The following is a 60,948-nucleotide window of genomic DNA, read 5'->3' as shown; positions in this document are numbered from 1 at the left end:
TATTATGGCTAAGGCAAATTAATTGCAAATTGTAAAGGACTTATAAACCAAGGGTCTGTATCCTCTCTCTTTCGTCTCTCTTCTTCAATTTTGCATTTGAAATCAAGTGAGTTCCTTACAGTGCCAAGGTAAAAGGAATAGGGTGAGGTTGTCAACAAGTTGGCAGGAAGTGTAACTAAAAAGGAATTTTTTACAGGCATAAAAGGAAAGCCATAAATTACAGCATTGCACAGAAAAAAAAATTAAGCACCTACTGTATACTACGACTCAGAATCTTTTATTTACATTAACCCTAGGGGGTCAGGAGCACCCCGATTTATAGTTGGAAAAACAGGCTTATGAAGTTAAGTAACTTGTCAGAAGTCACACAGCTGGTGAGTGACCCAGCTAGTAGACACACAGCATTCCTTCTACCCCTGACATCTGTGCCCTTTAGAAAATACTAAATAAGCATTCCTAGCACTGTCCTCAAGATCTGGTACACCAAAAGTTCCAATGGATTAGCTTTAAGAACACTTCTCCCCATCCTACAACCCCTCTACCATGGATTCAAAGAGGGAAGCCATGGTGAGTTAGTGCCATCTGCTGACCATCTCCCTGAACATCAGGATGAAGGACATTCCTCTAGCTGAGGACACGGTTGGGGATGGGGAACCTTGTGCCATCTTAGGTCACCACCCCCCACTCAAGGACAGACCCAGGAGGACGGTGAGCATCTTTTTGTAGAATCCTTGGTCTCCCTACAGTACCAAGGCTGGGCAGTGATTTACTGAGGGAGAAAGTGGTGGTAATTAGAGGAAGCCTAAAATAGAGGCCTTGAGAAATAAAGGCACAGGCTTCTACCACCACAGAGAACACACCTTATTCATTTCGGCAAATAAAACTTAGCATTTCCTGATTCTAGTAATAAAAATGGATTCCTGAGCCCTACTCCAGACTATTTTATCAAAACCTTCCCTGGTGGTGCAGTGGCTAAGAATCCGCCTGCCAATGCAGGAGACGGGTTCGAGCCCTGGTCCAGGAAGATCCCATATGCTGCGGAGCAACTAAGCCCATGTGCCACAACTACTGAGCCTGTGCTCTAGAGCCCGCGAGCCACAGCTACTGAGCCTGCGTGCTGCAACTACTGAAGCCCGCGTACCTAGAGCCCGTGCTCCGCAACAAGAGAAGCCGCCGCAATGAGGAACCCGCGCACCGCAAGGAAGAGTAGCCCTTGCTCGCAACTAGAGAAAGCCCATGTGCAGCAACGAAGACGCAACGTACCAAGTACCAAATGGAAGTCTTGGTGTATCCCCATGGTATAAGTTCCCCAATTTGAATAACACTGTAAGATTTATACCATCAAAGAGCCTAGCACAAAGTTAGGGTCCCAATACAGGCTTGTTGGGTGCTGATCCTAATAATCCAGGTACATTCTGACCCACAGAGCATAGTTTGGGGGTGATGCACTGAAACTACCAAATTCATGTTGCCTGTGTGATGAAACCATGACCAGTCTGATGCCAAAGCCACATGACCTTTGCTCACATTTGAGAAAAAGTTAAACTGAGTTTTGTACACCTCCCTTTGTTTTGTACTTTCTAGGACAAAGTCTACACTCTGCTAATCAGGCATCTCCTGAGAATTCCTTCTGGGACACTCAATCAGTTGGATCAACCATTGTATAAATTTGTAGAATTTGTGTCTATTAACACTTCTTTGTCAATTATAATTTGCTCTGATTTTATGTCAGATTTTCTGAAGACACCATCTCAGCTTTCTGCCAAGCTAATGTAGTTGGAAGATAAGTACTTAATCAAGTATTTACTGAATTTCTACTGTGTATTCAGCCCACGTTTATAATGAAATACCTGCCTTCAAAGACTCATAGTACAGTTGGGAATACAGGCTAAATACACAAAACATCGGCCCATAAATAAAATTGAATACTCAGTTGTCCTTGGAATGAAAGAATATATTATGAAACAATATAAAGATATTCCTATGTCATCATACCAGTGGCACATATTTTTGTTTTACCTACTGTCTTATCTTTCCCCACTAGAATAGAAGCTCCATGGGAGAAACTTTTTTGTTTTGTTCAATGCGATTTCCTCAGTGCCTGGCATGTAATTCGTACTCAGTAAATATTTGTTGACTGAATGAGTAAGTCAAGTTTTTAGAATGGACAGAGAAAAGGAAGGCTTCATGGGGTGCCCCCAGATAAGCCTTGGCTTAACAATGCTTTTATTCAGCTTGCTATATAGCAATCTATAGATTTTAGCAACCAACTTCTTAATTTCTATAAGAAGAAGAAAATGTGTATATAATTGAAATAGAAGGTGGGGTGGAATGAAACAAATTTAAATTGGGTGTTAAGAGTCCATGTGACCTGCTTAGCTTACTGCTACAAGAAGTTTGTCCTAGAATCAGTGGTTTTCAAACATTGTTTTAAAGCAGAACAACTATATTTTTTCTTTTAAAAAAATTTTATGTGTGTTTGTTCATTTATTTATTTAGTCTGCGCCGGGTCTTAGTTGCAGCACGCTGGATCTTCGTTGTGGCATGCAGGATCTTTTAGTTGTGGCATGCGGGCTTCGACTTCTTAGCTGTGGCATGTGGACTCTTAGCTGTGGCATGCATGCGGGATCTAGTTCCTGGACCAGGGATTGAACCCAGGCCCCCTGCATTGGGAGAGTGGAGTCTTACCCACTGGACTGCCAGGGAAGTCCCATGACTATTTTTTCAAACGAAACCGCAATAAATGAAACAGATAAAACCAGAGCTGCTCTGATTGACTTTGGAGGTGGCTTGGAGGAGGATTTGGGGAGGTTCACTCTCTTAGTCCCCTCACCCCCACCAAAGAGCTTTGGCTTCTGAGGGATTCTAGGAACACAGTTTGAAAACACTGGATTGTAGGAATTTTAGAGTCTCTATTCTCTCAAAATTCTATTCATGAAGGCAGCTGAGTTAAGACCTGGGCTCCCTTCTGGTCTCTGTCACTTTAAGCTGAAGGAGTACCAGGAGTCAGCACCCAGAGAGACAAAAAACCTGTGTGGTCTGGGCCAAGGCCAATGCGCCTTCTCATGGCCAGACCCGGGGAACTAGAAGCCACATTTCTCTGATCCCAGACTGAAGAGGGCTAAATAACTGACTCTGGCTTGCGTGTCGTCGTCCCCCCATCCCCTCCGTCCCCACCCCCTCCTCCGCCAGCTCAGAACTGAAGGTATCCAAGCTCACTTGGCAATTTCTCTGGGCTTTGGAGTTTATGAGAATCTTATATACAAAGTAAATACTCTGTCTGGTGCCAACCCAGAATGAAAAGAGTATGATTCATTTGTCACCGTCCTGTACTTTGTCAGCTAGCTGGTTGATCCACTTTATTTATTTCAAATTTATTTATTTTTGGCTGTGTTGGGTCTTCGTTGTGGGCTTCCTCTAGTTGTGGCAAGCAGGGGCTACTCTTCGCTGCCATGAGCGCGCGGGCTTCTCATTGCGGTGGCTTCTCTTGTTGCGGAGCATGGGTCTCTAGGCTTCAGTAGTTGTGGCTCGCAGGCTCTAGAGTGCAGGCTCAGTAGTTGTGGTGCACGGGCTTAGTTGCTCTGCAGCATGTGGGATCTTCCCGGCCCAGGGCTTGAACCCGTGTCCCCTGCATTGGCAGGTGGATTCTTAACCACTGCGCCACCAGGAAAGCCCTGATCTGCTTTAGATATCCAGAGAGGAACCAGCCAAACAGAGGTCTAAGAGTAACAGAAGAGAGATTCTTGAAGTAACTATTTACCAGGGTGTGCTCAGGTTTAAGGGAACGGACAAAGGATTGTAAAGCACCCAGGGACTAGCAACGACCTGAAGAGTCATCACCACTAGGCTTGAAAAAACAAGGAAAGAGAGCTGTCATCCAACAGCTGTTGCTTGAGGAACTTAGTAAAAAATACCGCCACTTCCATGTCGCAAGTCAGGAAACCAAAGATAAGGAAAAGATAAGGAACACAGGATGGGGGACCCCCGAGGGGAGGAACTTATCGATTCTTATAGAATCGGCGGCTTTCAAGACTCCTCCTGCGACCGGATAAGCCACGGGTTTCACTTTGACCTTCTCAGACGCCAGTAGAAAATGACCAGTTTACTGTTACGAGCTGGAACTACAACTCCCGGCATGCATCTCTCCGCTACAATCGCAAACTTTTCAACGCTAGGATAAAGGGACTTTCCGGAAGAATTGTGGGTCGGGACTTGTAGTTCTTCATTTGGTGGGGGCGGGGGTAAATCGGCCTTCTGCCGTAGCGTGCTCATTGGCGCCCAGGTCACCGCCCCCTTCCCCTCGCCTACGTTTGTGTCTCACGCACGCGCGGCTCGTGCCCACGCCCCCTCCCTAGGCCTAGGACGCAGGCGCGCGCAAGCCCCCCTGGGCCCGATAGGCGGGGAGGGTGCGGGGGGAGGAGAACGTGTGGGGGGGGCATGTTAGGTGTCTATTCAGTAGACGGCAGTGGGGCACGAAGAGCGTGAAGGCATTGCTCCCAGGCGGGTGATATCTGCAGTGGGCCTAGAATCGACAGGAGAGTTCGGAGCCAAGCCAGCGAACCCCGCGAGTAGCAGTCGGCTGCTGAGACCCGGAGGGCGGCAGGGGGCGAAGCCCCAGCCTAGGCCCCGCGGAGATGTCGGGCTGCGGCGCTTGTACTTGCGGCGCCACAGCCGCGCGGCTCATCAGCTCTTCGTTCGCCTCCGCGCCAAGAGGTAACGAAGTAGTCCCGCACCTGAGCTCTTGACCCAGCAGTGGCCCGGTCGGCGGCGGCGGGGACCCCGGGGAGGGCGAGAGGCCTCCTCCACCCCGAGGATGTGAGGAGGTGCTCGGCGCTTCGCCTGGCAACCCCCCCTTTCTCCGTGGCGTGGGTCTCTGCCAACCTCTGGAGCAGCTGGTTCTCACATTTGAAGTGAAACCCTCTGGCTCCCCCACCCTCCCGCTTTCAGGCCCTCTGACTTTGGGGCCAGAATGTGGTCGCTTCGCAGAAACCCTGAAAGAGGCACGCAGTGCTCCGTTGGTTAAAAAGTGTCCCCAGACCCCACTCCGCAGGTGACTGCCGCCTCCCCTGGCTGCGGCTCCTCTTCCGGAGCCCGGCCGGGCTCCCCTCGGGCCTGTCGCGGGCCGCGGGAAGGGCCCGGATGAGGAGCCGCCCCTGTTGGGGTCCCCCCGGGGCCGCGGGGCGCCGAGCGGGCCGTCCCGGGCGCAGGCCGCGCGGGGGCCGCGGTGTTACAGTCGTTGTGCGGCCGCTCACACCGGGACGTAAAGCTGACTCGCACTACTTTTCGGGGGCCGCAGCAAAGCGCCCGGGGAGATGGAAATTCCCGCAGAAATTGTTTCTGAAGGGCTTAGGTGTCTCAAGGAGTCAGTCGTTTGCCGGATTTCCTAACTTGACAGCCCCAAGTAGTTTTTTAAGGGTGGCGCTTGTTTACCTTTCCTTTCTGTTTATCAGGAGCTGTGAAAGAGTGGCAACCCCAGCCAAGAGATTCCGGAAAGGAAACCATTTTTCTCTTCCCTAAATCTATGAATAGCAGACAAAGAGTCTAGATCCTGTTATAATCACTAACTTCTAGACAGATTCGTTTTGTTTTGGATTATCAGTTTATGATCTTTGGATTAGAAAAAAACAGCTCCCTTTTCCGAATTTTTAGCTTCATTGTAAAATTCTTACAGTTTACTGAATATTTATTTTCCGACAGTTTATTTCACAGAGGGATTCAATGAGGTTGTGTGGGCAGAAGCATTTTGTAAAATGGTACATAAATGTAAAGGAGTGAATTTAGTCCCAGAACATTGTTAATCCTGAACAAGTAGACATCCCTATTCCAGGAATATGAGTTGCAAACACTCGAAAGTGATAGATATTTAAATTCATTTATTTGACAAATTTGTTGAGGGCCTGCTATGTGTCAGGCCCTGCTTTGGTGCTGGAGATGGAAGGGTGAATAAGTCCTCATTTTCGAGTTTAGAGGAATAGACAAAGAATAATATTGTTCCTGGGCCTGTATAAGGTATGTGTTCTCCTTGGACAGGGAAGGCTTCTTTGACAACATTCTTTGTCTCTATCAATTGTCCCTGAAAACTGTGAGTTATAGGAAGTGTGCAGCTATTTGTTTATTTTTCTTTTCAAAACAACATCTTTCAAAATTAAATCTATCATTAGGTAAATCAGCAAAAACTAATGACTTATTTAGGAATTATCTATTTGTTTCTCAGTTAATACAAGTTTACTAGAGGTTTTCAGAAATACCAAACTATAATTTTCACTGTAAAGGAGTAAAACCTAAAGTATGAGACATTACCCAATATCATTATAGAATTTAATATTTTTATATGACAATGAAACAGCAAATGGTTTTCCCATGGACTTACATAAAATGTTTGTTTTCCATGGTAGAAACTCTAAAAGTATACATAAGTCTACAAGAATATAAAGATGTATTTTTTTAAGGCCTGAAAAACCTTGAAGAGGGTTATTTTTATTTAGAATTCTTGGAAAGAGGAAGAGGTGAAAGATAGAAAAATCACAATTGAACTTTAGCTAGTTTATTATTCTTATGTACAGAGTTAAGAATTTCAGCAACATAATTTAAACAAATAAAAATAGTTTCATCAATATAGTCTTCTAACAGGAAATTTGTACAATGAATTAAGAATAAAAGGGGAGATTTCAGAGCTCCTCTGAAGTACAGCGCTATTCTCTATTTCTATTGGTTTATCTGTCATGTTAGACTTTAAAAATTTTAAACGGCAGTTTGAAAAATTAATTTGATAAATTGTCACACTAGACACTGGATCTGTTTTCTTTTCCTGTTGGGCTATGTGTATCCAATTTAATGTGTTTTTCTTCACTATTCTCTTTGAATATGAAACCTATAGTAAAGTAAAATTTTAAAATATTTTTTCTACTTGAATTGCTGGTGTTTTCAATATTGATGTATATTTTTTCAAATGTACTTTGCATATATAACAGTCAGTTTGCATTCTAAATATATGCATTCAGAAATGTTTGATTCCATTTAAAAAATTCTGAGTGACAGTACTTGGTTTGAATTTGGCTGTGAGAATTGTGTGATCCTGTGTAACTCCCTTGATTTCTGGATGCTTTCTGTTCTTGTCCATTGAAAGGGTGTCACCTCATGAGGGTGTAAATGAAGATTTGAAGATGCTCAAACATGTTGGTGGGCATCCATAATTTTTTTTAGCTAGATTTTAATTCCCTCTCTCTCTCTCTCTCTCTCTCTCTCTCTCTCTCGCCCCCTCTCTTGTAGTTAAATCCAATACAAATTAATATGACAAAGTGAGTAAATGATAGAGCATCTTTATTTCTAGAATAGCACACTATTTCCTAATCAACATTTCTCTTTTCTTGGGCATGTTCATCTTCAGACCAGCAGACTAGTAGCTTTAGTGAAAACCTATCAAACGTTTTTAAACTTGAGGAAAGCTATCATAGGAGTGATGTTATTTTTCTTTATTAAGAAGTATTCAGTATTCCTGAAGTAATAACTTGGGCATAAAATAAAAATTTGAGATTATTAAAAGCAATAAGCATCTACTAAGTTGCCAGCATTGTTTGCGAGTTTTTGTTGAATTTTGTTTCCAATTTGTGTTGGAGGTTAGAGGACTGGTGTTCAAGAGAGCATTTAACTTAATTTGCCATTTCATCAGTTATACACTTAAAATATTGTCACTACAAATATAGTTTTAAATTTTAATTAGTTCTTTTGCTCTATTTCTAAAATGCAAATTAAAGATCGGTTAATCTTTTAAGCTGAATCATTTGTATGTTTTTGGAGAATGCTTAGTTCAAGATTGAATATAGGAAGTCAAGTATTTAGAAATTGAATAAATTACCCTCCAAGTTCTTAATAGCCCTAACATCATTGTACCTTATTCTAATATATATTTTTTAAAAAAACTGCTCTGAAACTCAAAGCTTTATCCTTATGACAGAAGTTTTGTAAGGGGTTTAACTTGACTGTCTTCTGTCATTGCTGCCAAGTACTCTTTCGAAATATACTTCCCATAAATGCTTCCCTTTTTGGCTTTTAGGGGTTTTTCACCTGGGTTCACAGGCTTCCAAAGGGCCCAGGGATAGAATTCAGAGGTTCTTTGAACTTTATTTTCACTAATCTGAGTGAAATATAGCATTTCCCTCAATTACGAATGTAGGCAGCAAACCACAGTAGTATTAGCAATACCTGTGGATTTGTCACCAATCAAAATCACAGATATTTTCATATCACATTACATTACTGGTATTTCAGAATATTGTTTATACTTTCCACTACTTTGAAATCATGGTAGTTACATTAAAAGCTGTTAGATCTTATTTAATTTTGTTAGTTAAGAAGAATATTTTTAAAGAGAAAAACAAATACCGTATGCTAACACATATATATGGAATCTAAAAAAAAAAAAGTGGTCATGAAGAACCTAGGGGCAAGACGGGAATAAAGACACAGACCTACTAGGGAATGGACTTGATGATATGGGGAGAGGGAAGGGTAAGCTGGGACAAAGTGAGAGAGTGGCATGGCCATATATACACTACCAAATGTAAAATAGATAGCTAGTGGGAAGCAGCCGCACAGCACAGGGAGATCAGCTCGTGCTTTGTGACCACCTAGAGGGGTGGGAGGGAGGGAGACGCAAGAGGGAAGAGATAAGGGGACATATGTATATGTATAACTGATTCACTTTGTTATAAAGCAGAAACTAACACACCATTGTAAAGCAATTATACTCCAATAAAGATGTTAAAAAAAGAATATTTTAAAAATATTTTGATAGCTACTTGAGGATAATTGGTTTCCTTTGTTATGTATTTTATTCTGTACATTTAAAAACATTCTGAATAGGCTTCACCAGACTGCCAGAGGGCACAAAAAAGGGTTAAAAACTGATTGGGTTGCTGCAATAATTTCTGTGAGGATTTTCTATGATTGGTGAATGACTGATCATTTAAATTGTTTTGTACAGTGGTTTTAAAAAGTGGGGTCCTCAAACCAGCAGCATCAGCATCATCTGGGAACTTGTTAGAAATGCATTCTTGGGTCCCACCTCATACCTTCTGAATCAGAACCAGGGAGAATCCCCTCCAGCCTGTGTTTTAACAAGTTCTCCAGGTGATTCTAATGCATGCCCAAGTTTGAGACCCAGAGGTTTCGTATTTACAGCATCTTGTTGGTGTAGCCCTTAGATTATATCAGTAGAATATTAAAACAGCTCTCCAGTACCATACCATCAGGGCCAGCAAAGAAATTCTTAAATTTAGATTTTTAAATGATATGAACATGTTTCTCAGATAGTATTTTCTGTGGTGACTGTATGGTTGCATTGGTTTCATATGTTACTTGATAAATTATTTAAGGTGAAGGACACTTTTTCTTTCTATTCAAGTAGATTTTAAAAGGATCACGTTCATAATTTTTCTCTCTCTTAAATTGCCAAAGATAATTTCCTTTCAGCTTATTTTCTAATAATACTAGATATTGTAAATTGTTAAATACTATTTTAAAAGATGTAAGTGGGAAATAATACACTCTATCTGATACTTCAGGGCTAAGTTTTGTTCTAAACATCCAAGTACAAATAGCCTCACATAAAGCTTGTTACAATTGTAGTTTTCTTTGTGAATACATCATAAAGGTTCAATAAAAAAGTTACCCTTGTTACATAGATTATAATAAATTATTGTATTATGCTACCTTTCATATTAACTTATAATGGATGTTTTCAAGCACACACAAAATAGAACACTGAACCCCAAAATACCTGTCACCCAGCGTCAAGGTGCATTCAGCTTTCTGCATTCTTGATTTCATCTATCCCTCTCCTCCATGACTTTTTCTAGACTTGCTTTTTAGATTGACATAGTCTTTAAATCATATTATATCCTTGGAAAAACATTAATGTTTAGCTTAAATTTCATAAACTACCTTAGATCTCATTCTAATGAGAGAGTAATAGCTAACATAATTTACTGCAAAAAATGGAAATGTTACAGAGAAAATTTGAAATGTCTTTTGAAGATGTTTCTTAGAAGGAAAACATCAAATGTAGTTGGTTTTTTTTTTTTTCCTTATTAATAGTCAAGCTTAATAGTGTTAAGCAAAATTTTACACTCTTTGGGTTAGGGACTGGGATGTCATAATCCTTTTTTGGTGTTCTTTATGAATTTATATAGAAATGAGAAAATTTGTTTCCTCTTACTTGTATCTTTCCTGAGTAGTTTGGTGGGTTCATTTTTGTACTTCGTGGAACTGGAGATGGCCTATGGTGATAAGTAAAGAAACTAGTTCTAACAGTAAAGAAACTAGTTCTAACAGTGTACAAAATTGTGTTGGAAAATGGGAGTCGTTAAAAAAAGTTATATAATTAAGCAATTGGTTTTGAATTGTTTGATGTACATAATTTTTTTTTTTTGCGGTACGCGGGCCTCTCACTGTTGTGGCCTCTCCCTTTGCGGAGCACCGGCTTCGGATGCGCAGGCTCAGCGGCCATGGCTCACGGGCCTAGCCGCTCAGCGGCATGTGGGATCTTCCCAGACCTGGGCACAAACCCGCGTCCCCTGCATCGGCAGGCGGACTCTCAACCACTGCGCCACCAGGGAAGCCCTACATAATTTTAAACCAGTTTTTGCATTTGGATACAATATATACATGTGTGCATGATCTTTTAAAAGCCCTAACAGGTGTGGGAATGAAAATTTAAGTCCTGAGTTGTGAATTTTGCAGGGAATAAAATGAGGGAGGGAAAATCAGTTTCTTAAATTTATCTAAGTGTTAACCCCTTGGTTGTTTATTACCTCCTAATAGCACTCTGCTGGGAAACTTCCTTTTTGGGGATTCATTAATGTACATTATAGCTTATGCAAGATTCTGAATAGCTCTAGTATACTGAAGTCTATGGAATTTTGTTTAACGTATTGTATGACCATTCAGTTTTCTTGTGTAGGGAACAGTCTTTTAAAGACCAGCTTGGGAAATGCTGCCTTATGGGAGTATGGCTCTTTTGCCATTGACTATAATTTATTCGGAGGCCTGTTTTGTATTTATATGGAAAAAAGCAGGAGTCAGCAAACAGTGGCCCCATGGAACAAATCCAGCCACACCCATGTGTTTACATATTGTTTAAACTTGCTTTCATGTTACAGGGAGAATTAATGAGATTGAGACTACATATATGGCCCACAAAGCTGAAAATACTTACTATCCTCGTCTTTTACAGAAAAAGTTTGCCAAATAAGTCAGTGATTAACCTATGTCTTTTCTAAGAATTTTAACTTCAAATATGGCAAAAGGTTAAAATGTTTGAAAGCTGGATGGTGGTTACACAATATTTTTTTATTGAAATATATTTCTCTTTTCTATAGGATTGAAATATTTTATTAAAACATGATTTAATGAATAGCACATAACTTTTAAAAGAACATTTGAAATTTGTTGCCATTGTTGCAGATATTACCCCCATATAACCAAAGAGACAGATGAGTTCATGTCAATTGTTTATTCTCATTGGTAGAAATAATATAAGAAGTATAAGAATATAGGACATAAATGGCCTTTTTCCCCTATAGGTGAGGCAGATGTTGAACTACTTATTTTTCACACTTTGAAAGAGCCACTCATTGTTATGACCTGGGTGGTCTTTCCTTACTTCCAAAGCACAGGTCGGGCCAGTTTTTGAAGATGGTGTCACCAGTTTGTACTACTGCTGTGAAGACAATAGCTTTTTCAACCTCCTTTATGCTTGAGGGATTTTTGTCCCCAGGGGACTTATTGAAGGTGTGTTAATATTTGATGTGTAGACTAAATTTCATTGTATTTTCAGGTATTTCTTGTGGTCGCATTCATATACCAGTTTTAGGAAGGCTTGGGACCTTTGAAACTCAGCTTCTACGAAGAGCTCCTTTTAGAGCCTTTACAGAAACACCAGCATACTTTGCTTCAAAAGATGGGATGAGTAAAGATGGCTCTGGAGATGGAAATAAGGTATTTTATCTTTATTGGCATCTATACACATATTTGAGTTCCCTCATTTAAACAATTAAATATAATAATACTACTCTGTATTTCATTGGTTTGTATGTTTTCTGTAGGAAATGTGAAATATATAAAATGATCTGAAGAATTTTACATATTTAAAAAATAATAAATTTATTTACTTATTTATTTTTTGGCTGCATTGGGTCTTTGTTGCTGCGTGCGGGCTTTCTCTAGTTGCAGCAAGTGGGGGCTACTTTTGTTTGCGGTGCGTGAGCTTCTCTCTGTGGTGGCTTCTCTTGTTGCGGAGCACAGGCACTAGTTGTACGGGCTTCAGTAGTTGTGGCTTGTGAGCTTAGTAGTTGGGCTCTAGAGTGCATCCGTACTTGTGGCACACGGGCTTAGTTGCTCCACGGCATGTGGGATCTTCCTGGACCAGGGATTGAACCCGTGTCCCCTGCGTTGGCAGGCGGATTCTAACCACTGTGCCACCAGGGAAGTCCCTACATATTTTTATTTTGTGTTATCAGTCTGAGCCATAAAATAGTTTGATAAGCATTGCACTTAGTAAGCAGTAGTTAAAATTTCTAACACCCCAAAGCAGTAAAGAAGCTTCATTAAGGTGTAGAGACATGTGGACACAGGCAGGGAAGAGGAGGGAGGGACGAATTGGGAGATTAGGATTGACATATATACACTACTATGCATAAAATAGATAGCTAGTGGGAACATTCTGTAAAGCACAGGAAGCTCAGCTCCGTGTTCTGTGACCACCTAGATGGGTGAGATGGAGGAGGGTGGGAGGGAGGTCCAAGAGGGAGGGGGTATATATATATATATAGCTGATTCATTTCATTGTACAGCAGAAACTAACACAACATTCTAAAGGAATTATACTCCAATAAAAAAAATAATCTATGTAGTCAGTCTCATGGTTGCTTGGATTGGGAATAACCATCATTTTCTGCTTCCACACAGTTCTTACAACTCATGATAGTATAAACCTTACTTCATCCTCTACCTCAAAATCTTAGATATCTGTATGACTTAATGTTAGGCTACTCTGTAGCTAGCAAGTAGATGATTGGTGATTGTATTAGGTCAGTGAGTTATCATTTCTTTTTTATTATGTGAATTTGAGAACACTTGAATTATTAATATATGTGAGACAAAATGCTAGGTGCTTTCATATCCACACTTAATCCTAACAATGACCCTCTAAAGTAGGTGAAATTATCCCCATTTTAAAGACGATAAAAGTTAGATTCAAGAAAGTTGAGTCACTACTTGCCAAGATAATAACTCCTGATTCAATTTCATTGAAATGTAGTTTTTTACCTATAGTAACTTTTTTTAATTTACTAGTGCTTATTGATTTTTTTCCCATAGTGTTTATTGATTGTCATTGCAGAAAAGCTAATTATACATGCTGGCACATACCATGTAAAGAAGGAATGCAGTAAATATATGTGTTTACTAGAACTGATTTTATTGTTTTTACACCAGTGGTAATAGAGATATAAATTATACTAATAATTCCATTCTAAAAATTGTAAAAATTATAAGATTACAAACAATATTGTTTATACTTAAGTTACATGGTGGTTGCCTGAAAGTAATAATTGACTCTTTCTTTTTTTTTTTTCTTCCACAAACATTAGAAATCAGCAAGTGAGGGAAGCAGTAAGAAGTCAGGCTCTGGGAATTCTGGGAAAGGCGGAAACCAGCTTCGCTGTCCTAAATGTGGCGACTTGTGCACACACGTAGAGACCTTTGTGTGTAAGTATTCTTCTATTGTTCTTCTTTTTCCCTGCCTTTTCTGTAAGTCGTTACTTGCATTATATACATTGTATAAACATATACATTATAAATACATACATTATATAAACTAGAATTATTTCCTTCCTGAACTTACGTTAGTCTTTTACGTTCACCGGATACTAAAAATCTGGACTAGTAATGCTTTGCACTGTGGTATAAGGTAATTTAAGAAAACTCTTTGCTTCTTTGTTTTTTTTCTCTCTTTTTTTTTTTTTGCCGTACATGGGCCTCTCACTGTTGTGGCCTCTCCCGCTCTGGGCACGCAGGCTCAGCGGCCATGGCTCACGGGCCCAGCCGCTCTGCGGCATGTGGGATCCTCCTGGACCGGGGCACGAACCCGTGTCCCCTGCATCGGCAGGCAGACTGTCAACCACTGCGCCACCAGGGAAGCCCTCTTTGCTTCTTTATTTTGCTTACATGTGTTTATTTTAAATTTGGATTTTGTGGGTTTTCATGTATGTAACCATTAAGCTGTAGAAGAAGCAAGGCTTATTTATTCTGTATTTGTTCTTCAAATACCTATTAAGCATCTCATATAGCTGGAGATTGTCAGTTATTCAAATATTAAGGTATTTTCCCTCTCTGAGTGCTTACCAGAGGTGCTAAGTCCTCAGTTCTAGGAAGTGTCTGATAATTATTAGTGATTCAGACACTAAGAGAAGGAAGACATCAATAGTCCTATTTTTGCTGTTAGTGTCAGTAACTATTTCTGAAATGCAGAGATGCTACTGCTGATATTTTATTTAATGAATCAGATAAATCATTTCCTACATGATTAGAGTTGATGGTAATGACTCAAGAGTAAATTACTTTGCACTACCGTGGTACCTGCTATACTATCCAGTTGTGAAAAGATTGACGGTCAGGCTTGGCAGGAGTTTCAGTTTCTGATGATTAACTAGAGAGGATTCTCTATATTCTAACTCAAATATTGAGACTTCAGTTACATTTTCACATCTATCATTAATATTAATTGGCCACTATTTGAAAATGTATTACATGTAGCATATCTTTACAATTTTGGAAAGACCTTTAAAGTGGTACCATTCTATATGAGGTTCTCTTTGTGGCTTTGCCCAGTAAGAGATCAAAGAGAAGAATCAGTATGAATGAAAATTAATTTGGATTGCAACATAAAATGAAAGTGGTAGAATTGGATGATATAACTTCTAAATAACATTTACTTTTAACACATTGGTGTCATATAGTAAAATTCCAAAATGTCTGAGGATTGCTCAATTCATACTGGCAGTGTCATATTACATGTTTTAATCAAGAAAATTTCCATTTTTTTCCCCAAAGAAAGATTTCAACCTTTATAGACCTATAATTCTACTCTAAAAATAATTTCCTAGAATAGAAAAGGAAAGAAACTAACATTTAATAAATGTCAGTATGTATAATTTTATTCTCACAATCTTATTTTTGTCAAAACAGGGAATATCCTCATTTTTATAAATGAAGTAGCTAAAATTAAGTTTAAGTAATTCATCCAAGGTTATAGAGCAGTGAAGATATCTTATTCAGAAATTCCTTTCCTATTCAGAAGTTCCTGTCCTTTGTACCAACTGGAATTCTTTAGGGATAAACTAGCTCCTCTTGAGATTAAATTTTTCTTTTTATACAGTGTTTTCATAACTTTCCAGGTTGTATTAATCACTGAAGGTGATTGTTAACATACAGATTCCCACCTTCCCTAGAGATTATCTAGATAAAAAACACTATACTTTAGTGTTATCTAATCAACTCAAGGCTGTTTCCTTTGGGAATTATAATTAGGGAGGGAGATGTGGGAGTAGAGAATGTGGAAGAAAAGAGTAAAACAAGAGTACATTCTTACAAAGCATCTGTTGAGTCAGACACTGCTAGGCCCAGGAAATACACAGATGAGCATGACACTGTCCCTTTCCTCTGGAGCTGTACTGCATAGAAGAAAGAAGCCTCAGCAGTGAGGCCCTCTTCCTTGGTTTTGCTGGCCCATAATAAAAGTCTCTCCAGAATGCATCCCTTTTGAATGCTGAGGATCTTCTGTGTCTACTCACTGAAAATTGGATCATCCTGGTTCTAAAGAATGTTGTTTGAACGTGGGTTATTCATTTTGTTTGAATCTGCATTTATTAGTTATTAGTTCATAAACATATTTTTATGTGCTTTTTGTTTGTTTTTGTTTTTATTCTTTTATGTGCTTTTTAGTCACTTGTAATTCTTTTGTGAATGGCCTGTTTAAGTAATTGTCTACTTTTTTTGTCATTTTAAATTATTTTTAATTACCCGAGGAATACATATGTATATCTCCCTTTGTAAAAAAAAAGTAGAGCATTATAGATAATGCTAAAGATATATTTCTGTAATATGTCTTCATTGAACACATAACTTTTAAAAAGCATAAATGGTTTCATATTGTTCATGTTTTTGCAAATTGTTTTTTTTTCCCAACTCAGCAGTGTTTTGAGAGCTTTGTGTGTTAATACATACAAGTTCTTTCTTTTAAATTTTAATTTTTTATTGAGCTATTATTATTCACATACCATACAATTCACCCTTTTAAAGTATACATTTCAGGAATTTTTAGTATATCCATGAAGTTGTACAGTCATCACCAGTATCTAATTCCTGAATATTTATATCACCCCCAAAAGAAACCCCATAACCCTTAGCAGTCACTTTCCACCCCTTCCCCTCCCAGCCTTGGCAACCATTAACCTACTTGTGGTCTCTATGGATATGTCTATTCTGGATATTTCATATAAATAGAATTATACATTATGTGACTTTTTATATCTGGCTTTTTTTACTTAGCATGTTTTCACGGTTGATCAGTGTTGTATTATGTATCAGTACTTCATTGCTTTTTATGGCTGAATAGTATTTCCATTGTTTATCCATTCATCAGTTGATGGACATTTGAGAGTTGTTTCTGCTTGTTGGACATTATGAACGAATAATGCTACTGTGAACATTTGTTTACAAGTTTTTGTGTGTACTTATGTTTTTGCTTCTCTTGGGTATATGCTTAGGAATGGAATTGCTGGGCGAAATGTTAACTTTGTTTAGCTTTTTAAGGAACTGCTACAGAGGTAGTAGTTTTACAACCATTTTACAACCCCACTAACAATGTGTAAGGGTTCTAATTTCTCTACATCCTCTTCAACACTTATGTCTTTTTTTATTATAGCCATCATAGGGATGGGAAGTGGTATCTCATCATGGTTGTGATCTACATTTCCCTAATGACTAAAGATGTTAAGCATCTTTTTATGTGCTTATTGACCATTTGTATATCTTCTTTGGAGAAAAGACTAAATTTTTTGTCCATTTTTAAGTTGGGTTATCTTTTTATTGTTGAGCTATAAGAGGTCTTTATGTATTTTGAATACTAGACCCTTATCTAGATACGTGATGTGCAAATATTTTTTCTCATTCTATGGGTAGTCCTTTCCTTTTAAATGCTGTATAGCAGGAGTCAGCAAACTTTTACTATAAAGACCAAATATTAAGTATTTTAGACTTTATGGGCCATATGGTCTCTGTTGTGACTTTTCTCCTTTGCTGTTATAGTGCAGAAGCAACCATAGACAATGTAAAACAGTGAGGATGGCTATGTTCCAATAAAATTTTGTATATGGACACTGAAATTTGAATTTCATATAACTTTCATTGTCATTTTTTTAATGTAGAAACTGTTCTTAGCTCATTGATCTTGCTGTACATATTTCATCTCACAAGTATATTTGTAGTGATTTTTATGTTTTCTTATAGTGGTATTACTCTTGCTTGACTGACTGTAGAAATAAAATGCCATTTTTATAGATACCATTATGAATGTGTAGAAAATCATCAGAAATTGAAATAATATCTAAGATTCTTGATTATAATGATATATATTATTTAGTTTTTTCTTGCCCATTTAAAAAATAACTTGTCAAACATGAATAGCATCCCTACTTTTATTTAAGGTAGAGCTTTTAGTTGTTTTTTTTTGTTTGTTTCTGTTTTTTGGTCTTTATTTCTTTTTTATTTTAAGAGAAAATTGAGATATAATTTCTTTACAGAAAAGGAAAGAAAGTGCATGGATTCTAAATGTACAGTTTGATGGATTTACATATCAAATATTCCCACACCCCAGAAGGCTCCCTCTTGTTCTTTCCTAGTCACTAACCTTTCTTTCCCCAAGGCAACTACTACCTTGACCTCCATCACTAGCGATTGGTTTTGCCTGTTCTTATACTTCATTTAAATAGAGTCATAGTGCATGTTTTGCTTTTGGGTAGAGCCTTTAGTTTTTATTTTTATGTATATAATACTTTCTGAAGGCTTACTGTAATTACATTTCTCATAGGTTAAGAATAAACTTTCCTGCAGTGGTTTGGAGATTTTATGTTTGACCCTGAAACTTTTTCAAAATCATGAAGAACTTTCATTTAAGCAAATATCCTGAAAAAGGTTTTACTAAGGTAGTCTTTCTTCTGTCGTGGGTATATTATACAAGCATGTTTACTGGAATCAGTATTCTGTTTATAAAGGAATATAGGATACCTCTAGTAATCATTTAAAGGAAGGAGGTTTATTTATCCCCTGATAATTTAACAAAATCAGATTTTGCCCCTTGTTTTTAGGAGTAAAAAATATGCATTACAATGCTTGTTTATTTGTTTGTTTTTCTGAAATAGTATTTTGATAAATAAAATCGAATCCTTGAACTTGGGTATATGTTGAACTTGTTTCAGTGTAAAACTGTTTTGCAAGTATTCAGGTAGAATTTAAGCAACCCTTCAAACAGTAAGCAGAGAGGAATGTTATTTGTCAGTGTTTCTCTTTCCCTTTCACCTAGTATCTTCAGAGAAATATTTTGTTCTTGTGTTCTCAGGCCAGATTTTTCTGTCACACAGCCTGAACTAGATTAGCGGCTTCTCTGCCCTTTAATCCTTCCCCTGTTTACTGGTGCCTTATCCTAAAACTAAAGCCACTGTCTTTCCCACTGATGGGAGATGGTGATAACGTGTTTGGGCTTGTGTTAATCAGAGGTACTTGGTATAGCTTGATCTTTTTTTTAGGGAAGCACTTACTAGGTGATTGATAAATGGAATACACAAATGACCCCTAATCTAGTTTAAAATTTGTGGCTAGAATTTATCCAGAATGTATTTTTGTTTGGCCTTGTGTTTTAAGAACAGACACGTAAGAATTAAATTGGCTGAATTAATAGTTGAATTTATTTTTTAAATGCGGAATTGTCTATTTTTTAAAAATTTAGATTATTTTGTGAAGATTGAGGTGTGCTTGCCAGTGCAGTTTTTCTTGTAATGTATGGATAGGTAGTTATAATATTCCCAAAGGACAGAGATTCCCATGGTTTTAAAAATTCTTTTTACCTGTCTAGTTAGGTTACACAAAGGTAACATAAAAATGTATACCTAGACCTACCAACATGTAACTAATTCCTGTGTACCTTTTGCTCTGTATCTGTTAATAGTCTGTATGGGATTCTCTACCATGCGAGCGGGGGCTACTCTTCGTTGCGGTGTGCAGGCTTCTCATCGTGGTGGCTTCTCTTGTTGTGGAGCATGGGCTGTAGGTGCACGGCCTTCAGTAGTTGTGGTGTGTGGGCTCAGTAGTTGTGGCTTGCGGGCTCTAGAGTGCAGGCTCAGTAGTTGTGGCACACAGGCTTAATTGCCCGCGGCATGTGGAATCTTCCCGGACCAGGGATCGAGCATGTGTTTCCTACATTGGCAGGTGGATTCTTAACCGCTACACCACCAGGGAAGTCCCTGACTCCCCGCTTTGACTGCCGAGGGCCCGGGTTCAATCCTTGGTTGGGGAACTAAGATCCTGCAAGCAGTGTGGTGCGGCCAAAAAAAAAATTTAGCGAATGGAGAAGTCGAAATAATTTCAACTGATCTTTTCTCTAGATGCAGTCTATCACAAAATGAAAGAACCTAGTTAAAGTGAACAAAGTGTAGTTTACTGAACTCATCTTTATCATCTATTTTAGGTATAAACTAGGCTGTTTGTTGTGGCTAGTGGAGTGAACTACAAGCATTTTTGTCAAGTACGTAGGTTTCAATTTCAATGAGTCTTTAAGGTTAAACACTATTTGAATTATTTTTCTCTGTCCTTTTACAGCATCCACCCGCTTTGTGAAGTGTGAAAAATGTCATCATTTTTTTGTTGTGCTATCAGAAGCAGACTCAAAGAAAAGCATAATTAAAGAACCTGAATCAGCAGCAGAAGCTGTAAAATTGGCATTCCAACAGAAACCGCCTCCTCCCCCCAAAAAGGTATAGGTCTTAGTTCAGTCTTATAAGCACTTTATCTTGAAAACATTTCATTGCTCCCCTCCCTCCAGTTTATATTAAATCTTAATACTAGTATCTAAACAAGTGTTATAAGTTCTTAATATGGACTATACCTGGCTAAATTGTTACTGATATTTGATACTTGAAATTCAGGTATGGAATCCATTGCTGTTTTCCCATGTCATGATTACTGTATTCGTAGCAATGAAATATAGTTGATGATTATTAAAGTAGTGTTAATACTGAGTTAATCTAAAATGATATCCTTAAAATAGAGCAGCTGGGGATTTATTTTTGTTAGTTTGGGCCCCTAAATAACACCAGCCTGCAATTTTTCCCCCTTAAGTTAATCTACTTTATGGTAAAACAGCCTCGGGCTAACAGTGGAAGCAAGTAATTTTTTCCTGACCAATGTGCCAGGGCTCTCCTGTATAGCACTGTGACTTTTGTGGTGTGGGCTCTTCCTAGGAGTCTCAGATGGATTGTGATTTGGCCATGTGAAACACAGCAGAGTGTACCACCAGCTTCATTGGGTACTTGGCGTACACTTTCTGAGAAGGAGGAGCCCTTCTCTGGACTGTGTGCCCTCTGTTCTGGCCATATCTCAGATGTTTGCACACTTACATCATTTGTCACCCTCTGCTTCGGTTTAGCTTTCTTCTGCTGTTTAGGTACCAGTGCATTTGTCTCTGCAAGTGTGCTATGGCAGGTTTAATAAATCATGGGTATAATTTGTGAGGAATGATGATTTTTAAAAACCGTAATAAAATACATATGGTCAACGACTATAGAATTTGTCATGTAAAAATAAATGAAGTACTGGAAAATATAGCTGTTAAGCTTTATGTTCCCCTCTAATTTGTGTAGACTTCAGACATCTGAGTCAAAGTTCTAGAGAATAAAGTTCTAGAAAATAACTATTTTCAGGAGTTAGTGAATATTAACAGTTAATTTCTGTTTCTAAAAGCTGAAATAATTTATCCCAGGTGCTAAGCTCTTGGCAATATCCAAGTTTCATCTAGAGCTTTAGTTTCTACCAAGAATAAGGCTTTTAGATTGCCATTTAGATAAAAACATAGCTTTAAAGTTAATATCTAAGAAGAAGCTAAATGTTTATGAGCATTAAAACACATTGATACTGGTGGTATAGTGGTCTTTGATTATATAATGCCTATTTTGAAAAGGTTAGTTTTATAATATGTTGTCTTTGTGAAGAATATTATTCATATTATTGAGAGAGGTGTAAAAAGGATTTTTAAAAATGATTTACATTCATGATGATAGCTTTAGACCCATGGTGGCAAGTGTAGGTATTCTAATTGACTTTAATATTAACTTTCAAAAATCAGGATCAGTGACATTGTTTATAGAATAGAAACTGGCATAGCACTAGAAGAGTACAGGGATACTTTGTTAAGCTGGAGAACAAAAGAATTGTGTTTTGTTCCTTTTAAGTTTGGGGCCTCTGAATCATTGCTACATAATGTGTCATGCCCCTTGCAATTTGTTTTGTTTTGTTTTTAAACCTAAAGGGAGCAAACATTCATTCGTTTGTTTGTTTATTTATTTATTTATGGCTGTGTTGGGTCTTCGTTGCTGCGCGTGGTGGGCTTTCTCTAGTTGTGGCGAGCGGGGGCTACTCTTCACTGCGGTGCAGGGGCTTCTCATTTGTGGTGGCTTCTCTTGTTGCGGAGCATGAGCTCTAGGTGCACGGGCTTCAGTAGTTGCAGCGCGCGGGCTCAGTAGTTGCGGAACGCAGGCTCTAGGGCGCGCGGGCTTCAGTAGTTGTGGTGCACGGGCTTAGTTGCTCCGCGGCATGTGGGATCTTCCCGGACCAGGCATTGAACCCATGTCCCCTGCATTGGTAGGCAGATTCTTAACCATTGCACCACCAGGGAAGTCGTGGCATTTTGTTTTGGATGAGAATCTTTGTTCAAATTTAAAACTGTAAGTAAATGTGCTCAGTATAGGACTTTCCCGTTGGCCCAGTGGTTAAGACTCCATGCTTCCACCTCAGGGGGCACAGGTTCAATCCCTGGTAGGGGAAGTTCCGCGTGCTGCACGGTACAGCCAAAAAAAAAAAAAGTGTGCTCAGTATGTAACTTTAATGTGCATATTTTGTGATAGCTCATAGTAAGTTGTTCATATCTAATCATTTTTCAGATTTATAACTACCTCGACAAGTATGTTGTTGGCCAGTCATTTGCTAAGAAGGTGCTTTCAGTTGCTGTATACAATCATTATAAGAGAATATATAATAATATCCCAGCTAATGTGAGACAGCAAGCAGAAGTTGAGAAGCAGACATCATTAACTCCTAGAGGTTAGTGTTTTGATAATTGACCAAAATAGAGATTACTGTGCTTTAGAGGTAATCCTTATTTGGAACTCTTTGCTTTTGTCTTAAAATACTTTTAGTACACTACAGCATTTACAGATCACTTCCCATTAGTGGTTCATGAAATCATTTCAGTACATTGCCGACAGCATTTAAAAAAGAGTTAATAAGTGTGAGTAGAAAATACCAGAGTATGTTAACAACTTAAGTGTTATTTCTTAAAACTTTTGTTTTCAGTTATATGTACACGGGTTCTGGTATACAGATTGAGACATCATTTTTGAATTGTAGACTTGACCACAACTATTTCCCCATGACTGGATCATTGCAGTGCTCTCTGTGTGACTCTTGAGTTCTTCTCTTTTGGGTTCAGGATACAGAATTTCATTTGCCTAAGTCAGAGATATATGGAGATGATAAAGCTTATAGAACATTTTGAGCACTCTTTCCTTTTAGTCCCCAGCTACAGAGTGCAAGGTTCAGGGCAAATTTGTAAGTGATTCAAAGTATAATTCCTATTAATGGTAGATTCTAACGTACCAATATACTGTGTAATGTCAACTTACTGTGGACAATATTGTATGTGATGTTAATAGAATGATTTTATTTAAAAAACTATGAATAGAGTACAGTGTAAATATTTTAAGGGTCTTTTGTGTGTGTGTGGTTTTTTTTTGGCCAGGGAGCTGTAATTTCTGATTTGTCCTACAGTGTATCATTTTACATTCTTTTAGTCATCATTTTACAATTTTAGGGAGTTCTGCTAAATACTTTCAGTATTAAATTACTTTTAGTAGCTACTAAATATATGACTGATTGGCTTAATGAAGACAGTTGTTCACTGGTTGAGCTTGCTGCAAAATAATCATGTAGTAGGATCAGTTACTTTTTTAGAAAGTATAAATCATAGTAACTATTGAAAGACTTGGAACCTTCATTTTTATAAGGTCCAAATCGCGTTGTTTAGTCATGGAGCAAAATGATTTTTTCTGATTCCTTCAGTCAACAAATTAATAGTTAAGCTCTTCTAGGTGCTGGAAAAGCAAATGGTTACATGGTATTTATAGTATGAGGGATTTAAACTCTTATTAAAGACTTAAATTATTACTACTCTTTTCTTAAAATAGATAGCAGCTTTGTATTTGACAAATGTGAATATTAGTAACTGGACAGCCATCATTAAGCATCTTTGGGGTTTTTTTAAATGTAGAAAGTAGGTAGCATATAAATTCTTTGATAATGTGAAAAGCTGAAAGGACGTTAATGAACATATTCTTTAAATATATTTGGAAGAGGGCAAGAAGTGGAATACTCCTTGTTTGTTCCGCTAAATTAAACAAATATATAATATTTTCACATTGCCATTTTCATCCTCTTTCTTAGAGTTAGAAATAAGAAGACGGGAGGATGAGTACAGATTTACAAGTAAGTGACCTCTCTTCAGGTCCTCCTCTGTAATCATTCTTCCTTTTGAGATTTACCTCAGTGAAGTTTGTCAGCAGTAGTAATGGTAGACATGTATTTGCTTGTGTATTACTAAGAAAGATATTGTATATTATCTAAGCCTGTTTGTTATACATGGTATATATAACTTTGGAACAGTTTCATAGCTAATTTGTGTAGTTTGTAGATGTTGGGTTATTTTAGATATTTGATTTTATCTTTTCTGTTGTGATATTTCTTAAAGCATAATGTAGAGAAGTAAAAAGTACTATATGCAGTTTTTCTCTAGATCTGCATATTAACAGAAGTTGCATTTTTAAAAATCTGTAGCTTGAATATTATATCCTTTTTTAAAAAAAACCATACAATTAGAGTTGGTCTGCCTGTAAGTGACAAATTTTAGGGGAGGCAGATTATCTTCCAGCTACTCTTTGCCAGAAACCACACTGTTTATTTTTTGGTGTTTATGAAACTTAGTGTAGACTTGCTAATTATACATAAGCACCAACTCACTGTTGCGAGCCCTAGACTGCCCCTGTGAGCATCAGATGGTCTGATGGAGGGTGTGGAAGGACCTGATAAACCAAAGATAGTGGCCATTCTGATGTCTTGAACCCATTCTTTGGAGGTGGATATAGCTGCCATACAGAGGGAGAAGGTTCCAAAGTTATAAGAAGATTCATGTTGTCACAAAAGACAAAAAACAATAGATAAGCCAGTATGAACATTTTTCACTTAAAAGTTTGATAATTTTACATTTGCCTTTGAACCAAACAGTGTTATACATCTACTATTTGAAGTGTACTGTGTATTCAGGATGAGCTATGAGAACATAACTAGTTTACCAACTCTGGCATGAGATTTATTAAATGTAATAAAATATGCTGTCAATATATATTCATAAATTTGGGCAGGTGGCTGATGAAGCTACTATGAATTATTAAAGAAAAGTCTATAGTGAGTATTTTGATAAAATATATATGTAGTGATTTTTAAAAAATGTATGTAGTGGGGCTTCCCTGGTGGCGCAGTGGTTGAGAGTCCGCCTGCCGATGCAGGGGACGTGGGTTCGTGCCCCGGTCCAGGAAGATCCCACATGCCACGGAGCGGCTAGGCCCGTGTGCCATGGCCGCTGAGCCTGCGCGTCCGGAGCCTGTGCTCCGCAACAGGAGAGGCCACAACAGTGAGAGACCCGCATACCGCAAAAAAAAAAAAAAAAAAAAAATTCTTGGATGTTCCTTTGGAAATCACGTATTAGAGACCAACATATGTCTTTTTAACATGTTAAGATTGATGCTTTTTTCCTCCATCATTGGAACATAAAGTTTTTCTGAAGTTAAACACGAAATGAAATAGTTGGCTTGCATATAAGGGCTGTGTGTTATACAAATACTTAAACACAAGAAAACGGTAGTACTAATAGTAAATTCTTCCAAAGCACATATAAAACTGCCAGGCACTGTTTTAAGTGTTTTACATGTATATACTCATTAATCTTCCCCAAACCTATGAGACAGAAACTATTATTTTCACTACCATTTTACGTCTAAGAAAATTGAAGCACAGAAATTTTAAGTAGTTTGCCTAGGGCCATATAGCTGATGAGCTGCACACAACTAACTATTCTAGCCTGCTTGCTCATAGTCCTTGTTATAGAGAGCTGCCCATGTAATGAGAGATATGCAAGAACAGAGACTTAACTGAAAGAACAGGAGAGTTATCTCAAGTTTACCCTGGGGCATATTTTCATAAATGGAATGACAAACATCATTTGTTCTGTACTATTTAAATTATTCCTTTTTTAAAAATACTTAAATCATAGAGTAAGTTAAATACATGTGTCATATGATTTCACTGTAGTCAGTATGCTTCTTGTGATTTTGTTCAAATTACCTAAATCATCTTTTCCCCATTGGGCAGACCTACTTTCCAGCCAAGCACCTTCTTATATTGTCACAATTCCTAACTAGATTTTGCTGAAATTTAAAAAAAAAACTTTTTTTTTTTGTTTAGTAGGGACAACTATCTAACTGAACTAATATAGACTGCATTTTTTTTGCCTGATGTGAATTGTACTGAGACATAGCATTGTGATTTATTCGCTGATCATTAACCGTCAAATGGAGCACAATTTAATTAAATTCAAATGTTTATTTAATGCCTATTATTTTTGATGACTAGAATAACCCTTTACCAAAGGGTGTGACCCAAAGATAGTTTGAAAGTGACAGCCAGATAGAATAGGGCTATAATAATATGTCTGCTGAACATCTGTCTGTTGGTTTGATTAAAATAATAAAGCATTGTGGGCTTCCCTGGTGGCGCAGTGGTTGAGAGTCCGCCTGCTGATGCACGGGACATGGGTTCGTGCCCCGGTCCGGGAAGATCCCACATGCCACGGAGTGGCTGGGCCCGTGAGCCATGGCTGCTGAGCCTGCACGTCTGGAGCCTGTGCTCCACAATGGGAGAGGCCACAACAGTGAGGGGCCCGCGTACCACAAAAAAAAATAAAATAAAATAATAAAGCATTGGAAAATACTGATATTCTTAGAAACAACCTAAAAATAAATCCAGAAAATATAAACAAGTATGATATGAGCACATATACCTTAAATGCTGAGAGCCAGGAGCAATATGGATAGTTAAAAATCTGGCTAATTGAAAAGAGTATTGGGATTCTTTCCTTCAGCCAAGAGAGAGTGAGAATAAGATTTTTTTTTTTAAGGGATCCAGCTGATAAACTGTTAGTTCGCCAACAATATGATTCCCATATAGTTAAGATTATGTCTCTAATAAAGGAACTGCAGTGATCCAGTTGAGATCCTGTAAAATCAGGAATTCAGATAGGGCCAAGGATAATGAATCTTACCATAGTTGGTTTCTCTGGTAGACTCACAGGATCATTTTTAAATGTGGAAGAGACTGTTTAAAGGTCATATGTCTCAGTATTTTCACTAAGGAAGCAGGCCCAGTAAAGCTAAGTGACTTGCCATGCTCCTACAATAGAACCGAGACTAGAACCCAAGTTTCCTATGTCTCAGTTCAGTGTTTTTCCCTTTCTCTACAGCCCTGCTTATTTTCATTTGTACTGAAAAAAATAATATACCTTTGTTTATCTTTCAAAGTGCCTCCAAATCAATTGTGTTTTGTTTTTTGTTTTTTTTATTGGCTGTGTTGGGTCTTTGTTGCTGCACGTGGGCTTTCTATAGTTGAGGCAAGCGGGAGCTACTCTTCGTTGTGGTGCGTGGCCTCCTCATTGTGATAACTTCTCTTGTTGCAGAGCATGGGCTCTAGGCACGCAGGCTTCAGTAGTTGTGGCATGTGGGCTCAGTAGTTGTGGCTCACGGGCTCTAGAACACAAGCTCAGTAGTTGTGGTTCATGGGCTTAGTTGCTCCGTGGCATGTGGGATCTTCCCAGACCAGGGCTCGAACCCATGTCCCCTGCACTGGCAGGTGGATCCTTAACCACTGCGCCACCAGGGAAGCCCTTGTGTTTTGTTCTTAAACACAGGCATAGAAACACAAAGTGTACATATGATTTGCTCAAGATCATATAGCTATTTAGAGGCAAATAAAGGACCAAAGCTAAAGCTTTCTGACTCCTAGCACTATTCTTCTATTATACTGCCTTCTTTTCAGTAAAAGTATATTCTTCATACAAGTTTATGTAAATAAGGAAGGTAAAAATAATCCATTTCCTTTGCTTAAGGTTCCCTGAATAATCATTGTGTATTGTACATTTGTCATTAGATAATTTGAGGCTTTCTTCCTTTATAGGTAAGGCAAAATGTCAGAATATTTAAATTTTTTCTAAATAGGTGATTGGTTTTAGATGTAGGGTTTTATTGGGCATTTTTTCAGGTAAAATCAAATGAAGCTCTAATAATTCCTTTGGCATTTTTTCAGAGTTGCTTCAGATTGCTGGAATTAGTCCACATGGTAATGCTTTAGGAGCATCAATGCAGCAGCAAGTAAACCAACAAATACCTCAGGAAAAACGAGGAGGTGAAGTATTGGATTCTTCCCATGATGACATAAAACTTGAAAAGAGTAATATTTTGCTGCTTGGACCAACTGGGTCAGGTAAATAACTTACTGAAAAATCACTACTCATTTAAAAAAAATAGAATATAAATGATTCTGTAACCTGTGTCTTATGACTGGGGGATTCTCACTCTTAAGAGGAATATCTAAGGCCAATCTTATGGTAGTTATAAAGGGCTTAGAACTGAATTTGAGGTGTTGCTATTGCCCTTTAGGCCAGTCCCTAATATCTTAACAGGAATAATGAAAATAGCTTACCGTTATATCTGAGTAATAGTAGAGAAAAGATGCAACACTAATTTTTCTTATTATACATTCTTCACATTTAATTTGTTTTGCATTTTTGTAGAGAAATTGTATGACAACATATTTTTAGTAAATTTTTAGTTACTGTTTCTATTTGTAGGTAAAACTCTTCTGGCACAAACCCTAGCTAAATGCCTTGATGTCCCTTTTGCTATCTGTGACTGTACGACTTTGACTCAGGCTGGATATGTAGGTGAAGATATTGAATCTGTGATTGCCAAACTGCTCCAAGATGCCAATTATAATGTAGAAAAAGCACAACAAGGTATGTTTCAGTGTAGTTTGTCCCCAGATATAGTCTGTTGGGGAAGCAGTCTAATAGCAAGAGAATATAATTTTTATTTTGAGTCAAGGAGTAAAATTCTATAATTATATAAAAGTAGCTATGTTAAACATTTTCTAGCATACTAAGGGCCACAAAGTTTGCTTTGCCTTAATGTTATAATATGGCTACTAGGGTGAAAACAGGATAAATTACTATTCCATTAGATCCTTAATACTATCATTGTTTTTCCTGTTCTGACTTTCCTCTATACTCATAATGCTGGGGTGGGGTAAGGGAGGGGACGAGGACAAGTGCAGGAGAGTGCAAGATGTATATAGAAACAAATTAGGCTATTGACTTAGGGGATGTCATAGACGCTGCATTTCTCTTTTCCCTATCTATCATCTGTCCTTGTTTACACGAAGAGCTTGACAGCTTCCTGTCCAAATTCCTTTAAGACAAGAATATGGATGGGAAAAAATAAGCTAAAATTTTGCTAATACCAGCCCTGTATCCACCTTCTGCTTTCACACTATACCTCTATCTCAGCTTCTTAGAATAAAGAACCTGAAAACATTAGTGGGGTAGATAACTATTGTCATAGAGAATTGGTTATCATACCCAAGTGATATTCTATAGAATAAATTATAAAACGTTTGCACAAAATGATGAGTGGGAAAGCTAGCAGTGTATTTTTATAGTATTAAGCCATTGTATATGTTAAGTGTTAAAGATTAAATAACCTTGCTCTCTAGCTACCTAGTCGTTTAAAGCTGAGTTATTTTGTGTATATCTTTTTCATATTATAAATAGAATCCTCCTTAAATTACAGGAATTGTCTTTCTGGATGAAGTAGATAAGATTGGCAGTGTGCCAGGCATTCATCAGTTACGGGATGTAGGTGGAGAAGGCGTTCAGCAAGTAAGCAGTTGAATATTTTGTTCAAGTCCACTAAAAGGAAGGGAATACATCAACCTCCCAAATATTGTACGTTTGGTTTCACATTCAATTAGATTCTGTTTTGTTTATTTCTCCCACTCCAAACTCCATATACCATTTAGTTCAGGTCCTAAGAGAAAGCTGTTGGCGATTTTAAATACCAAATTACCTTTGTTAGGAAATTTAAAATATTTTAAAGAAATAAATGAAATTTAATTTTTGTTGGTTTTATTACACAAAGGCCCAGTTAAACATTTCTAGAGGACTCTTGAAGAAAGTTCTGGTTCTAACTAGACATAAATGAACTATGTACATGTATCTTATTCTTTTCACTTAATTAGAAGATAAAATAGAGTTTTATGCCTTATAGAGTCATACTTAAAGTCATAATAATCTATTGGGCAACTTGACCTTTTACTGGTAACTAATTATGACATAAATTACAGGGTAAGGAAAATTGCTTTTGTTTTTTTGACCAAGACATAGACAGGTACAGTCACACTTATAAAATGTGCTGGATGATGTTTTTTATGAAGGCATCTCAATATATAGGTATTCTCAAAGTTTAACACTAGGAGTAGAATAGAATTTTAATTTGCATGAAAGACAAATCTTCAAATATTTTCAAATTTTGAATGTTCCCACCATGGTTGGATAACATCTTAGAGAGCCATAATTCTATCTTTATGTCAGAACTATGTCTTTACCATCAAAAACAACCTCTTGAGTTGACTGTTTCCTGAATGCATCAGGAGTCCTATACCTATTACAAATAAATTTATGAATAATTAATGTGATAGTATATTAGATTTTCATGTTAGTTATAGAAATGTGGGAGTTTTCTTCAGTTATGCTCATTGACCATAACCACATATTATTTTCCCCATTGAATCCCATTACCTAAAGTATAATAAATAATACGCTTATATGATGATGCCATACATCATTTATTCTTTATTTAGGGCTTATTAAAACTACTAGAAGGCACAATAGTCAATGTTCCAGAAAAGAATTCCCGTAAGCTACGTGGAGAAACGGTACAAGTTGATACAACAAACATCCTGTTTGTTGCATCTGGTGCTTTCAATGGTTTGGACAGAATCATCAGCAGGAGAAAAAATGAAAAGGTAAGTTTTTCTGAGTGATTACTAGGAGAGAAAGCATTTGAAGTTAGAGGATGGGCCCTCAGTTTCTAATCTCATATCTGCTGGCTGCCAGTTGTGGATTTTTACGAGTTAGGTTTTCTTAGAGTATACCAGAAATATATGCCTAGTTATTTTTAAAATTTCATAGTAGTAGTTTGGAAGATTTCTAAATATTATCTGTATATGGGCATTTTTAAAGTATAACTTGATGATTTCAATTTTATATTTCATCTAAGGAGTTTTTTATTATTTGAGGTAGCTGCTGTATCAGTAAAAATTCTACTCATTTCTCTTGCCCAATTCACTGGAGCCCAATAAAGAGCTTGTCTCCATTGCTCCTGCCCATAGAGTCTTCATAGATCACTGCTGACATGCACAAATGGAGGAAAGCAGTTTGGAGGTTGGGGGAAGGGTTATGATCCCACCTAGTTTTATAGATGTTTCTTAAACATTCTTATAAGCCTTGATTTTAACTGGTACTTATTTTTTCATATCCTCAAAGTTCATGCCCAGTACCTATTTATTGATTGATTATGATAAATTGTAATGTCAGTATAGTGGCAAGACGCCCGAAAACATGCCTGTTTTCCATGCTTTTGTGTTTTACATAATAGCCACAAATGATACCTTTTATATAATATATTCTACGTAAATGAATATATCATAGATCACCTCTTTGCTGTATTGTTTGCTTTAGGTCTCCTTGGCCTTGCATGTTTAGTAGTTTACTTTAGCTTTTAGTTTAGTAGTAGTAGCTACTAATGTAGTAGTTTAGTAGTAGTAAAAAAAAATAATAATAACGCTGCTAATAAATGGTTGCCTGTGTTAATTCTTTTGCATAGCCTAGATGAGAAACCTCTTGTACAGATACTAACTGAGCCAGGTAGTGCTGTTATTCCTCAATAAGGTTAGATTTTTATTTTTCATATTAGTTAATTTATGTTTTTCTTGCTTTTGAAATTCTGTATAAATTAGCCTAACAAATTAGAAAGATGAAATTATTTCTTTGTGTGTGCGCCCAAACATGCATGCGTTTGAGAGAGACAGATGGGGGAGGGTGGGGAAGAGAGAGAGAGAGAACTTTATATTCAAAATTCTGTAACCAAAGCCAAGGACCATGTTCTTATATTTATTTATAATTCATACTTCCAAAAAGAATTTGAAGCTAGAAACATTTAGAAAAGAACAATTAAAAGTATTATTAGTAAAGAGATCAGAAACATGTAAAAGGAAGGTTTAGGTCATTTCAACTTAGTGGAAATTAAGTCACTCTGTTTAGCTTTGAACTTCTTAATGAAAAGTAGGGAGAAATCGTGAGCTAGTTTTTATTGCCTGAAAGAGGAAGGGTATGATGTCTTCATGAGAGACAAAGATTAAAAAAGAGTTTTTCACTTAGATTTTTTTTTTTTTAATTTATTTTGGCTGTGCCGGGTCTTAGTTGCAGCATGCAGGATCTTCGTTGTGGCATGTTTAGTTGCGGCATGCAGGATCTTTAGTTGCAGCATGCGAACTCTTAGTTGTGGCATGCATGTGGGATCTAGTTCCCCAACCAGGGATTGAACCCGGGCCCCCTCCATTGGGAGCGTGGAGTCTTACCCACTGGACCACCAGGGAAGTCCCTGTCACATAGATTTTTAGGAAAAGAAGACAGAGACATAAGAGAGTCTGCAACAGTGATTTTATAGAGGATTAAACACATCCATTTGGCTACTGTTTTTACCAAACCTCATTCTAAGCCAGGAGTACAATATAAATAATATACCTCTACCTCTACCTCTTTCCTAACCATATGAAACTGCTTGCAGTCTTAAGTTTAATTCCTATTGCCTTTGCTCATGTCCTCCCCACCTCAGTCCAGTTGGCAAATATGTGTTCATTTTTTTTTAACACAATAAACATTTATTTCTTGCTCAAAGAAATCCAGAAGTGTATTGGGTGGTAATATGTGTTCATTCTTTAAGACTCAGTCTGTTAAATGATTAGGCAATTCCTCTGTGAAGACTTTCTTGGTCACCTCCTACCCTCTGTCCCCAGTATTTCCTCTTTTCTTTCTTTCCACTGCTGTAGTTTCCTGTACAGTTGTCCTTCATTGCACCTATGATGCTTTAATATCTTCACGTGTTCTCACTGTAAATAAGTCCCTTTAGGTTAGGATAAGGGCTGTCTTCAGGTTTGTATCCTCAGTGTTTTATAATAATGTTTAATGCTTAATAAATGTATATCCATATATATAATAAATATGAGTATATATATTTGTTACTATATATGCTTATATTGTATATATAATAAATGTTTAATATATGTTTAAATTATTGAATGAAAGGTATTTTGCCTTCTGATACACTAACTGTCCACATACACAGCTTAGAGTATCAGGAATGGATTTTTAACTTAGCTGTTTTCTCATATATCATGTACTTGTTCTTTTGACAAAAGTTGTATGACATATCAAAATTAAACTTCGGACAGTTGCCTGGAGTATAGTTCTTTTATATTGACTAAAGCAAGATCCATACACCTTAGATAAACAACTTTTTGCAGCAAAGTTACCATTTTTGTTTGATGTCCTTACATGTTCTTTATAAAATCGAAATTATTCTAACTCATAGGATGTTCTAACTCATAGGATATTCTAACTCATAGTATGCAACCCCAAATCACGATTTTAATAGAATGCTTAGCAATGACTTAAGACACTTGTGGATAATTTTGTTTTAAGTCTGCTTGTTCCATAGGCACTATTCCTGTTTACAGTATTACAAAACTGACTTTGGTTACAAAATAATTACTATCTCTGTGTCCACAGTTCTTGCACATTTTGGAAGCCACACTAGTCTAGAGGTCTCAGAAAAATCCTGCAACATCATTGTATGAGTTCTAAGGGACTTCCCTTCACAGTTCTTACTTACCTACTTTTACTAGAGTTCATTCTTTGAGAGTTGGTTAGGTTCTCAATTCTGAAGGCAGATAGACCTGAGTTTGAATCCTGGCTTTTACCACTAGCAGCAATGAGAGCTTTGGTCAAGGTACTTAACCTCTCTAAGCCTTTTTCTTCATTGTAAAATATAAATGATAATACTTTCCTCTCTTGTGAAGATGGCATGAGATATGCATGTAAAATGCTGAGCACGATGCAGCTTTATTCTGTTATTTATAATACCTGTCTTTTCTTTGGCAGTATCTTGGATTTGGAACACCATCTAATCTGGGAAAAGGCAGAAGGGCTGCAGCTGCTGCAGACCTTGCCAATCGAAGTGGAGAATCAAATACTCACCAAGACATTGAAGAAAAAGATCGTTTATTACGTCATGTGGAAGCCAGAGATCTCATTGAATTTGGCATGATTCCTGAGTTTGTGGGACGGTTGCCTGTGGTAGTTCCTTTGCATAGCCTAGATGAGAAAACACTTGTACAAATACTAACTGAGCCACGTAATGCTGTTATTCCTCAGTACCAAGCCTTATTCAGCATGGATAAGGTTAGATTTTTATTTTTTATACTTACTTAATTTATGGGGTTTTTTTTGTTTTGCTACTGAAACTCTACATATGTTAGCCTAACAAATTAAAAAGCAATACTTAAAAAAAAAAAAAAAAAAAGCAATACTTATCTGGAATACCAGCCTATTCCTCACTAAATATGGATCTAGGAATCAGGGAAGGCATGTGTGTCATATTAGACACTTAGGAGTTGGCTTTATTTTTTTTTTAATTAAAATTGACATTGTAGCTTAAAGCCCAAGGATATATATAGAGAGAAATTGTGCTAGCAGCCTACCGCTAACCCCTCAAGCCAGGCACACAGGATTGTCTTTTCAGCCTTGATATTCTAAATGCTTTCATTGTGACATACTAGGTATACTTTTTTCTAAAGTTAGCTCTCACATCTACTTCTGCAGCCAGACACCTGGAGCCATATATCTAATCAGATAGCAAATGTTTGGGTTTTCTGAACGTAGTGTCTCAAAATATCAGTCTCCTCTCCATTGCCATTGTCCCTACGTCAAGTCAGTCTCCTTTATCATTCTTCACCTTGACCCATGCATTTACTTCCTAATTGGTCTCCCTATCTAAAGTCTGTCTCTGACCATCACCACCAAAATATTATCATCTCCCACTTTACTTCCAGAGTGGATCTTTTAAAATTTATTGAACACAGTGTCCAACAAATATTAGATATTAAGTTCTTAATAAGTACTTAATGAATAAACACAAAGCTAATTATTTTACTTCCCTCCTTAAAAATCCTTCAGTGGTCCCCTAGCCTTATTTAGATGCCCCCACTTTGGTGCTCTCTTAGCACCATGTGCAAACACTATGCTGTAAATGCTCTTTTGCTAATTTGTCACCACCCAATACACTTAAGTTTCTTGAGGGCAAAGGTGGTGTCTGATTCATCACTCAGTTTCTAATATATAAACACACAGGGGTTCAATAAATGTTGAATAAAGCCCTAGAAAAATCCACGTTAATGTAGAAAACCTCTTCAAGGACTAAGGACAAACTTGAGATTCATACTGATACCTTCCCATAGGTTAATTCATAGAAACAAGTGCTTTTTGAAGGCAAGGTTCTGAAGCACCATGAGAGATAATTACCTCACTTAAATTTTACATTTTCTGGATGTAGAAATTAATAAACAGAAGTTGTTTAATACCAAGATTTTATAAAATCTGATGTTCCAAAGTATTTTGATTTTGGGAGGGTATATTAACTTCTCAATAAGTTTTGGAATTTGTGGTAATTTAGAGAGACTTGTCTAAAGTTTTACCTTCGTTCTATAGGATGAGAGGGTTAGTAACACTCTTTAAAATGAATATTTTCCAGAAACTAAGTTATAGTCTAAAAATGCTTTAGTCTGAAAGGGGATAGGGTCAGTTAAGACACAAAGATTCTGACCGTGTGTTTCTGAGTTATTAGTGAATCAGTGTACTTAACTCTCTGGAACTTATTTCTTTACCAGTAAAGTCAGGGCATTAGTCTCTTTTTGTTCTAAAAAGACCAGTAATGGTGGTAGGTAGTAATAGTTAGTAGATCAAATACTGCATGGTTATAGTAGGAAAATATCATCAAGTATTATCTGAGTTATTTCTTTTGAATATATTTGTAGTGTGAACTGAATGTTACTGAAGATGCTTTGAAAGCTATAGCCAGATTGGCACTAGAACGAAAAACAGGTGCACGAGGCCTCCGGTCCATAATGGTAAGTTGGCATAAATTTACAGAAACTAGATTATTTCTTGGTCTGAATTTTGAGAATATTAAACCTCGATGTTTTCCTCTGGAAATACATCCAGAAAATTGGTCTAATATTTTTTGTGATTTTTTTTTTTGGTCACAGTATATTATATCTTTCTTTTTTCTAAAAAGGAACTTCAGGGTGTTTGCAACAAAGGACATACAGTTAATATGATTAATGAAATAGAGGAAATCAGGATCATGGGAAGGAGAATTTCAGAAAACTCTACATAGGCCTTTTGACTTAAGCTCCAGAGTGCCTTCTCAGAACCATTGAAATCCTCATTGTTGTTTTTTGTTTGAAATTAAGTTGTAGATACTGTGGCATTTTACCCCTAAATTCTTCAGTGTGTTATGAACTATTTTTATTTTGTTACAAATCCTAGAGACCCAGCCTACTTTGAGTCACCACCCACCTTCTTCCTTAGAGTTCTCACCCCTACTCCCCCAGGTCTGGCTGTACAGTGGGTTACTATTTCCCTACATGCTCCCAAAGCAAGCACATATTCTGTTCTCTGAGGATTTCACTGCTAAATATTACTTCTCTCATCTCAGTAGGACTTTTTTTTTTTTTTTTTTTTTTGCGGTACGCAGACCTCTCACTGTTGTGGCCTCTCCCGTTGTGGAGCACAGGCTCCAGACGCGCAGGCTCAGCGGCCACGGCTCACGGGCCCAGCCACTCCGCGGCATGTGGGATCTTCCCAGACCGGGGCACGAACCCGTGTCCCCTGCATCGGCAGGCGGACTCTCAACCACTGCGCCACCAGGAAAGCCCTCAGTAGGACTTTTTGATTAGAACTACACATCCATCATAATTTGAGATTTTACTCTTTAATGAAGGCCTGGACTTCAAGTGTTGTGACAGATTTATAAGCATGTAAACTAGAAGAACAGGTGATATAGTTGACATTTTTAGAAAATTTGATGTACTCAACCAGTATTTTCCTTAAGATGGAATATAATCCAGCCCCTACTCATAGGCAAAACTAGTTTTCTTTAGTAAATAACTTTAGATCTACTGCAGCACTTGAGACAAATGCCTGTTTGAAGTCATAGCTTTGTAGAGATGATTTAGGATTAAATCGTTTTCAAATTAAGGATTACTAGTTGACCTCCTTTGGTCATAGAGTATGTCAAGAATGCTTCTGAGTAACACGTGAATCACATACAAAATGAAGGTACAGTCTTTTTGTATGTGCATGGTGACCTAAGTAGGCAGAACTATACAGACAAAAAGCCTTCCCTTATAGAATGACTTCTCTGTGAATTTAGTTAGAAGCTGTTGTAATATGAAGAATATGAAAGCTTTTACATTGACTTTTCAACATTCAGTTACTGGTGCATAACAGGGACTCCATAATATTTGTTGAGTTGATGAATTCGACTGATAACCTGTAGAATACAAGCATTTTATATGTAACCTCAGTTTTCCATGTAATTCATTACTTTTTTTATCTCTTTAGGAAAAGCTGTTACTAGAACCAATGTTCGAAGTCCCTAATTCTGATATTGTATGTGTGGAGGTTGACAAAGAAGTAGTAGAAGGAAAGAAGGAACCAGGATACATCCGGTAAAGTGTATTGTCAAACTAAAACAGATCTAAAGCTTGAGATAGGCTCTTTATTGCTATGGTTTATTGGTCTGTCATAAAATTATATAAAAATCCTTATAAATCATAATCAGTTATCTCAAGTTTTCTGTAGAAAAAATTTCTAATTTTGGTTTATAAAGTATTTTGAGTCTTGAAAATTGATCTTCAAAATTAGTCTCCACTTGGGACTTCCCTGGTGGCACAGTGGATGACTCCACGCTCCCAATGCAGGGGGCCCGGGTTAGATCCCTGGTCAGGGAACTAGATCCCACGTGCATGCTGCAACTAAGAGTTCGCATGCCACAACCAAGGAGCCCACCTACCGCAACTAAGACCTGGTGCAACCAAATAAATAAATATTAAAAAAAAAATTAGTCTCCACTTTTTTCTCCTAAAGGAAGAAGTATCAAAAAAGATATAAAAGTAATCCAAATGAAAAGACTTAAATGAACTTTGCTGCTAATTCTGTAATTTATGAATTACTTGTTTCATGTCTTTCATAAGACCAAAACTTTAAAAAAATATTTATTTACTTGGCCGTGTCGGGTCTTAGTTGTGGCATGAGGGATCTTTGTTGCGGCATGTGGGATCTTTCATTGTGGTGCAAGGGCTCTTCATTGTGGCGCACAGGCCTCTCTCTAGTTGTGGTCCCGTGGGCTCTGGCTCTCTAGTTGTGGCACACAGCCTCAGTAGTTGCAGTGTGTGGGCTCAGTAGTTGCGGAGCACAGGTTTAGTTGCCCCGCGGCATGTGGAATCTTAGTTCCCAGACCAGGGATTGAACCCGTGTCCCTGCATTGGAAAGTGGATTCTTAAGCACTGGACCACCAGGGAAGACCCACATAAGACCAAAACTTTGACGACATAATTTTTCTCTTAGTTGTATCTTATCAGTTGACAAATTTGACATATCTTTCACTGCTTTATTTAACTATTCTAGGGGTCAGTAAACTGTCTTGTACAGGGCTAGATTAATACTTCAGGGCCATACAATCTGTATTGCAGCTACTCTGCCCTCATAGCACTAGAGCTACAGTCCATAAATGAATGAGCATGTCTGTGTTCAGATAAATATTTACAAAACAAATGATGGGCTTTATTTGGCCTGCAGGCTGTAGTTTACTGACCCCGATCTATTCAATAAATATTTATTAAACAGTGTTTGACATTAATGTTACCTACATAAAAATAAGATTTCTGTCACAACATATGTTATGTTTTATGCTTATCTTCTAAGGTAACTTACAAGGCAGTTGATTGGTTTTGAACAACCTTTACTTATTCAAAGAGATATAATTCTCATTTTTATTGTTTAATATTAATATATAAAGGAATTGTGGTGGTCTGATCATAATTTTGACTAATTTGAGTCATATTGGTTTGATCAGAAGCTTTCCACTTCTTTACCATTGACATGCTAAATGTCAAGCATTTTCGTTAATAGATTCTACTTTTTTGCTGGAGGAAAGGCCTTCACGGTTGAAGCCTTGTTGTTGATTTATTTCAGTAAAAAATTTGTTTGGGAAAACTACTTGTAGTTTTTGGTTGTGTGCTCTAAATGTTTCCCATATTTTACCATTAAGCAATCTTAGTATTAGAAGTGCTTTTAATATTTTCCTTCTTTGTGTGTCATTTCTAGCTAAGTGGATTAATTTTTTATTATTCATTTTTTTGAGAAGTTGTGTTTACCCCTAATTCTTATTTAAAAAAACAAAAAACACTGATGGCTTTTCATTATAGGGCTCCAACGAAAGAATCCTCTGAAGAGGAGTATGACTCCGGAGTTGAAGAAGAAGGATGGCCTCGTCAAGCAGATGCTGCAAACAGCTAAACTGTCAGACTTCTGTATATAAAGTTTTCCTTCTTTTGTTTAGGATCGTAACTGTCTCTACAGTCTGACATTAAAAGCATTGGATCTATCTTGGATATCATACATGGTCAGCTTTTAGGATAAAAATCAGATCATGTATATAATGTAACATCACATTGATTTATACAGACTGACATTATTACATGGACTTCAATGACACAGTGTTCAGAGACAAAATGTACATTATTTTGGTTTGGTTTTTAAAAAATACGCTTTAAAAAAATTCTTAGGAGTTCTTTTAAGCAATGCAGGTGTTGCAATAACTGTGGATTTTACAATAATGTAACTATAAATGGGAAAATAAATTCTTTAAAATTGAAGATTGGGATGCCATTCTTTAGTTTAGCCTTTTCTACCCATGTTTGTTTCCTGAAAATATTAGAATTTTTTTCATCTTAAAAATTGGAACAGGTAGTTTCCAAGTAGTTAAAGATTTCATGGAGAAAGTACCCTGAAGAACCTTATTTTGATGATTTGTTTAGCTGTATTCTTAGTCTTATCCACTAAGCAATGACACTAAACTTCCCCATTGGACTATAAAAAAAGGCCATTCTCTTGCTGACTTGTCTGATTTATTTGCCATCTTTGGTCCATTTTAGTACCATGAGTGAGCAGATGGAATTGAAGTCTGCCTTAAATCTTCAGGAAAAGACTACATCTAATTCTAAAAGTAGTATTACAGCCATGTGCTGAGCTAAATAAAATATCCTAATACATTTACCTAAAGTACTTAGTTTTTTGTTGTTTTCTGGTGCTGGATATTTGTCTAATTCTTTGGCTTCATAGAATATTAAAGAAAATCTGTGCTATCAGCAGAAGGGAATGTGTTCATACTAAAATATAAGTTATTAACTTTCATTATATAAGAAAACTAAACAGTGGGGGAAATTTGGGGGATTTAACAGTGAAAATTATTTCATTTGATTCCATAAATATTAAAATATTTGGGTACCTTTTAAACTTTTTTCTTTCCCACTATATTGATAGAAGTTCCTATACTGTTCCTTCAGTTCAGCCTCGTTTGAAATTGTTTAAATCAGAGTACCTTTAAACATTTGTTTTCAGTTTTTAGTTTATAAACTCGTGAGTTTTCCTCTTACTGCCCCCGCCCCCATTTTCTTAGGAAAAGAACCCTAAGCTATTAACAAATTCTACATCTTGTTGATGCAATTGGGTTTTCTGTGATGTAATAAGAGATGTTAGATATCTATTTATGGCTGGGGTAGGACCAGAAATGCACTTTTGCAAAGTGTTTAAGCCTGGTTGCTAGAGTATAGAACAGAAACTGGTATCTTTCTTGGTCTCCCTAGTAATGGTTGAAGTTCTTCTCAGGAAGTCTTTCATATTATAACTGTTCTTTATCTTTTTCTTACAGCCTCATCATTTTCCTTTTTGTAGAGTGAAAATTGGAGTAGCTACTAAATATATTAAAGGCAGTCCTCCAGAAATGCACTGGGAGACATTTTAGTCACAACAACTTACATGTGGTTTTGAAAGTTAAAGCATAATTGATGTTTTTAAATTAAACACAACTGAGTATAACTACGATTTGTATCTTGAAACTTGTTTTGGCATTTGAATAAAACAAAAGGATTAAATGAAAGCCATTGTTGTGGTGTGTCCATAATGCAGTGCCATTTTTAAAAGGACACAGATATCATGAGTGGCTTTATTCTAGAGACTGTTAATCCTGACAAATTCATATTCCTCTAATAAATTCTCCTAGTTGTAGATTCCACAGACAAAAAGTCTGTTTATGTTAAACATTGATTGAAAATCCTTACTTAAATATCCTGCATGGGCCCCACACTAGGAATACAGACCAAGCTTTCCAAGAAGTTTACTAGTCTAGTAGGGGAAGCAAATACAAACATCAGTGCATTATAATAATGGAAGTGATGTAGGTACCAGGTGTGGCACAAAAGGTGATAGCCCAGATGGATCTGGAAGAACAAGTAGGAATTTTCCAGAAAGGAATAATGAAAAGTAAATCAAAGTCTCAGAAATGTGAAACAACTAGGGAGATTTAGAAGTTGAGAAATAGGCAACCAGTACAACTTCATGTTACTACTCTGAGAAGACGATTTAATGTATTTTCTCCCTTCTCCATCTTACTGAAGACTTTGCCTTTCATTGAGAAACCATCAAAAGATGGAACTCATCTTCCCACCATCAAATCTATAAATGTATCTGCTTCAGCACCCAACCTTTCTCTCCAGTTACAGCTGAAGGATTCCTTTTATCAAAACTCAGTCACTCCATGTTATTATGAGGGGATCCCATCATCCCCTCTAATTTCTTAAGGCCTCCGGTTCTTTTGTTAGTATCTCTACTACATTATTGGTCTCCTTCCTTCTGAAACATTCCCAGAAGCATCTAAACAATGCCTAGTATTTCCTGTTCTATAGCAAACCCCCAAGCTTATTTTTCACTTGTCTTTCCAACTACACCGTCAAGTCCACTAGCATGAAGATCATGCCTGTTTCGTTAACTATAACCAGCACTTACATGGTGCTTCATATATTTGGTGCTGTGTACATTTTTTAAAAATTATAGAATATCTTGTATGCCAGATTAAGTTGTAATTTTATGCAGAAAGTAGTGGAGAGCTATTAAAAGGGTTTTAAGCATGAGAACTGGACATCACTAGATATGTGTTTTAGATTGTTGGGAAGGGAAGGTGCTGAGATAAATGGAGGGAAACATGACTAGAGGCCTACTTGTGGACATTTCTCCAGCACTTGCCCTTTATCTCCTACCATCTTTTGGATCAATTTTTTTTTTTAACTGGAATATAGTTGATTTACAATGTTGTGCTAGTTTCAGGTGTACAGCAAAGTGAATCAGTTATAAATATATCCACTCTTTTTTAGATTCTTTTCCCATATAGGCCATTATAGAGTATTGAGTAGAGTTCCCTGTGCTATACAGTAGGTCCTTATTAGTTTTCTGTTTTACATATAGTAGTGTGTATATATCAATCAGATAAATTCTTATCAACATACAAAACATAACTCTCTTGAACCCACATCCCCTCCACAGTAAACTACAAGTTGATCTTGCTGTTTCCAGTTCCCTTCCAGGCTTTGATTCTGAGTGAGATGAGAAGTTGCCAGAAGGTTTTACATGGAGAAATGACATAATCAGATGTAAGTTTTAAAAGACCACTCTGGTTGTGGTATAAGAGAACACACTACAGAGGACCAAGGAGTAAATCAGGGGCACTTGGGGCTATTATAATAAGCCTACTAGAAGATGATGGATTGGACTAAGATGATAGCAATGTAAGTGGAAGAGTGGATGGGTAGGTATTTTTGCAAATCTGATGAAAAGTGGTATCCCATGTTCCTCAATGGGAAAACAATATTATAAAGATGTCTGTTATCCCTATGTTAATTTATAAATTTAATATTCCAATAAAATGCCAGTAAGTTTTAAAATGAAACTAGGCAAATGGATTCTAAAGTTCACACAAAAAAATAAGAATGGTGAACAAGCAAAATGATAATGCACACTCATAGTGCTTACTCTGTGTCACTCTGTTCATTTAATGCAACAACTCTATGAGGTACACACTCTTATCAACCCTTCTAGATGAAGAAACTTAAGCCCAGAGTGTTTAGGTAGCTTTCCCAAGGTCACACAACTAGTAAGTAACAGCCAGGATTTAACCCCAGGTAGACTGGTTCTAGAGCCTCTCCACCTAAGCAACAACTGAAGCATGAGGAAGGACTGCATCTTCTATTTTTAAAATATTATAAACCGGGCTTCCCTGGTGGCGCAGTGGTTGAGAGTCTGCCTGCCGATGCAGGGGACACGGGTTCATGCCCCGGTCCGGGAAGATCCCACATGCCGCGGAGCGGCTGGGCCCGTGAGCCATGGCCGCAGAGCCTGCGCGTCCGGAGCCTGTGCTCCACAACGGGAGAGGCCACAACAGTGAGAGGCCGCGTACCGCAAAAAAAAACAAAAAAAAAAATATAAAAATATATATATATATATATTATAAACCTTTAAATATTTAAGTGTGTACCAGTGCATGAACAGACCAATGGAAAAGAATGTACAGAAATAGATCCCAAATATATATGGGAATTTAGTATTGGAAAAGGTGATATTTCAAATTAGGAAAAGAATATTTAATAAATGGTATTGATAACAGTATACATCTAGAAAATAAAAAGGTATATCCATACCTTACCTAATAAATTTTAAGATAAAAACTGAAGCCTTTAAATATTATGTACAGTATTACCTAATTACTGAATACATAAAATACAAATAAATATGTAGAATATTACAAAGTTTCTGAGAAATATTAGTGGTCCCTTGGGAAGTGAGGTCAGGCTCATGTTGGTTCTTCTCATGGTACAGAGCTGGACTCTTACCCAAGGGATCATCCATCACTTTACAGCTTTGAAAAGTAAAGCTCTCATCATGTGATACTGGAGCAATTGGACATCCAAAGGGGTGGGGCGGGAGTGGGGGCTCAAACTAAGTCTCAATACCTTATACAGAAATCAACTCAAAATGGATCACAGACTTAAATGTAAACCTAGAAAACTTTCAGAAAAAGCACAGGAGAAAAGTTTTCAGGATCTAGGGCTAAGAGTTCTTAGACTTGACTCCAAAATCATGATCCATAAGAGGAAAAACTGCTAAGTTGGACTTCATCAAAATTAAGAACTTTTGCTCTGAAAAAACAAACATGTTAGGATGAAAGGACAAGCTATAAAGTGGGGGAAAAATATTTGCAAACCACATACAGTGGACTAATATCTAGAATACAAACTCAAATTTCAGCAGTAAAAAAACCAAAAAATCCAGTTAGAAAATGGGCAAAAGACATAATCAGACATTTCAGTGAAGAGGGTATACAGATGGCAGATAAGCATATGAAAAGATATTCAACATAATTAGCCATTAAAGAAGTGCAAATTAAAACCACAATGAAATATCACCACATATCTATCAGGTTGTCTAAAATAAAAAATAGTAAATACACAAAATGCTGATGAGAGTGCAGGCAAAATGGATGATTCATATATCGCTGGTGGGACTATAAAATGGTACAGCCACTTAGGAAAACAATGTGGCAGTTTCTTTAAAAACTAAACATGTAACTGGTGTATGACCTAGCAATTGCACTCCTGGGCATTTACTCCAGAGAAATGATGGTTTGTGTTCACATAATACCTGTATACAAATGTTTATAGTAGCTTTATTCATGATAGCCCCCAAATGGAAAGAACCCAAATATCCTTCAGCAGGTGAATGATTACACAAAGTGTGGTTTCGTTTTATCCACACATTTTTTTTGCACACCTTTATTGCAATAAAAAGGAACATTGGGGGCTTCCCTGGTGGCGCAGTGGTTGAGAGTCCGCCTGCCGATGCAGGGGATACGGGTTCGTGCCCCGGTCCGGGAGGATCCCACATGCCGCGGAGCGGCTGGGCCCGTGAGCCATGGCCGCTAAGCCTGCGCGTCCGGAGCCTGTGCTCCGCAGCGGGAAAGGCCACAACAGTGAGAGGCCGCGTACCGCAAAAAAAAAAAAAAAAAAAAGGAACACTGATGCAAGAACCTGGATGTATCTCTAGAGGATTAGGCTGAGTGAGAAGAGTAAATCCCAAAAGGTTATGTACTGTATGATTCCATTTATATAACATTCTAGAAAGGACAACAGTTATAGAAATGGAGGATTAGTGGTTGCCAGAGGTTAAGGAAGGGAAGTGGGTATGGCTATAAAGGGGCAAATGAGGGATCCTGGTAGTATGGAAATGTTCTGTATCTTGACCATCAATGTCAACATCCCGGTTGTGATATTGTAATACAGTTTTGCAAGAGAAACTGAGTAAAAAGTACGCGGAATTTTGCGGTACTATTTATTACAACTGCATATGAAGCTACAATTATCTCAGAGTTTAATTTTAAAAATCTAATCATGTGGAGTGAATGGCCTTCCCTGTCCCTCCTGCTTAAAACCCTCCAGTGGTTTCCCACTGTTCTTAAGATATGAAATCCTGGACGCTACGATCTTGTCCACCTCCCAGGATCACCAGGCTCCCTTCAGGCTTTCTGTGCTCCATCCACACTGGCATTCTTTCAGTTCCCGCACCAGACCTACTCCTAGTCTACTAGGGGGCTTTTGTAAATGCTGTTCCCATTTGGACTGTGCGTCCCTCTCTTCTTTCTCTTCTATTTCTACGATTTAACTCATAATTACCCTTCAGACCTTAGATGGAGTCTCAAAGCCTTAGGACAACCTTCCCCAACCTCTTTAAATTTAATTTTCCTATAAGCTCTTCTTGCCCTTTTTTCCTCTTTGGTAGTACTTACATTCGCCGCTGCCCTTTTGCATGTGACTGCAGGATTACTTGATTAATGTGTTTTCTTTACTAGATAGGTAGTTCTACGAGGAGAGGAACTGTATCTGTTAGTCGCACTGCAAAGGGGCTAGCTCCTCACCTAGAATGCTCAGTAAGGACAGTATTTTTGAATTGAAGGGTTGAATGAACACCCATCCATGCGCCGGGCTCCCTGGGTCGGATGCGTCACACTTATGTCGCGCGCGGTATACGTCACTTCCTCCCGGAAGACACTTTCGCTGAGAACCACTCAGATTCCTGTCACTTCTCAGAATCCCTCCGTGGTGGCCATGGCTCTGCCACCCTTCTTCACCCCGGGTCGCCCGGGCCCGCCGCTCCCGCAGCCAGCGGCTCCCGCTCCCTTCGGCTGTCCGCCACCGCCGCTACCCTCTCCGGCTTTCCCACCGCCTCTTCCCCAGCGGCCTGGTCCCTTTCCGGGGGCCTCCGCCCCCTTTCTCCAGCCCCCGCTGGCTCTGCAGCCCCGGGCCCCCGGGGAAGCCTCCCGCGGGGGCGGGGGCGGCGGCGGCGGCTCCTTCTACCAGGTGCCGCCACCGCCGCTCCCTCCCCCGCCGCCCCAGTGCCGGCCCTTCCTAGGGAACGACGCCGGTGAGCGCCCGCGGCCGCCGCCTCCAGGCCCGGGGCCGCCCTGGAGCCCGCGCTGGCCTGAAGCACCGCCGCCGTCCGACGTGCTTGGGGACGCGGCCCTGCAGCGCCTGCGCGACCGGCAGTGGCTAGAGGCGGTGTTCGGAACCCCGCGGCGGGCCGGCTGCCCGGTGCCCCCGCGCGCGCCCGCCGGCCCCAACCTGGGCGAGGTGCGGGCTCGGTTGCGCGGGTCCCTGCGCCTGGTGCGGCGGCTGCGCGACCTGGGCCATGCGCTGCGCGAGGCCGAGGCTGACGGTGTGGCCTGGGCACAGCTGCATGCGGAGGCACAGCCGCTGCGCGCCGAGCTGGCCGAGCGACTTCAGCTCCTGACCCAGGCAGCCTATGTGGGCGAGGCGCGGCGCAGGCTGGAGAGGGTCCGGCGCCGCCGGCTGCGGCTTCGCGAGAGGGCCCGGGAACGCGAGGCCGAGCTGGAGGCGGAGGCCACGCGGGCAGCGGAGCGCGAGCAGGAGATTGACCGCTGGAGGGTCAAGTGCGTGCAGGAGGTGGAGGAGAAGAAGCGGGTAAGAGCAGCGGATGCACACGGGAGCAGGGGTAGTGGTGTTTGACACCCGATGGGGCTTGAGGCTTTGCACTGTCATTCCTCAGGGCTAAGCCTCTTTTTCCTCATCCGTAAAATAAAGAGATAGTTTGCCTTTCCGACCTCATATTTCCGTATTGGTTGCGTGTTAATGGTGTACAGTACATAACACAAATGCTCTAGGTGCGCTGCAAAGCCCCATAAATACAAAGTATAGGATTGCATAGTGGTTTTGCAGGGATGACAGATTTGTTTTCTGCTCCAGCGTTCTGTCCACTTAGTAACATTCACGACGAACAAGAATCTGGGTCCTTGCGTCTTGTCCTGCTCTAGGTGATTTTAAGAATACAAAAAAAGAGAACTTGGGGCCTTTTCTCAAGGAACATATACCCTAATTGGCTGATGGGGCACTAGTGATGATTTTCCCAGGATTCCTTTATTTACAAGTTCAACAATATCCCAAGTTCAACGATGGTATTTTTGAGCACTTACTCAAAACCTTGTAACAGTCTGAGAGGTAGGCAGTATTATCCCAATTTTACAGATTAGGAAATTGAGGCATAGAGAGGTTAACTTGCCAACAGTCACACAACCGGTTTGTGGCAGTTTCACTCCTGATTTGAGCCCAGATTGCTCGATTCCAAAGCCTACTGATCTCAAGTTTTAACTTAAGTAGAGAGCCAGGGTGAAACTGGAAATCAGTCAAATAGTTAAGGCATTCTCATTACTTTTGAATGCCTCTAGGGACTTCCCCTCTCCCTCCACTCTCCACAACCAGCGGGTACAGGCTTGTGTCCTCCTTGTGTCTGCTACAGCCCTGGAGTCTGATCCAACTCCCCTCTAAAGTATATTGATGGCAAGCTTTGTCTTCACACCTCCAGGAATATATCAGCGCTTTAAAGGAGAGTACTTGGAGGCAATGCCTTAACCTAAGGGAATATGAGTCAGTTCACCAGACATTTAATGTGGGCCCATTATGGCAGGCCCACTGCTGAGTGCTGGAAGTAGGGGTGAATAAGACATAGTGCTTGTCCTTGAGGGGCTTAGAGCACCATGGGGGATCATGTCTGTATAGCATGGTGTGTGTTAGGATTTCAACTGTAGGTGCTATAAAAGCCCAGAGAAGGAATATCTAATCCACTGGGGGAAGGTATCAAGGAAGGCTTCCCAGATGATATGGTGACATCTCAGCTGAGTCTTGTAGGAAATGTCAAAGCTAAGTGAAAGCAACATGTGCAGTTCCAGAAACAAAAGAGTGAAACAGCATGGTGTGTCTGTAATGGTGAAACTATAGTGCTTATTTGACAGATGGGAAAGAGAACTTTTAGGCAAAAGGATCCTCCCTACCACGCACTGTGAGGGTACTGGAGACAGAGTCCTGTGAGTAGTGACTTGAGGAACCAGGGTTATTTAGCTTACATGTGAACCAACTTAAGAGTAAGATTGGGTCTTCAGATGTTTAAAAGACTGTCATATCAAAGAGATCCTTGAGACTTTAGAGCATCAGGGCACAAACCGTGGTTAGGTTATCACTGAGAACATTGTAGAGTCCTAGGCCTTTCCAACTCCATTCTTTATCTTCCCTGCTAGTCTTTGGATCCAGGAGTCTGCATTTTTAATAAGAGAGCCCCAACTTAACAAGGTAAGTTGGAGGCAGATGTTCCTTGAACCACACTTTGAGAAACTCTGAGGAAGAAACAAAGGCAAGAGCCCACATGGAAGCTGCAGAGAAGATAATCCCTTGGCTGGACCAATGTAGAGAGGAGTTGTGCATGGCTCAGGAAATTGGGATGTAGATCCAGTAGAGTCTTTCTTAACCTTGGGACTGTCTGATCCTCTGAAATCTCACGGCCAGGCAGATTTTCTCTGCTGTAAGGTTGTTACTCATAAGGTTCCATACTGGGTCTCATGGGCTCTCTTTCTCATCCAGGAGCAGGAACTTAAAGCTGCTGCTGATGGTGTCCTATCTGAAGTGAGGAAAAAACAAGCAGACACCAAAAGAATGGTGGACATTCTTCGGGCCTTGGAGAAATTGAGGAAACTCAGGAAAGAGGCTGCAGCAAGGAAAGGTAACCATGGCTTTGCATTTCTTTCCATTCTTTACCCTAGCCCCCTCCTCCCCAAAATTGTTGAAGGAAAAATGCTTGATACTTCATTATTTTCACCAAGTAGGGTAACTAAGCTTATCAGCAGTACCTCAGAACTTTGGAAGTAGAAAGCCTCAGGAGATATTTATCCCTGGTAGCCAAGATTGAAAAGGATGTGGGAACCCACCGAACTGTCTTCCTCTTTTTTTTACTTTTTAAAAAATATTTATTTATTTATTTTTGGCTGTGTTACTTGCACATGGGCTTTCTCTAGTTGTGGTGAGCGGGGCTACTCTTTGTTGCGGTGCATGGACTTCCCATTGCAGTGGCTTCTATTGTGGCAGAGCACCGGCTCTAGGCTCACAGGCTTCAGTAATTGTGGCACGTGGGCTCAGTAGTTGTGGCTCGCAGGCTCAGTAGTTGTGGCTCGCAGGCTCAGTAGTTGTGGCGCACGGGCTTAGTTGCTCTGAGGCATGTGGGATCTTCCTGGACCAGGGATCGAACCCATGGCCCCTGCATTGGCAGGCGGATTCTTAACCAATGTGCCACCAGGGAAGTCCTGCACTGTCTTCCTCTTGACTCATTGCCATCCCAGGCATTCCTGGCCACACTTTTCTGAGTGAGGTTGGCGTGGCTGGTCAAGCCCATATACCAAGGTGAAAGCTATTCTATCTTTACTTGGTGCTTCAGAAGGTGTCGAAAACTTAGCATGCTCCTTCATATACATTTCAAACCTGAAACATTGATATTTGTAGAGGTGTGAATGGTTGGACGGGGCAGGGAGTGCCCCGCAGACTGCATGGGTGTCCCTGGCTTACCTGCAGGTCACTTTTGGACCCAGAGAACCTCAGTGGTCTCCTCTTGCCTCTAGAGGGAGCACTGGTTTTCTAGAAGTTCCCCAGTTGTGCTTTCCTGCCTGCCTGGATCCTTGCTCTTGCCAGTCTGTTTGTCTGGAGGGCCTTCAGTACCATCTTTGCCATTTTTAGCTCTCACTATCCTTCAAAAGTAAATACAGTAAATTCCATCCTTCCCCGATCTGGGCTGAGGTGACCTACTGCTCCTTCTCATTTGCACCTGGCTTGAACAACATGCTGCCTTATTTGGTAGGCTGTAGGCCATTGACATTCACCAGGGATATTTGAGAGTACACAAATTAGCAAGTACCACAATAGCAAATGATCTGCCCTGTGTGGTTTAAAATATAATTGAAAACTGCAGCTCAGATCCTTAATAAAATGTCACTGGGACATGTGCATTCAGTCAGGCTCATTCACTAGCTAAATGATTAACTTCTACATGCCAGCCTCCAGACTGGCTGATTCAGATTCAGGTCTCAGAATCAGATGACCCCACAAAGCATTCATGAATCAGAGGGAGTTTGCATCTACTGTGTCTACCTCTATCTCTTCCTTATAATAATGCAAAACCTGAGGGCTACTATTTCATATTCCCCTACTTCATGTCCTCCGTGAGCTGAGTGTTCAGTAAACTTACGCCAAGTGAATTTATTGTACAACACAATTTCTATTAGTCTGCCTCACTTTGGTCTGAAAGAAGGAAGAAATTTTAGGAGAAATTAAAATCTAAAATAAGCAGGCTCTGGAGTTAACTGACTTGAATGTAAAACGATTTAGTATCTAGTAACTGGTTTTGTTGGATACTTAAAAAGAGCAACTTTCTAAGTTCTCTCACTGTGCTGAGAAAATGAAGCTGGTTATGTAAGCAGGGCCACATCTCAAAGTGTCTTATTTGCTAGGCTAGACTTCTCACCTATGCTTAAAGCTGAGTGGAACCATTGGAAGATTTTAAGCAGAGATGACAAAGATCAGTGCTGGCAGAGTAGAGAAAGGTTTGGGGCTTCTAGGAGGGAGGAAAAAAGAGAGACTGATAGGGCTGTTGCAGTCTGGGCAGGGATAATATGGGAGTGTGAATTAAGAGTCAGATAGTGAGCTGCAGAAAAGTAAACAGATTTAAGAGATGTGAGTAGAGTGTGTGTGTGTGTGTGTGTGTGTGTACATATAAGTAAATAACTTGGGGGAACTCAGCATGTGGGAGCTGAAGGAAAAAAATGACTTTCAGGTTCTAGCTTGATCTATTGAATGAGTGATGATACCATTCTAATTGACCAGGAAAACAAGAGGGGGAACAGGCTTGGGGCCGATGAGTTCAGTTTGGGACCTGTTATGTTTGTGGTGCCTGTGGTACATCCTGGATAAGAGTTTATCAGCATGTTGCTGTAAGTAGGGATGACCTTGAGGAGATTGTGTGGTGTGAGATGAGGCCCAAAGACAAAATCCTAGGGAATGTCAAAATCAAGATGGGTAAGGAGGAGGCCACAAAAGAGATCAAGAGAGGTCAGAGATAGGAGGAAAGTGTAGACCCCTTACTTTTTCTGGAAAGTGGCAAATGCTCAGAGAGATTGCATAATATTGGGCAGGTTACTTAAACTTCTCTGTGCCTTGGTTTTTCCTCACCTGTAAGAAGGGAATAGTGATGGTACCGATCCATGGGGTGTTGCAATGATTAAATTAGTAAACATGCATAAAGTGTTTAAAACAGTCCTGGCGGGCTTCCCTGGTGGCGCAGTGGTTGAGAGTCCGCCTGCCGATGCAGGGGACATGGGTTTGTGCCCCGGTCTGGGAAGATCCCACATGCCGCGGAGCGGCTGGGCCCGTGAGCCATGGCCGCTGAGCCTGCGCGTCCGGAGCCTGTGCTCCGCAACAGGAGAGGCCACAGCAGTGAGAGGCCCGCGTACCGCAAAAAAAAAAAAAAAAAATCCTGGCATGTAGTAAATGCTGTATAAGTGTTTATTATTATTATTATCAAGTAATATAAAGATTAATAAACATCCATGGGAATTAGTACCCAACAGATTATTAGTGACTGGTGCTGGGTGCATTTCAGTGGAGTGGTATGGGTAGAAGCCAGACTAGACTAGATCAAAGAGGAGGAGATAATAAAAGCAGACAGTGAGTCCAGCTTATTAAAAGTTTGCCTGTGAAGAGAAGCAGGAGGGATAGTTAATGGCTTGAGGTCCTGCAGGAAGTAGGGAGATTCAGATGGAGGAATTAACTTAAGTGGAGAAGGACCCATTTTCCACTGAAATGAAAACGAAGAGGGCAAGGATGGGCAGTAATGCAGATGAGTAAAGTCAGCGGCAAAAAATTAAGGGATTTCCTGCCTGATAGCCTCTTTTCTCTAGGGAAAATGCTAGATGGTTTGCTAAGAGTAGAGAAGTAAGGCTTTAGGAGGGAAGTGAATGTTTGAAATAATTGTTGTGAGGAATGAGTGAGAGCCAACCAGAGACACATGGGAGTATGGCTGTAGGGAGGTGCCATTATGGGCTGAGCTGATGTAACTATACACTGGCACTAGGTCACATAATCAAATGAGTCTGCAGTTGGCAGGTGAGCACAGAGCACAGGTCTATTGGGGTTTTGCTTAATGGGCGACCACACGTTTTGGTGAAATCTGATATATTAGATTGGAGGTTTTAGTGAAGCTGACAGTTTCGGGTAGAAAGTCAGAGAAGAGAATAATTGGGTTTAAGACTTCAGAGGTGGAAACTTTTTTCTGATCATGCCAAGGTCCAAAGACTGCGTGAGGTCCTAAGGTATGGGTGGCTAAAGGGGAATAAAGGAGAAAGCATTGGTATCTAGGAGCTGCAGGAACTAGAGAAGTAATGGTAGAGGTGGAGGGAACCTAGATCATGTCGTTGCAGGGGGTCTGGAAGAGGATTGGTGGGGGGGGCGTTTCAGAGGGAGTGTGTCATGGTGGTCAGGAGGGATCCATGAAAGGCTGAGGGGAATGAGCGTGGGTGGTGCAGGCCAGCACACCGAGATGGGAGCATGCCACACCTTCTCAGGGGTCTGGAGGCACTTTGGGGCTGATGGCGTGTCTGTGTATTTTTGCTGTACTGAGAGATTTTAGTACTTGCAGCAGAGATTGTATGACCCAGAAGCCTAAAATATTCACTGTCTGGCCGCTTATGGAAAAGGTTTGCCAATCCTTGGTCTAGGTAAAGAAATGAAACAAACCATGAAATTACTATGAAACAACAAAGTGACAGCTTACATTTCTCAGTGCATAAGAATTTTGTGTGTATTTGGAAAATAATTGGCAACTTAGTAGAAGATGGATTTGAGTTGTAGAGTTTCCATAGGTGGGAATGAGTAGATGAAAACTTGTTCAAGCCAAGAAATCATGACAAAATGATCTGAAGGAATGTTAGCCTCGGAGATGAAGATAGGAGAGCGAATTCTGCAACTACTTAGCTGCCGTGGTTGAGGGAAAAAAGAGTCAGACCTCCAAATCAGGGTGACCAACCATCACATCTGTCCCAGAACACTGGGTTTTCAGTGCTAAAACTGGACAAATGGAACATTTGGTCACCCTGCCCTCAGCAGCAGACTGTGAGGTTATTGTGGTTGGTTAAGTGTATTTCTTCCTCACTGTCCAAGTGTGCGCTCTCAGAAGTTCAGACTCAGTCAGAGGAAAAATTGTTTATTAGTTGGGTCTAGGAGTCTGTGCTGTAGGCATTTCACAGTGAAGAAGTAAAAGACAGTTCCTCCCTTTAGTAGAGGAATTCTCCAACTGAAGGATCAAAACCATTAAGAAATAAGCAAAATCAAAGGTTAAGTAGTGTGATACAGAAAGAGGAGTTAGTGAAAGTCAGGAGTGAAATTAATTGAAGACTCAAAAAGATCAAATTGAGACTTGAAGGCTGGTTGGAATTTGTAAACTGTAACCAAATTCATACTGTAAGTAGGACTTTGAGTCTGTTCATTAGAACATGGATTTGGGGATAAGAAAAAGTTGTATCTAAAATGTCATTTGCATCTCTTTGCCCAGGGGTCTGTCCTCCAGCCTCAGCAGATGAGACCTTTGAGCATCACCTTCAGCGACTGAGAAAGCTCATTAAAAAACGCTCTGAATTATATGAAGCTGAAGAGAGAGCCCTCAGAGTTATGTTGGAAGGAGAACAAGAGGAAGAGAGGAAAAGAGAATTAGAGAAGAAACAGAGGAAAGAAAAAGAGAAATTTTTACTACAGAAGCGTGAAATTGAGTCCAAGTTATTTGGGGATCCAGGTAAGTTCCTCTGTAACCAGTGGAGAAAAGAAAAATACTAGATTGACAGCTCTTTTCCTCATGGATGATCTCCACCTAAGCTAAGAGGTGGTAGGCGACAAATTGGAAGGATCCTTTAGGATTTGAATTCTAAACTATATCCTGGAAATCAAGGGTAAAGATGAAACACATTTGATCATATTGTATAATCATAGACTAAGTCACTTTGCCTTGAGAAATATGCTGTACATATGAAGCATGATGACATGGTATTGTGCCTTTTCTTTTTCAGATGAGTTCCCACTTGCTCACCTCTTGCAGCCTTTCCGGCAGTATTACCTCCAGGCTGAGCACTCCCTGCCAGCACTCATCCAGATAAGGTCAGAAGGGCATTCTCCATGTTTTCCTTCCCTTAGGTAGCAAGAAGCAGTTGACAAAGTGCTTATGTTGTTGAGGTCTATTACTATATCTTTTTTTTTTTTCCTTATGAGTTTATAGAATGTTTCCAAGTTTGAAGCATGCCACACACGTCTTGTTTAGTCCTCATCAGTTCTTGAGAAGTAGATGTCCCTATTTTAACAGGTGAAGACACTGAAACTCAGGTTGTGACTTGCCCTCTGTATTATCCCATGCTATAGCTGTTATGTTGACTTAAATCATTGACTTCCTTTTCCTTATTCTCTTCTACTACTAAACAGACCAAGGAAAAGAAACCCTCCCTGTATACTCACCTGTGGAGACTGTTAACAAAGACCCACACTGACTTGTGAGTTTTTACAGGTCAAAGCCAAGAGAGCTAGGAACAAGGAGTCTCACCTTAATCTGCAGTTACTAATGAGCTGGGTAAAGTTTTCAGTTCTGAGTCTCACTTTCCTCACCTACAAGGTGAAAATGATGGACTAGACTGTGGCCTTCAAATGTGAACAGTAGTACCCTCCCAAATGTAATCTTTTGAAAAATCAGTTTGTATAACAATGAATGAATGGGTTCCACAGGCAGTTTAAATGTGTTATTGACTGGAAGCACTTTGTTATTTCTAGACTTCCCAAAGCATCTACTTGGGGCCTAAGTGTCTTCAAAGCCTGATTTGAAAAACCACTGAACTAAGTGCTCTCTGAGGATCCTTCCAAGGTCCAACAGTACTCTTTAGCGCTGTTCTGGGAAAAGTGTATTTCTGGTTAATATACAAGTTTTAGCCTTTAAATATATTACAGTGGGTTCTCGTTATTTACAGCAGCTATATTCTATAAAACTGCAAATGCTGAATTAGAGAATACTGAATTGCTGCTCCTGAAGGAAATACAGAGCTAGGCTCCTGTGAGCCTTTGGCCACGACATTTTCATCAACTGATCAATACCTAACCTTGTCTTTCTTTTTAAAGACACCTTATTTAATACATACTGTTGATTCATCAACATTGAACTCATAGCTAATGGCACTATAACTCATGCCTGAAGGTAGCTTATCTAACATACATGTGTTCTCCATGAGGCATATCACAGCCTTCTAATGCTAGCTATAGCACTCCAGCACTGTACTCGGGAGCCATTTTAAACAGCAAAATGCCAATAGAGAGCACAAAAATTTGAAGAATGTGGTACTAAACAGACTACAGAAAGGATACTTGTTTACAGTAGGGGAGCTGAAAACAAGAAGGCAGAGTGTCACCTTGTTCCACCACAGTTGGGAACATGCCTTTTGGTGACTCAGATTTTTCACTGCTCTGTGCATGTTGGCAAGTAACCAGGGAAGCACCATGAGTAATGATTTGTGGGTTACAAATAAATTTTAGTGAATAGCCAAATTTGCAAATGCAGAATCTGCAAATAATGAGGATCGACTGTATATTCATTATTTGGTTATCCATAAAATATAAGTTATTTGGCGTTTTTTCCCACTTACATATATGTACATTTAAGAAATAGTCTTTTGCATAATTTCTAGAAATCAAGTTCTTTAATGGACTCATATCGGTCATTTGAAAGCAAAGTCCTGTAATAGAATATTTAGTTGCTAACATAGTGCTTGGAATGAAACAAAAATAAACAGTTGTTCTGTAATGTTCTCATTAAGGCATGATTGGGATCAGTACCTGGTGCCATCTGATCATCCCAAAGGCAACTCCGTTCCCCAAGGATGGGTTCTTCCCCCGCTCCCCAGCAACGACATCTGGGCAACCGCCATTAAGCTGCATTAGTAAAGATGCTCCAGGAGTGTCGTCCGGCCAAGGCTCTTTCCAGCTCTAAGTATTAGTGACGCTGCCATCTTCTTGTACTGTAGTATAAATCGCAACCTCTAAACTCCATGTGGCATTGCCCTACCCAGAAGTTATGTTTTCCTTCTGTTCTCTGTCCTGGCCAAGGTGCCTCTTTTTTTTTTTTTTTTTTTTTTTTTTTTTTTTTTGGTGCCTTTTTTTTTTTTTTTTTTTTTTTTTTTTTTTGCCAAGGTGCCTCTTGAATCAGGAGATTAATATGGTTCCTCAGGAAAGGACCTAGGTGAACTGAGGTTTTTACGACAGGCAGTGGCCTTGGTTCATGAAATTTGCCTCTGTTTTGAGGGGCTTGGTCCAGATTGATTTATAAGTTTACTCTTATCTTTCTTGTGTGGTGATGGATAAGTATACGCTATACACTCATACCCTTGACACAGGTGTGCACTGGGTAGATTTAGCAGTCCCTTCCCCAGTACTCCTTGTTAAAGCAAGCTTGATGCAAAACCTCCTTACCTTTCTTACCCAGAGAGCCTCCTAACTTCCAGGAAGAAAGGTCAGAAATGCTTTATCTTCAGTTTTGTGAATCCCACTTTTGGTGCAGCTGGAGAGGCTGGGCTGCCAGAAAAGCTGGTGGCCTTGTCTGGTAGTCAGGTGGAGAACTTGGAAAGCCTGAAGAGTACCTGTACCCAAACTGGATTGTGTTTTAATGGATGATGGCTGCATTTTCCCCATATTAGAAGGATCCTAATGAAAGCACCTGCTTTTTAAGTTCCTAGAGGTCTGGTTGTTCAGAATCTGCAAGGATAAAAATTAATTTCCTTATGGGAGTGGGACCTTGATTAACCTCACTCAGTCACATTGTGGGAGCTGGTATAGTGGAAATTGTGGAATTTTCTTAGGAACTCAAGCTTCCAAAAATATACATGTAATTTAAGCTGGGGGGAAAAGCAGATAAAAATAATAAAATTTATTTTTTTATACTCATTAATAAATGCTGTTGTGCCTGGAGATGATCAGTCATATAACATGTCAGGTTTTTTGTTTTATTTTGTTTTCCTTTTTGCCATTTATTGTGTTATTTATATTTCCAAAAAGCTAAATAAATATCATTTTTAGTTTGAGCCTTTGCCCCCAATTTGTTGCCTCCCAAATCACTACACACTCTTTCACATTGATGAAAGACATTTACTGCAAAGTTCAAATTTATTAACTAGGCATTTGCTACCGGAAGGTGAATCTCAAGCACCAAACTTTTTAGGCGGTATCCAACTCTGGATAAGCAGGAAAGGACGTCTCAACTTTGGAAGTGATTTCATGTACTTGGAAGCTCTTGGATACAAGATGCTAACACATTTGTCCCTTTTTTGTTGTTTCATTTGCACTGTTTATATGTTATGCATTACAGAGTTAACAGAGTATGAGGGCCTCTAAAGTGTTTCTAAGCTCATAAACCTCAGAATCTGATGTGATTAGCCTCACATAACCCCGTAGGCCTGTGTGCCCTTTTGTTATAAATCTCCACCATTTTCTGATGAGATGCAGGAAGAGTAGAAATAAAAGATGAATTGTACAATGTATGTTTGGTGTCCAGACAGCCTTGCCACTAAGGTACCTGCATGGATGGGGTTAGGGAGTGTGGAGCAGGGACTCAGGAAAACTCAGGCAGCAGAACCCAAGGAAAAGAAAGCATTTAACCTCAGGTGGAAAAAACCATTCCCTCTTCCTTCTCATTCAGCTTCTGCAAAGTTTTAATAAAGTGAGCATTATTTTTATTATTTGTTTGGTCTTTTGTTAAGTTTTTCCTAGTTTATGCCCTGTGTAGTGGTGGTGGCAGCAGCCACTGGTACTTTAAGGCAGCTGTCCCCAACCTTTCTGGCACCAGGGACTGGTTTCGTGGAAGACAGTTTTTCTAGGGACCAGTGTTGGGGAGGGGAGTGGGGGTGGGGATGGTTCAGGCTGTAATGCGAGTGATGGGGAGCCGCAGATGAAGCTTTGCTCACTCGCTCACTTGCTCGCTGCTCACCTCCTGCTGTGCAGCCCGGGGGCGGGGTGTGGAGTGTGGGGTGTGTTGGGGACCCCTGCTTTATACGTTCAGAAAGAAAGACTTTTAAAAAATATATATTTACTTATTTTGGCTGCTCCGGGGGTCTTAGTTGCAACACGCAGGATCTTCGTTGGGGTGTGTGGGATCTTTTTAGTTGCTGCATGCGGGCTTCTTAGTTGTGGCATGCAAACTCTTAGTCGTGGCAGGTGGCAGGCATGCGGGATCTAGTTCCCTGATCAGGGATCGAACCTGGGCCCCCTGCACTGGGAGCTTGGAGTCTTACCCACTGGACCACCAGGGTCGTCTCAAGAAAGTCTTATAGTAGTGTCTTTACTGAATTGTACTTCTGAGAATATGGGCAGTATCATTGTAATCTTATCCTACAGTCTTTTCTTTTTAATTGTGGAAAATTTCAAATATTAAAAAGTAAAGAGAGTGGTATAATTTTTTTCATCATCTGGCTTCAAATAATGGTCAACTCTTGACCAAACTTGTTTTATCTGTACCCCTACCAATCACACTGGATTATTTTGAGGCAAATCTCAGATGCCATATTACTTCATAGGTGTTTATGTAGCTCTAAGACATTTAAAAAATTTAACCACTGCTATTATTGCACCTAAAGAAATGAATAACTCCTTAGTATCATCAAATATTCAGTCAATGTTTAAATTATCTCATAAATGTGTGTTTTACACTTTGTTCCAAATCAAGATCTGGATGCAATCTATGCATTGTTGTTGGTTGATGTGTCTCTTAAGTTTCTGATAACCCATAGGTCTCTCTTTCCTTCCTCCTATGTACTGTTGCACTTTCACTCCCTTGCAGTTTATTACTTGAAGAAATCAGATCATTTTTTTCCTAAAGAGTTCCCAGTCTGGATTTTGCTAACTGCATCCTTGTGATTACATGCTCCTCTATTCCTATAATATAATGATTAGACAGAGCTGTACTGTCTAATATGGTAGCCATGTATGGTTATTGGGGACTTGAAATTGAGTTTGAACTGAAATTGAGTTTGATTTGCCATGTACAATTACACATGTGGTTCACATGTTTCTGTTGGACCACTCTGATCTAAAGGTTTGATGACATTAAGATCGGGATTTTCTGGCAAGAGTATTTCATAGACCTGGTGTGTACTCCATTTAGGAGGACTAATTGGTTGTCTTATTTTGTGATCTTAGCAGCCATTGACATTCAAGACCTAGACACACTCATTTGGATTTGCAAAATAGTGATAGTTTAATTATGCCCTTCTTTCTTTAATTATCAGCTGGAATATACTAAAAGGAGAAACATCCCCTCATCAACTATTTGGTTACCCTGGGGTACAATTTGTATAGGAAAGGCAAAAAAATAAATACATGATTTTATTTACTAGTTTTCAAAATAATGAGGTAGTTCCATAGCATCCTCCAAAAGTTACCAGTGAATTTTTTTTTAAGTATCATTATGAACTCAGATCTAAATGTATTTGTCTTTCAGTCCATTGTTTTTATCTTTTTTTATTGATTGCCTCACCTTTGGCCAGTGGGAGCCTCTTTTAACTCCACTCCTGAGTTCCCACTCAATCCCAGTATTCTGTTCCAAGTTTATCTTGCACATTTCCTATCCCTGACCTATACCTATATTCTCTATGTATTGAACATAAATTAATGAAAATAGAGAATTAAACTCTTTCAAAGACTAACTAGAAATGTGTTGATTCATCATGTCGTATATGCAAGAAATTTGTTTATCTTGACAAATTTCCAGGAGACCCTGGATTTGTGAGAAACTCTAACAAAAGCGTTTATTTTTAAGAAATTAGGTAAATACAGGGAAGATTGGAAAATGAAAGAGATTAGTTGTATGTTAAATACTAAGAGTGTTCAACGGGAGTGCCTGAGTTTATGACGTCAAAGAATTTGCTACAGCCACCCAACTTAATCACTTCAAAACCATTCATGTTCCTATGTCCACGTGACTTTCGTGCAAGGATGTATCAAGAAGCTTAGCTGAGATTATACCATCTGTTGTAGCAATTCACTTCTACAAGTTTTGTCCACAGAGAAGCTATCCTGGGAATTACAAGGTAAGTACAAAGTATGTTTTGTTCCATTCAAATAAGAATAATATATATAGAAGGAATGTGAATGCTGTGAAGTAGTAGCTGTGGTAGAATTTAGGAACTAGAGATTACATTTCCAAGCATTTCTAGCTAAGTTTTTTTAAAAAATTGCTTATAACAAATAAGCTGTTCCCGCATAATTAACTTTCTACTTTTGAGTGCACCCATCAGTAGATCCCGACTTGCCACACCTGGCTATCCATGAAGAATTTGTTTCCATTTGCTTTGTGGAATAAACTGGGTTTTTCATAGTCTCTGAAGCAAAGATTGAAGTCTTTGAGGCAATTGGTGTTAGAGTGGATAACTATGCAGAGCAGTAGACATTTTCCAACTTCATTAACTCATTCTTGCCAGAATGTGGTTACCAGGATTTGAACAGTGTTCTTGGGAAATGATTTCTATTTACCATTTTCCAGGTACAATGTTAAATGCTGGAGACATAAAAAGGGGGCAAACAGACAGGATTCCTGCCCTCCTGCAGTTAGTCTAGAGTAGAGAAGCTTAATGATTATACAGATAATTAAAGTCAGTTATAATTGTGATAAGCACTACAAAGAAAAAGTACTTAGTCACAAATTTATATTTTTCACTGTTCAAATTT

General features: G+C 39.0%; 2 protein-coding genes across 3 annotated transcripts; both read left to right on the top strand.

The window, feature by feature from the left end:
- Positions 1-4,452: 4,452 nt before the first annotated feature.
- On the top strand, positions 4,453-40,867 carry CLPX (caseinolytic mitochondrial matrix peptidase chaperone subunit). Of its 2 annotated transcripts, XM_029236619.1 has the most exons (14): positions 4,453-4,713; positions 11,837-11,997; positions 13,650-13,767; positions 19,933-20,087; positions 22,269-22,428; positions 23,827-23,868; positions 27,793-27,969; positions 28,337-28,501; positions 29,334-29,422; positions 30,403-30,567; positions 33,764-34,063; positions 35,695-35,787; positions 37,286-37,392; positions 39,151-40,867. In XM_029236619.1, the coding sequence occupies exons 1-14, from the start codon at positions 4,635-4,637 to the stop codon at positions 39,239-39,241; spliced, it is 1,902 nt and encodes a 633-aa protein (XP_029092452.1). In that variant the 5' UTR covers positions 4,453-4,634; the 3' UTR covers positions 39,242-40,867. The 2 variants fall into 2 exon arrangements, with proteins under 2 accessions (XP_029092452.1, XP_029092453.1); XM_029236620.1 differs by lacking the exon at positions 23,827-23,868.
- Positions 40,868-45,926: 5,059 nt separating this feature from the next.
- On the top strand, positions 45,927-56,339 carry PDCD7 (programmed cell death 7). Its single transcript, XM_029239785.1, has 5 exons — positions 45,927-46,806; positions 48,754-48,892; positions 53,762-53,998; positions 54,270-54,357; positions 56,052-56,339. Exons 1-5 carry the CDS (start codon positions 45,934-45,936, stop codon positions 56,173-56,175), a joined length of 1,461 nt encoding a protein of 486 aa, XP_029095618.1. The 5' UTR covers positions 45,927-45,933; the 3' UTR covers positions 56,176-56,339.
- The last annotated feature ends 4,609 nt before the right edge of the window (positions 56,340-60,948 follow it).

Source organism: Monodon monoceros, unplaced genomic scaffold (genome assembly GCF_005190385.1).
Source record: "Monodon monoceros isolate NGI ecotype Baffin Bay Population unplaced genomic scaffold, NGI_Narwhal_1 Super_Scaffold_21, whole genome shotgun sequence".
Lineage (NCBI taxonomy): Eukaryota > Metazoa > Chordata > Mammalia > Artiodactyla > Monodontidae > Monodon > Monodon monoceros.
This window is presented reverse-complemented; position numbering and strand designations above follow the sequence as displayed.

Bases quoted from the DNA above. Each gene is read 5' to 3' on its own strand.
- CLPX (XM_029236619.1), top strand. From the start codon at position 4,635: ATGTCGGGCTGCGGCGCTTGTACTTGCGGCGCCACAGCCGCGCGGCTC. The intron at 23,869-27,792 runs GTAAGTGACCTC...GCATTTTTTCAG, and splicing joins GGATGAGTACAGATTTACAA to AGTTGCTTCAGATTGCTGGA. The intron at 29,423-30,402 runs GTAAGCAGTTGA...TTCTTTATTTAG, and splicing joins GTGGAGAAGGCGTTCAGCAA to GGCTTATTAAAACTACTAGA.
- PDCD7 (XM_029239785.1), top strand. From the start codon at position 45,934: ATGGCTCTGCCACCCTTCTTCACCCCGGGTCGCCCGGGCCCGCCGCTC. The intron at 46,807-48,753 runs GTAAGAGCAGCG...TTTCTCATCCAG, and splicing joins AGGTGGAGGAGAAGAAGCGG to GAGCAGGAACTTAAAGCTGC. The intron at 54,358-56,051 runs GTCAGAAGGGCA...GTTCTCATTAAG, and splicing joins CCAGCACTCATCCAGATAAG to GCATGATTGGGATCAGTACC.